The sequence below is a fragment of the Euprymna scolopes genome, chromosome 33, assembly GCF_053919585.1.
Source record: "Euprymna scolopes isolate OS-2025 chromosome 33, ASM5391958v1, whole genome shotgun sequence".
NCBI lineage: Eukaryota > Metazoa > Mollusca > Cephalopoda > Sepiida > Sepiolidae > Euprymna > Euprymna scolopes.
Genome location: NC_136514.1, coordinates 6,258,942 through 6,331,030, shown reverse-complemented (window position 1 = coordinate 6,331,030; position 72,089 = coordinate 6,258,942). Strand labels below are relative to the sequence as shown.

The 72,089-nt window shown below is 33.5% G+C and overlaps 1 protein-coding gene across 1 annotated transcript; it reads right to left on the bottom strand.

The window, feature by feature from the left end:
- Positions 1-14,673: 14,673 nt before the first annotated feature.
- Positions 14,674-66,230, bottom strand: LOC145258130 (developmentally-regulated GTP-binding protein 2-like). Its single transcript, XM_080115872.1, has 14 exons — positions 65,798-66,230; positions 56,136-56,224; positions 55,616-55,687; positions 51,666-51,755; positions 48,514-48,574; positions 44,558-44,648; positions 35,595-35,667; positions 31,102-31,192; positions 27,234-27,331; positions 23,684-23,760; positions 21,454-21,542; positions 20,738-20,796; positions 18,516-18,569; positions 14,674-15,118 (listed from the first exon to the last, which is right to left on the bottom strand). The coding sequence occupies exons 1-14, from the start codon at positions 65,859-65,861 to the stop codon at positions 15,032-15,034; spliced, it is 1,095 nt and encodes a 364-aa protein (XP_079971998.1). The 5' UTR covers positions 65,862-66,230; the 3' UTR covers positions 14,674-15,031.
- Positions 66,231-72,089: the final 5,859 nt, after the last annotated feature.

The window sequence follows — 72,089 nt, the reverse complement described above, 5'->3', positions numbered from 1 at the left end:
AGAGAGTGAAAGAGTGAATGAGGTCAGGGGGGGATATATGTATATACTCACGCACATACACGCGCGCGCGTGTGAGTTATTTATTCACTTTGGGTAAACAAACACATATGTAAGATATTTTAAAAATAACTTGATAAAATCATAAAAAGAACAAGCTATGGAAAATAAAATGTAAAAAAAAAAAAAAAAATGACACTTTTAAACTTTCTACTTTCTCACGTGATATGCTAAGATCAAAGTTGATTTTCCAGAGCATGAGATGGTGAGATTAATATCTAGATTAAAACTTTCCGATAAGAAAGGTCTTTACCAACGGTCACATTTGACACTTTTAAGAGGATCAAGTGTGACTATGTCCGATCATATTAACATTTCCACGATTTCTTATCTTACAAGCGATAGCTGATATAGCAGATGTTTTTTTAGAGGCGGCAAACTTTAAATTGCCAACTTTGTTTTCTTTAATAGCAGATTTGACAACTATCGGTTATTTTGTGTTCAGCTTGGTTGGGCAATTCATCATGTGGTTTCAGCAGGACGGAGCCACAGGCCATACAGCATGCAATGCGATCAATTTATTGTGAGAAATATTTGATGAACAAATAATTTCACAAAATTGGCTACCTCGTTCGTGCAATTTAGCCTCATTATATGGGTGTATCGAAAGTCCCATATCTACGCTGATAAACCAGACACAAAAAACTACTTGGAAGACAACATCGAATGTGTTATTGCCGTAATACAGCCTAATTTAATGTGTAGAGTTTGTTAAAATTGGAGGTCTAAATTACACCATATGCACGCGAACCGTGGGTGCCATATGCCAGAAATTATATTTAAATTATAAATAAAAAATTTAATCTTTGGAATAAACCACATATAAAAAATTTAATCTTTGGAATAAACCACATATTTGTATAATAAAAATATTTTCCTGTGATTTATTTTAATTTGAAATTTGCTACCCTTGTACCATATTATTGCAAGTTACGTCATTGTGGTTATTTTAACTAACCCAATCCAAGTTTAGCGGTACAAATTCCAGAGAATTTTTTGAGGATCGGCACTATTGCTAAACGAATTATTTTACGCTAAATAGTATTTTTTTTTGTTTGTTTAAAAAAAAATAACCATTGTAAGCATAGAACAAAATATCGAAGCCGGTGATTTTGTTTACTTTATCGCCATCATTGAAAATAAAAATGTCCGCTTCTTGTCTTCTTCATAAAATCATCTTTTAATCTGGTTGGTCATTTTTTTTCTTTGAGTGACGTGACCTTTCTATTTTTTGGGGAGTGGGGCGACGAGAGGAGACGGATTTTCACTTAAACGAAAATGAAATATCTTGATTTTTAATCCTATTAAGGTCAAAATCCGACTGGAAAAAATGAGTTCATTTTATTTATATAGAGAAGAGAAGAGAAGAAGAGAAGAGAAGAGAAGATAAAGTGACCCCCCCCCCCCCAAAAAAGGGCAGGACACTCTCGAAGAAAAAAAATTTGACCAATCAGATTAAAAGATGATTTTATGACGAAGACAAGAAGCGGACATTTTTATTTTCAATTTAGATGATGGCGATAAAGTAAACAAAATCACCGGCTTCGATATTTTGTTCTATGCTTACAATGGTTAATTTATTTAAACAAAAAATATTATTTAGCGCAAAATAATTCGTTTAGCAATAGTGCCGATCCTCAAAAAATACTCTGGAATTTGTAACGCTAAACTTGGATTCAACAACTAGAAAACAACACCACGTGTGTTACTGTGTGTTATCGTCTTTATATAACTTTTATAATTACCCATAGAATTATTTTTTTACTAGTAGATGTACCTGACGTTGTCCAGTATTCAACATAGTGTTAAATTTCTAAAAAAAAAAAAAAAAAAAAAAAAATGAAAGAAACTGAGACGTGTGCATGTAAGTATTATGGTTTTTTTCTAAACAGTTCACTTCTTGTAAGTAAAAAAAACAAACTAAAGATAGTAAGTCAAGGTCGATAAACACTAGGCCAGCTTGCTACAATCTTGTTCTCTTTCGGTGGAGGAGAACTCCTTCACGACTGAGACAATTTTTATTTTTGTACCTTTTCTCCTCGTTAAAAAACGACTCTGGTGTCTAACTCTGTCCCGTGGGGAGGCATAGTAAATAGGTACAATAATTTAAAAGTGTTTTCAAATCTACTTATTCTTAACATAAACAAGCTGTCATGTGAACAATTCACGCATGTGCATTCATGGAACAGATAACATTTAGATGGCTCCCCTCGTACCAATTTTTCACTTTTCACCCCCAAGCAACCATTTTTTCCGGATTAAAACCGATTAAAAAGTTATCCACATGTTTGAATAGCCTATATACCAACTTTCAAGTTTGTAAATCAAAAACTCGTTGAGCATATAGGTTGTGATGTATTCTCCCCCCCCCCTCTCCTCAAACACACACACACACACGCACACATTCTAACTTTTTCTAGATATACTAGAAGATGTGGCCGGCGTTGCCCGGCATTAAACATAATATTAAATTCTTTTAAAAAATGAAGTAAAAAAACAAAACGGAAAGAAACTGAGACATGTGCATGCGAGTATTATTTTTTTTTTCCAAACAGTTCACTTCTTTTTTTTTTTTTTTTACAAAGGCATCACCACGTATCAAGGCCAAGAAGCCACTCGAGGATAAGGGTTAAAGAGTGTACAGTAGACAATTGGATAATAAAGTAATCGTTAGTAATGGAAATTCGGTAAATTTGTTAACTTATATGGAACGGCTCATCAAAAACTTGTTTACGTTAGACTTGAAGATAACCATATTGTAGTCAGCTGGAAAGCAGGAAAACGGAAGACAATTCCACAGGCGTGCAGTTCTAAGAAATAAGCTTTGTTCATGGAATCTACGTTTAGAATTAGGCACAGATAAAGAGTAGGGGAAATTATTGATAGTGTTTTCTGCTAGACGGGTGTTTCTTGTGTCAGTTTGGTGAGGGGGACGATAGATTGGAGCTCAGTCGAGCACTTGCCATGAAAATAATGATAATAATGCTTCAAGCAGCTCCGGCCCAGATGTGGCAACAGTACTCCATCCTTGGACGTACCTGGCTCTTATATAGATAGAGAATTGCGTCAGCAGTGAGATATCTACTGGATCGATAGAAGGATCCCACCATTTTTCCAGCGGCCTTGGTTAATGTATGTGTTCCATTTCAGATCAGGAGTAAAGGTCAAGCCCAGAAGCTTATCAAAACATGAGGCCTCCCCAAGACAAGAACCATTCATTTCAATTGATGCCATTGATGATGTAAAGATAAAAGCTTGGTTTTAGATGCATTAAAAGTAACAAGCCACCTCTTTCCCCATTGTACCATTTGCTCAAGATCAGAGGAGAGAGAATAATAGGAGAGATTTACGGTCTTTGATGTGCTACCACAGATGGTAGTGTCATCAGCGTAAATGTTTACGAATGATGTAAGGATGTGATTTGGAAGAGCATTAATGTAGATCAGGAAGAGAGTTGGGCCCAGGATGGACCCCTGAGGGACTCCAGCATTAATACTGTGAAGAAAAAAGAAAATACTCGGGCTGAGATCGAAACCAAAACCTAAAGACAGTGAGTCAAGTACGATAACCATTAGATCAGCTTGACAAGATCTTTATAAAGTGTTTTGAAACCATTATGAAACAGTTGACAAACTGAAAAAATCCGATTACACCCCCGCCCTCCATGTACCAAATTTTCAATTGTGACCCGTTAGCAGCTCTTTGTTCCAGATGAAAACCGATTAAAAAGTTTTCCACATGTCTGAATACCCTATATACTAAATTTCAAATCTGCAGATCAAAAATTCGTTCAGCATATAGGTTGAGAAGTGTCTTCACACATACACACATTCTCAATTTTATAAATATACTAGCATGGGTGCCAGGCTTTGCCCGGGTGTTTGGAAGTGTATGCTGAGCAAAAAAAAAAAAAGGGTAAATTTTTTTTTAACTTTGACCCCTATTATGACCCCTTAACATTAATTGTTTTGGGTTCAAATCCAGTTAGTAAGTTAGACCTATGTCCAAGGAACCTATATCTAAAATTTCAAGTGTTTAGACCCAAAATTGTCAGAGGAGTTTGGTAGAGTTCTCAAAGGTCAAATCGTTGAACTTTGACCCCGTAACAGCGAAATTACTGGCGGAAAACCGATCACATAGATTTTCCCAAATCTCAGTACCCTGTATATCAAATTTCGAGTCTGTAGACTTCAAATTGACAAAGTTATTGTGTAGGGAAATGTACACACACAGACACACAGATCGACAGATACACAGACACGTTCACTTTTATAGATATACTAGCATGTGAGCCCGGCGTTGCCCGGGTATTTGGAGATGTATGATGAGCAAAAAAAAAAAAAAAAAAGTGGTCAATTTTTTAAAATTTGACCTCTATTATGACCCCTTAAAATTTATTGTTTTGGGCCCAAATCCAGTTAGTAAGTTAGATCCATGTCTAAGGAACCTATATCTAAAATTTCCAGTGTTTAGACCCAAAATTGTCGGAGGAGTTTGATAGAGTTCTCAAAGGTCAAATCGTTGAATTTTAACCCCTTAATCGCCAAATTTCTGGCCGAAAACGAATCACATAGATTTTCCCAAATCTCAATACCCTGTATATCAAATTTCGAGTCTGTAGACTTACAATTGACAGAGTTATTGCGTAGGGAAATGTACACAGACACACACACAGACAGACATTTTCACTTTTATAGATATAATAGATAGATAGGTTATTGACCACCATCAGATATTTATTGAAATCGAATGTTCAAGAATAAAACAAAATTTTGGTGCAAATCAAGAGTCCAATCTAAATTAAAAAACAAAAAATACAGAAAAATCTTGAAGATGTTCGTACTCATCATGGAATGAAAATGTCATATTCCAAAAATCATATAACACGGCAACTGACTCAGAACATGGTTCACAAATACTGGAACGAAGTATGTGTGCTGTTCTGAGGCGTGTTATGTCTTCCAAGGATTATAATAAGCTAGCAGGGAAACCCGACGTTGCCCGGGATTGGATGAGAATCAACAAATACTTCACCCTTCCATATTTTTATTGTCATTGAAATGGGTGAAATCACCATTTTAAAATCAAATCAATTAATTGCCTGCTCTAGTTGGGAACCCACCACAGTGCACTGTGAGGAAGCTTTACATGCCCCCCAGCAGTGACTTAGTCCACAATACATTGTAGTCTACATTGCACTGTAGAGAAACTACTGTTGATTTTATAAAATTATTTTTATATATAATGGCTTGAATTAAAGTTTAAAATTCAAAAGTCCAGTAGCATGCTTCAACTGTACTCTAAACAGAAACATTCATTTCGAACGTACCTGTCATATCAAAGAACATACTGTTAATTTTATATGTTGGGCCTTTCTGCTTGTGTGGTAATAAAACTTCTCAAATGAACTTTTGATATTAGGCTTTATAAGGTGTTAACTTTAGTCAAAATCGCCTGTTCCTTCTTTCATTGGCTTTTTCGATTATCGATTATCAATACTTATCAAAGACATTCTCATACAAAACCTATCTAAGAACACTGCCAGGCACATCAAGTACTTTTGTGTAAAGTTTTTAAAAAATCGGCCCAGTCATTTAGGTGTCCATAGAGAATGAACACATACAGAGAAAAAGTTCATTTTATATAATAATAGAAATAGAAATAAGACGAACTTATATCATGTTTCTGACTTTTTTAGATGAGGATTGATTATTTGTACAATTTTGATTCTTCAAAACTAATATCGAACTTGGGAATCTGCATGGAATTTCAGATGAAACTCTTTATTCAATCTACAAGGGTAATCTTCAAAGACCCGTGGCATAGTGGATAAAATAGTCGTTTAAAATTAAGTTGTAAGTTACACTCTTCTGGAGGTTGAATGTTCACTCCTTTATATGGGCGACACTCAGAAATACAATTGCAAATTGCTTAAGAATTCTACTCAGTAATGTTTGACGGAACGAGAGTATGCCCTCCCGCCCTTTGATGAAATTCGTGCAGATTCTCGATTTTGACAGAAAGATGCCCGAGTTCAAAAAGATACACTTGAAGAAGATCGGAGGTTATATCAACCGAAACGTGAAAATGAGAACACTTGTCTGAAGAATCCAAATAATATGAAATATTGGCTCTGTTTCCCTTACATAATATGGCATAATAACGTTGACACACCGATATTTTCTGCATTTATCCAATTTCACAAACCCAGCCACAATACAACACAACAATTTAATAGGCATTATTATTCATATTATTTGGATTCTTCGGATTACTGTTCTCACCTTGAGTGTTATTTTCATATTATGGGGAAGATCGGAGGTTATATCAACCGAAACGTTGTGTAAGTTAACAAGATGAAAACAGTCTGAAGTATCAAAATAATTCATATCAATTCTCATCTCAAAAATTCAGAAACATAATATAAACTTATTGGAAGAGTCCATTGTGTGTCTAAATAGGGATGATAACACAACAGACAGTAGAATGAGAATCCAACTTCCAAATTCTTAGTATCACATCTGATTTATTTTTAAACATCTGAAGTCGTTTTTAGAAAAATCTGTATTATATTTCTCTTAGTCTGTCTGCCTGTTTATTCCACTTTTTTTTAAAAACTATTGGTCCGATCTAGCTGAAATTTTGTATGATAAAGTGCAGCAAACTAAGTGTTATGATATCCGTTTGATGCACAGTTAGAGATTAATAGAGATTAATATTTAACGCAAAACTAATTACAAATTTAACGGAATTCAACCAGCAATTTGGTATAAAGCACTCATTCTAAGTTATAAACCAATCAATCCGTGATTTATAGGTGCATTTTATAGTTATTTTATAAACCAATCAATCCGTGATTTATAGGTGCATTTTATAGTTATTTTATAAACCAATCAATCCGTGATTTATAGGTGCATTTTATAGTTATTTTATAAACCAATCAATCTATGATTTATAGGTGCATTTTATAGTTATTTTATAAACCAATCAATCCGTGATTTATAGGTGCATTTTATAGTTATTTTATAAACAAATCAATCCATGATTTATAGGTGCATTTTATAGTTATTTTACAAACCAATAAATTCATGATTTATAGGTGCATTTTATAGTTATTTTATAAACCAATCAATCCATGATTTATAGGTGCATTTTATAGTTATTTTATAAACCAATCAATCCGTGATTTATAGGTGCATTTTATAGTTATTTTATAAACCAATCAATCTATGATTTATAGGTGCATTTTATAGTTATTTTATAAACCAATCAATCCGTGATTTATAGGTGCATTTTATAGTTATTTTATAAACCAATCAATCCGTGATTTATAGGTGCATTTTATAGTTATTTTATAAACTAATCAATCCGTGATTTATAGGTGCATTTTATAGTTATTTTATAAACCAATCAATCCATGATTTATAGGTGCATTTTTATAGTTATTTTATAAACCAATCAATCCGTGATTTATAGGTGCATTTTATAGTTATTTTATAAACCAATCAATCCATGATTTATAGGTGCATTTTATAGTTATTTTATAAACCAATCAATCCATGATTTATAGGTGCATTTTATAGTTATTTTATAAACCAATCAATCCATGATTTATAGGTGCATTTTTATAGTTATTTTATAAACCAATCAATCTATGATTTATAGGTGCATTTTATAGTTATTTTATAAACCAATCAATCCATGATTTATAGGTGCATTTTATAGTTATTTTATAAACCAATCAATCCATGATTTATAGGTGCATTTTATAGTTATTTTATAAACCAATCAATCCATGATTTATAGGTGCATTTTATATTTTGAATCAACATTTTAAGACAAATCTGGAGATCATGATTGGTTTTATTTAAATATGATTTTTATCATAAATATCCTTCTTAGATCAGACACCAAGATGAGTCTCCAATTTGATAGGTCTCGTACTCCAACCCTTGTCCCATCGCCGTGATGTTGCATCCCTGTGCTTGTTTTACAAGTGCTTTATTGGAATGTGCTCTGATGAACTCATTGCACTTGTGCCCCCTTGACATGCAAAATCCCTCCCCTTCACTGTAAATGTTCCAAGATGACTTACAGTTTCTTCCTTCAAACTGCTAGATCTTGGAATTCCCTTCCTGTTTCCTGCTTCCCTGATTGTACTAAACTGTAGAAGTTTAAATGTACTGTAAATAAACATCTCGCTGCTCAACTCCCCACAGTCCCTTGTTAGGCATGGTCCTAAATAGTAGCCCCTTATGCCCAAGTGGCAATATGTCTTGTTGAGGTTAACAAGAGTAAAAAACACAATCAATTTTCTTTATGCGAAAATCACTCAATTACAGTAGATCGCTGGGATACGGTGGCCCCAGGATACGGTTTTTTCAGGTTACGATGTGGAATACAATGTTTTTCCGGCCCCTGGGTATTTGCCCCGTCTTGCAGTGTTATTTATAATGTTATTTGATAATTAGAGCTAGGACAACAGCATATTCTTTCCATTGTTTTGACTCTTGAGTGCGTATCCCTTGATATCTTATATCTTGATGTGGTTCTCGGTTGATTTACTGTGTCTGCGTCGGATATATACTCGAGAGTCAAAATAATGCTGTTGTCATAGGCCTAATTATTATACGTCCCTTTTTAGAAAATGTTTATTATAATTTCTGTTAAACAAAACTCACGTGTTTGTTCATTTTTTTTTTTTTTTGCTTTATTATACCTAGAGCTAGGACAACAGCATATTCTCATTGTTTTGGCTCTCAGGTGTGTATCCGTTGATATCTTATATGCTTTTATATAGAGTGATGTATGTGGTTCTTGGTTGATTAACTGTGTCTGTGTCGGATATATACTCGAGAGTCAAAACAATGAAAAGAATATGCTGCTGTCATAGTTCTATTGATTATATACTGTACTGTATTTTGTTACTAATTTTTAATGCCGTATCAGCATTTGGCTGCCATCTTGGATCGTTTTATAAACGAAATTTTTCAAATAAATTTAAATTGCTCCACTTTGTGTAATTCAGTAAGAATTTATATCAAAATTTTATTAGAATGTATTAATATTTTTTCTGATTATTGCCCAAGACAAAAGAATTTTATTGTTGACATTACGTTCATATGTTAAATTAACAATTGAAGGAATCTCGTTCAAATATTTCATTTCCTCTTTGTGCATTGACTAATATAAAACTATCGTCCATATATCTAATGTATACATAACTATCTGTCCCAACCTAGCGTTGCACAGAAGTATTATAAACATTATGTAAAAAAAAAAAAAAAAAAAATTAAATTAAATAAATGATGTTTTTAGGTTGTACGTGAAACTAAAATTTACCTTCTTGATCTTCTGGCTAGAATCCAAGAGTAGTATCTGTTCTTTCTAAAGAAGGTATAATAACATTGTGGGGTTTCTTTTCACGCCGGGCGTCCATACAATGGAAATATGTCACAGACTCCTATAAGGAACCGTAATAACCAGATATATTCTGAAACTACATTAATCAGATTACTTAGATACTTTTACAGTTTTAACAAAAAAGCTACAATAATATTGTGGGTTCTCCATTCATGCTGAACGTCTACAGAATGCCCAGCAGCAATACATGACATATGAAAGATGCCACTGTGGAATTTCCACAGGTCCCGCTAGTTAAATTTGATTTTCTTATCGCTATCTATCTTCTATCTATTTTCTATTCTTCTATCTATTCTATCTTCATCTATCTATAAATGAACTCATTTTTTCCCCTGTGATTTTGACCTTAATAGGATTAAAACTCAAGACATTTCATGCAAATGTAATATGCACAAACTGCATCACAATATCTGAGGCGTGTTATAGGCATATTACCTCTCCACTTCTTCGCTAATCCTAGATTCCTATATTTTTCTCTTGAGAGTTCACTGCCAAAATCGGTTAAGATCAATGTAAGTAGTAAAATCTTTTCCCTCTATTAAATTCCTCTTTCTCCCGCCACTCATTTACACTGTTGCGTTATCGTTCACAAGGGACAGTTATGAATGAACACCGGTTTCGGTTTTCTGTACTTCATAGTTGCTAGAAAAAACTGGAATGGAATTTTACAGTGCCTTTCTGTTCGATGCTTCCTATTGGGTGAAACGCACCCCGCTTACTTTTACGTTGCTTAATTACCATTTACTTCCTAACATTTATACACTAAAAAAAAACAAAAAAAAACAAGGATTCTTTCCATTTTTTTTAAAATAAACATATAACACATCATTTCCGTTTTATTTCGTTTTGTTCGATGTTTTTGTTTTTCCAATTTTTTTGGAAGTTTAACATCGTTTTTTTTTTTATTATTGAAACAGGGTTATTACTTCGCTTATTCTTTACTCCCCACCCCCTTATACACACACACACACACACCTACAAACACCAGGCAAACGCCGGGTACCCCTGCTAGTTTACAAATAAATCTACATGATTTTCGGTGTACAATATTGTTTTTCATAGTGAGTATATCATACAAATTTTTCTTTATTTTTGTTTCATGGGAGAGTTCTGGAAAAACACCAAAATTAGTGTTAGAAAGTTGACTTAGTTCACAATACATTATAGTCTACATTGCACTGTAGAGAAACTACTGTTGATTTTATAAAATTATTTGAATTAAAGTTTAAAATGCAAACGTCAAGTATCATACTTCCATCGTGCTCTAGATAGAAACATTCATTTCGAACATACCTGTCATATCAAAGAACATACTGTTAATTTTAAATGTCTGGGCTTTCTGCTTGCGTGGTAATGAATGAACTTTTTATGTTAGGCTGTATAAGGTGTTAACTTTAGTCAAAATCCCCTGTTCCTTATTTCATCAGATTTTTCTGATTATCAATACTTATCGAAGGCATTTCCATACAAAATCTATCTAAGAACACTGCCAACCACATAAAGCACATTTATGTGAAATTTAAAAAAAAAAAAAAAAAAAAAAAAAAAAAAATCGGCCCAGCCATTTAGGAGTCCATAGGGAAGGTTGACATTCATTTCTTACATTTCCATCAATTTTGGTATAACCCAATCGTCTTTATAATCATGCTACGATAAAACACAAGACGAGTACTTGACGTTAATCAGTTGTGCATATGTGTGTGTGTGTGTAATGCACGTCCTGTAACAGACATAGGAATCCTGATGTTGTCTGTTGATAGCTGTCTGGTCACGTCAATCTCCAGCGATTTTCTTCTCAGCCTGATTTACTCGACTCCAATCTCCTCCCCGGGGAACATCCGAACCATCAACCACCTTCAACTGTGTCCAACTCGCGACTTGCCTCAAGCGTCCAACTAGTCACCCCGAACTGTCGTCAACCATCGATCTACCTTCTCCTACATCAAAGTCGCAACTGCAGTCCATTGGACACATTTAACTGATCTCAAGTGTCCAAGTGGCTACCTTTAATCATCGTCAACCATTGAAAAACTGCTCCTAATCATCGCAAAAGACGGTTCTAAGAAACTAAAAATAAAATATATTGATCTTTATTATTTTGTCATTTTAATAACTGCCACATCTTGACCACAACCTCCCTCCACCGTTCTTTTATGTTCTTTTGACCCCTCCCCACAAAAGACTATTTTCTTTTGTTCCATTTCTTCTCTTACCCCTCCTGGGATGGGGTTTGATAGTATGACAATAAATTATGAAATAATATATTATCTACATTTTGTTTCAGTTTTTCAGTGTTTAATAGCTAAGTAGAGCTTAGTGGTAATAGAATGACATAGAATCATAGCAAGGTCGACCATTGTTTGTTTCACATATTTAGATGTGAAGAGAACCTAAATAATTTTTAAACAAAAGGAGAAAAATTCATTGATTGAAGTAAACGAATAGGTAGTGAGGGAAGGGGGGGGTGATAATAAAATCAAGGATTTTGATTGGTTTAAAGAGTTGGCACCACTTACGAATAAAAACGATCTTAGAATATAATTTGAGACATTTAACCAGATTTCTTTTTGGAATAAGAAGTTTGTGTGTAGCTGCCTTGCCAGGAGTATACTTTTATACTACCCCCCCCCACACACACTACCATGATGATCCGACATTGCCCAGGATTGATTGATGATCAACGAATGTTTCACACTTTTTTTTTTATTGTCATCGAAATCAGTGAAATTACCCATTTTTCAATTAAATCGATTGATTACCTACTCTAGTTGGGGACCCATCGCAGTGCACCAGGAGGAAGCTCACATGCATCTCACTATGACTTATTTCACAATATATTGTAATCTCCATTGCACTGTAGAGAACCTACTGTTGATTTTATAAAATTATTTTTATACATAATGGCTTGAATAAAAGTTTAAAATGAAAAAGTCAAGTATCATACTCTAATTGTGCTCTAAACAAACATTCATTTCGAATATGCCCCTGTCATATCAAAGAACCTGCTTTTGATTTTATATGTCAACCCTCCGGCTTGTGTGGTAATAAAACTTCTCAAAAGCACTTGTGATGTTAGGCTGTGTAAGGTGTTAACTTCGGTCCAAATCACCTGTTCAATTTTTCATTGGATTATTTCAATTTCGATACTTATCAAAGACATTGTGATGTGTAAAATTCCATAAAAATTGGCCCAGCTATTTTTGAGTCCATAGGAAACCAACTCACAGACAAAGTTCCTTTTCTATAATTATATTTTAATATATATAGGGAGGGGGGAAATTAAAACAAAAATAAATAAATAAATCAAAAATAAAAATACGAAACTATGGGTAAAAACGGAAAACTATCTTCACATAACACAAAAAGATGGCGGAAGTGAGGAAGCATGGCTTTGGAAGTCTTTCTACCCGAATACAATGTTCAGCATGTTAAAAAATATACCTTTTGTTGTAAAATTAAATGGAAAAAACATCTGAAGAAGTTGGTGGGGCCAGGATATTTTTAGGGACACATAAATCGTAAAATTGCCTTCCCACTAATGAAACAGCTGTAATGGAAAAAAATCCAGGAAATAAATGAAGGTTATAAAAAAAAAAAAAAAATGTGAGTCTTTGAATTTTCAACAAAATTTTGCACTAATATATATATATAAAATAGTCATAAAAAGCTACAGCAGATGTAGAAGCTAATGACAGTTTTAAAAAATATAGGTTTAACCAAGCACAATTAAGCTCCATTTGAGTTAACATTCCTATACAGCTGACTTGCCATAAGCATATTTTAGACGGCTATATATATATATATTGCATTAAATAGTAATAATAAAAAAAAAAAGTTTAACCTTTCACCTGGCACAATTCAGTAGATTTGGAGTTAAAAGTTGATATTTTAAAATCTCAGTCTTTGTATGGTTGAATAGAAATGTCGTGCTAATTATAGAAGCCAGTCTGGAGATAAAAATCATGGGACCTTATTAGATATGCCATTTATATGATTTACTATTTTGTAAAATTTATCATAAATTGATTATATTTTGAAGTTGAAAACTATCATATTTAGTTTCACGTCCATTTTACATGCTGGCATGTGTTGGATGACTTTTAGAAATTGATTTCCAAACAGACTTATGCATGATCTCCATTTCTCTCAAATTTTCCTTGGTCTTCCTCCTCTGAACTGACCCTTCTACCTCAACTGTTCTACATCTAATAACTCCGGAACTTTTTATATTCTTTCAACATAGCCTTACCATTAAAATCTCTACGTTTTAAGGGTGTACGATGTGTTTTTTCTACAATTAGAAGCTCCCAAATATTACTAATCTCCAAGTTTGGTCTGCTTGGTAATTTTTTTGCACTTCTACACTATTGGGACGAGATTTTGTTGTCGATAAATGGCGTTTTCAGACAAAAAACAATGGTTTCAACTGATTTTTTTTGTCAATTCTAATATGCTACAATGGTAGCTTCCAAATTATGCAGTCGAAATTACCTGAATTATTGAAAAACAACTTTAATCGTTGTAGCAGGTGAAAATTTGCTACCATCTTGTTTAAATCGAAATGAAAATTACCTCCCTCTTGAACTCTCCTGTGTCTTACGATCGTTTTCATCAAATTCTATTTTTTTTATTTTCTTTAATAAATAATTTTCTACCTTATCGATTTTCATAATTTTTAGATAAAATCATTAAAAATACGAGGAATACGCAGATACCATTGTTTTCATGTGAAAATTTCATGTCGCCTGACCCTTCACCTTGCATCCCTGTCAATTATTTTGACCTCGTTCCACAAAAGGAAATGTGTTCCTATTTCTTTCCATATGTGATCAGCTAGTCCCGACTTGTCGTACACCTTAAAAATTTTGGCGATGGAAGGGAGATAATCCCGTCGATCTTTATTAGAATTGCCTCCCTTTTGCTAACTAATTTTTCACAAATACGAAACAATAACCATAAACTCTAACTCAAAGAATATGAAAATCTCTACGAAATCAATAACTTTTCTCTTCCAAACAAAACCTAACATGCCTGAAGACGGTTGAAGGAAAATCCGACCAAAAACTTGCACAAATAACACTCAAGATGAAAATAATAGTCTAATCAATGCAGTTAACCGTTTGCTTAAAATTCAGTCGCCAGGTTTTTTTTTTCGTTGTTGGAAAGGAGGAGAGAAATAAACAGAAAAAAAAATTGCCAGTAATGCAGCCAATTTATTTAATTCCCAACACAAAATAAAAATGCAGAAAGTCCAAAGTTTCTTTTCTTTTGTGCTATTCTCAACCACATTTAAAAGGTCTAACTTGCAAAATTGTCTCACATGATCAACAACCATGTCTGGAAGAATCAATGTTTTGTTTGTTTCTGCTTTTGTTTTGTTTTTGTTTAAAAAAAACAAAAAAAAAAAACTTGTTTATGGCATAACTTTTATAAAATAGTAAAATGCGTGGATGGTTCAATTGACAAGTTAACTGCTTTGAAATTTGGATGATTTTATTGCATTTTTTCTGATGCAGCTTTTTTTTTTTTTTTGGAAGGGCGGATTCTATTTTTATTTTTTCACAATTTGTATGACGTCATCATGGTGCATTTGGTGCTGGATGCCGACTCTCTGTGGACTGTACTTGACGCTGGTTCCCTGTAGAAGATGGAACAAAGATTTTTTTTAAATTCATAAGCAAAAAAAAAAAAAAAATGTCAAACAGAAGAAAAAAAAATTCAAAAGTTTGATCCATAATTAAAAAAAAATAGATTTGACATAAGGGGTATAAAGATTTGGTAAAATCTTTTTAATCAGTTTTCGGCCAGAAATTTGGCTGTCAAGAGGTCAGAGTTGAAAGAGTTGACCTTTGCAGACTCTACCAAACTCCTCCACCAATTTTGGGTCCAAACACTTGAAATTTTAGATGTAGGTTACTTGGACAGGAGTCAAACTTTTTAATTTATATATATATATATATATATAAATATATATCCACATGAAGTTATGAACAGTAGAAGGGCCCGAGCAAAGCTGGGCTGAATTGCTAGTTTATTACAAGCAATGTTGCGAGTTTGTCTCTGATGTATCGTTATTTTCATGGAAAGTGTTCAACTGAGCTTCAATCTTTGGTCCCCCCTCGCCAAACTTTCACAAGAAACACTCGTCTAGCTGTAAACACTATCAATAATTTCCCCCACTCTTTATCTGTGCCTAAACCTAAACGTAGATTCCATGAACAAAGCTTCTTTCTTAGAACTGCACGCCTGTGGAATTGTCTTCCGTTTTCCTGCTTTCCGGCTGACTACAATATGGTTGTGTTCAAGTCTAAAGTAAATAAGTTCTTGATGAGCCGTTCCATATAAGTTATTAAATTTACCAAATTTTCATTACTAATGATTACTATATTGAACAATTTCTACTGTACACTCTTTAACCCTTATCCTTGAGTGGCCTCTGGGCCTTGATAATGTGGTAATGCCTTTGTAAAAAAAAAAAAAAAAAAAAAAACTCGAAAAGATCAAACAAAATAATTTTGTCTGTACTATTTAACCATGTATAAGTTATAAAAATGTATTTATGACACTTCATCTAAATAGAGGCATCTGTATTTCATCCAGTTTGGAATCATCAGTTTAAAGTGCATGAAATTCATGTTATTGCAATGATTGCTATAAATATATTTTCATAACTTACTACCTAGTTCTACTCATGTATTGAATCCTGTTGAAGTAAATATTAAAAATTGATACATATATCCCCGTATATGTGGAGACATGAAACAATTATATAGATATCTATCTTTTCATTTTTATATACATACTAGCGGCGGGGGGGGGGGGGGATACCCGGCATGGCCCGGGTGTTTGAAGGCATGTGTATGTTGGGGGGGGGGGGATCTAAACAACCCTGTTTTAAAAAAAAAATGTTGGCCGGGTGTTTAGAGGTGTAAAAAAAAAAAAAAAGTTTTAGTAGGAAAGTAGGCTTGAAACTCGAACCTTTGACATGAAGGTGGAAACGAAATGGAAAAAAACCCTGGGACCTAACCATTTCGGTCACAAGAGAAGAAGAATGAAAAGCATCTTAATTTAACGTTTATAAAATGAAATTGACAGGTGCGAGAAACTTAAGTCACGTGATGTTTGACTTTGAAACATGACGCAGCTGCAAGCCAGTTTTCGCTTGTTTTATACTGAAAAGCAAAAGAAACACGCGGCGATCAAAATATCTGGAAAAAATAGAGCGTGAAAGTCGGGCAAATGAAATACACACGCGACTCCCGTTCTTAAGTCGTAGATATTATCATTTAGACGTGATATAAAAAGTTTTAAGAAAAAGCGAGCCGAGCAAGAAGCCTTTTGTAGATATACACACACACATTTTCGCTTTTATATATATATAGACTAGGGGGGGGGGGTTACCCGGCGTTGCCCGGGTATTTGTAGAGGTGTGTGTGTGTGTTTTTTTTTGGGGGGAGGGGGGTAAATCAGAACAAAAAGGAATTTAACGAGAGTGATTAAAAAAAAAGAAAAAAAAGATGGGGGGTGGCATGTGGGCTCGAACCCGGAGCCTTGAGGCCTACTGACTGAGCCTGAACACCTGCGCTACAGCAACAATGTTAATGTAAGAGCGATTAAAGTAAGTCAAGTGAAGGAGGCTTGATTGACAGGTGGACGCTTAATCAGGTCATCGTTGGAGCGTTACGATGACAGGGCAGTTTTTTGGCATTTGTTTACTTTGTTTCACTGCGGGATGGTTTTTTTCATTTACTGCGGGGCAGTTTGGGCTTCCCCAGGATGATGGGAGGGGGGGGGGGGACCAGCTCCCCATTGAAGAGGATTGTCCAGATTGAATAGCAATTTTCTGATATACTGAGAAGACCGCATTGATCAAAGCTGATTGCTTTTGGACGTTCCCGGCGAACGCGCTGGGAACGATGCAACAACCTTCGTATTAGTTTTTATTATACGAAAAAGGCGAATCTACACGCGCCAATTGAAAAATGTTGAATATTTAGCTTTTCAAAGTCGGGCAAATTAAATACACATGCGATCCCGTTTGTAACTCGTAGATATTATGATTTCGATGTGATATAAAAAGTTTTAAAAATCAGCGACTGCCTCGAGAAGCCGCTGAAAAAATCCTTTTGCGGATATACACAAAAAGCGAACATATATACATACACATTTTCGCTTTTATATATACGTAGATATATCAACTATTATATGAAAGGAAATTTATGTGTGTGTGTGCATATTATGTATGTCTATTTAATGTTTTACTAATACTATTCATTGATTTCTTAAATTAAATTTATCTAATTTAAATTTTTTTTCTAATCTAATTTAAGAAATCAACGAATAGTATTAATAAACCATATTAAACGGACATAGGTAATTAGTGGTAACATTGTATGATAATTTGTTTGAAATTTTTTTAAATGGAGACACGAAAATAAGTAAATATAAAAATCTTTAAAAAACTTTGCAAGGATGAAATATTGGTAAAATATTTTTGCTCGTTTTCTTTTCCTTATAAGGGAAATGATTTCCATAATGTTTCATTGTAAAAGTGTTTTTTATTCAATAAGTCTGACAAAAGGCTGTTTTTGTGAAAATTTTCAAACATAATGTTTGAATTTGTCCGAATAGTCTTGAAACAATTGTAACTAACGATGAAATACACTATTTGTTGCTATCAATCCATTCGTTGATGTCTTTGTTAAAACAAAATATATATATATATATATAAAAAAAAAAAAAAGCAAAACAAAAATATTATTCAAAACTAAACATATTTTCTCAATATTTTCAAAAAGTTAATTTTCCCTTAAATCTGAACATTTCAAAAAGAATACTTTTCTCGTCATTGTAGTTAAAACATCCTGTGATATAATAAAAGGATGCTTCAAGAAATATATTTTGAAAACGATTTAAGAATTTGTTTCTTACAAGTATAGCTCTATACTTTTTGAAGGGCATTTAACGGTTGCTTATAGTTAAAAACAAAAAGAAAGTTAATTTTATTCAGGATTTAATAATAAAAAGATACTCACCCACACTAAGGCGTATTTAAAAGCACTCACTAAAGTACGATGGATCGTATGACACTAAAAAGAAAAAAGTATTTTTATTTTAGAAAACAAAAACGCACATGTGCCATGGATAATGTTAGCTAAAACAGATCTCATCTGGCAAATAAATTTTAAAAAGGGTTCATTTGCTATTAAGAAAGTTAGGTACAGTTGAACATCGATTTTACTTGTCCATTGGATGGTTTATATTATCTAATAGTGGTGGACAGTTTCTTGAAATAACTGGTTGCTTGGTTGTTTTACGCCAATATCAACCCATTTCGGGTTATTTAATGCCGAATCCAAAGATTTTGAAGAAAAATTTTTTTAATAGAATATATTTGTTTTTTTCAAGTTGGTTTCTATTTAACCCATAGTTGGGACCCTAACAGGTACTACCACACGGGGTCAGGGTGGACCTGGGAGCAATGGTAATTAAAGGGTGGCTCCACACTCCCCAAAGCCTGCATGCTGGGGCCTCACCACTGAATATAGTTTAAGGTCATATCCAGGACCTGAAATAACTGGAGATAAAAAAAACAAAACAAAAAAACTACGGAATTACCCAGGGGTCGTTGATTGTATTGTATTAGACAATGGACCACAATTCATGTGAAACATGTAGTGGAGCTTATCATGATTGCATTGTACCATAATAGTTTGTCGATACGCTCAAAAGAGCACTTAAGAAATCGAGGGGGTACATCTATAGAAAAGGTCATTCAAGAAATTTTTGCAAGCATATAAGATTACCCCAAATAATAATGTTCCATGATGCTACTGGGCTCTACGAAAAAATTTATCTTTAGCTGACCTTTGACAACTAAATATTTTTGTTTACTAGCCAAATAGAAAAGTTACTAACCAAACCGGCATGATTTTTAGAATATGACATCTTCGTTCTATGACAAGTACGTACATCATAAAGATTGTTTTGTATTTTTTTTTTAAATAAGTGTAATTCTAAATATACACCGAATTTTATGTTGATACTTGATAAACATTTGAATTCCTCAGATGTTTTTTAAACAGCCTTTGTTAATAAAAAGTATATTGTTTTGTTAAACCTTTTATTGTTTAAATAATTTGACTTTGCTCATTTCATTGAAAAAAAAAAATGTTGAAAAGATATTTTTCCTTCAGTAGAGAGCTTTGCAAGATTGCCGGTGAATGAAATACAATCGCCAAAAAGATAAGCATTTCATTATTTCTAGTCACCACTTTGAAAAATAACTCGCAAATGCAACTGTTTCACTCGCAATGTAGAGTCCTGTGCTAGCTGATACAATGTTTGGTAAGAAGATCAAAATAGTTTGACATTATTGGTAACCCATACGAAACCAAGACATGAAAAAAAAAAAATGTCAAAATGACGCTTCACAGTTGGAGAAAAAGTTTTCTTGCAGACGTTTAAAAAAAAAGGGGGGGGGGAGAAAAGAAAAAAAAGGGGGGGGGAGAAAAGAAAAAAAAAGGGAGAAAAGAAAAAAAAGGGAGAAAAGAAAAAAAGGGAGAAAAGAAAAAAAAAGGAGAAAAGAAAAAAAACGGAGAAAAGAAAAAAAACGGAGAAAAGAAAAAAAACGGAGAAAAGAAAAAAAAAAAGGGAGAAAAGAAAAAAAAGGGAGAAAAGAAAAAAAGGGAGAAAAGGAAAAAAAGGGAGAAAAGGAAAAAAAGGGAGAAAAGGAAAAAAGGGAGAAAAAAGGAGAAAAAAAGAGGATGAAGAAAAAGGGGGAATAGAGAGGGAGTAAAGAGAAAACAAGGTAAAAAGAGAAAACAGAGGGGGAGAAAAGAGGAGTGGGAAGATAGGAGATAGGAGGGGAGAGAGAGAGAGAGAGAAAGGGAAGGAAGAGAAAAAACGGGATGAGGAAGAAAAGGAGAAAATGTAAACATTAAATAAAATAAAAATGGAAAGAAAAAAATAAAAGTAACAAAAAGCAAAGGAAAAAAAAAATAATTCAATGAATTTTTCTTTTGAAGAGATTTTTCTCAAAATAGGAAATTTATTAATAACCATTACAAGCTGAATAATCTTATTTTTCAAATTTGTCAAGATTTGAAATTCTATAGAATAATTCATTTCATAAAAATATTTCATCACATAAAAAAGTGGACCATTCAGAAACTCCTGCAAACAACATGTGACTTGCAGTTTAATCATGACTCGGTTAGATTAAACATCTCCTATGAATAACAAAAATATAACCTACCACATGCTCGACAGTACATCCTTTTCTTAATATCAAGCCGCCATCAAAGTCAGGACTCTCTGATAAACAAAAACAAAACAAATACAAAAAGGAAAACTTAATTCTATTTTTTGAAAATAAGAATCATGCAAGGTGAAATAAAATTATTTTTCATTGTTAAACCCAAGCTGTGGAGTCAACACATAAAAGATGCAGAGATGAGCTAGAAAAGATTTAAATGCTACACAATTTAAAAAAAAAAAAAAAAGGAATATTCTTAGAATTCATCTATTTGATTTGCATGCTTAGCTATTTTAAACTTTAACATGGCCAAAGGGGAGATGAACCAAGCTGTAAAAAAAAAAAAAAAAAAAAAAAAAAAAATCAGTTATCGCCTGCTTCTTGTTTACAAAAAGTATTAATATTACCAGTATTGCATAGAGCTTTTGTGGTGAGAACATTATGTGTGTTCTAAGAACAAACAAAAATAATTCAAAATATAGTCGTGCTTATAATTTACTTTTTAAAATTTGTTTTACTCTTATGTTTATTTTCATTTCAATAAATATTCGATTAATAGTAAAATAAAAAAAAAATTCACTCTGTATTTATCAAAGTTACAAATAAACGAAAAACACAAACATGCAATCTGGTCTGATAGTTTTATTAGTATAGAAATTTGAATTTTGTTATTTTACACAAAAATTTGTAAAATGAAAAAATTGAAAATGGCTTACCTCCCCTTTTCTTTGTATAAACACGAACCAAAGCCAAATACTCCCAGACGGATTCCAGCAAATAATCAAGGTTCAATTTCATGTTACAGCTGAAAGAATAGAAAAACCAAAATTAATTTTACTACCAGAGTACAAAGACTTAGAAAAAACAAACAAAGCAAAAAAAACAAACAAAACAAAGAAAAAACAAACCCAAAACACAAAATTAACTGCCACAATAAAAAGATACAGAATATAAATATATACGATTCAAATTTTGTTATGCAGACTGTACAAAAGTAATATTTCAAGGTTTGCTAAAAATTAACATTAAATTTATTTTTATTTTAAGGTTAGCGTAATTTCAGTTTTGCTAACTACCATTTTTTCCTTTTTTTTTTTTAAACCAAGTAATTTTTTCTCAATAAGATTTTAGATTATTACATTTGACCATCATTAACCGAACAAAACTATAATAAAACCATAACTAATTTTCTTCAAGTGAAATTATTTTAATCTTTATAAAATTATCTGATATAAATAGCCCCCAACTTTTTACGCTTTCAATACATAAGGGTTTACTAAGAATTTTAAACCAGAAATAACTTTGTAATCAACAGTTTAAATGTTTATAAATTCTTTTCAATTTTTTTTTTTTCAATTATTAAAACGATTCATAGTGACTTGTGTAAGTAGAAATTGAAATGCAATGTGGTGGATTTAATCTTGTAATTAAATTGTTTTGAATCACATTTTTAAAAAGACTGTTTTAGCATTTTATGCTATTGTATTTTTGATTTTAATAAATAATAGCAAAAACAAAACAAAAAACGTCTAATTCACATAGAGACAAGGCTTTACATTACAAGTGATAGTCGCATTTGCGAATGATTTTTCCAAGTAGCAACTAGAAATAATAAAACACCTATCTTTTGGCGATAGTTTTTTTTTTTTTTTTAATTACATTTTCACCCCATACAAGGCACATTGCTACTTTGGTGTAGGGGGCTACTAACAGGGGCAGCAATTACTGGGGTACTATGTAGGGATTTGGGCAGCAAGATGTTGGTTCACGTTGCACTTGAACTTCTGCACGTCAGTAGAGTTAGGGAAGTAGGGACCTGGAATGGAATTCCAAAGTCTAACGGTTCTGGGGAAGAAACTACTGGAGTAGAAAGATCTTTTACATCTAGGGATCTCTACAGTGTGGGGGTGGGATTTTGAAGCCTGTCGGGTCTGTCGAGGGTGTTCACGTCGTGGGGGCACAAGTGCTTGCAGTTCGTCAGAGCATTCACCATTATAATACTTGTAGAACAGGCAGAGGGATGCAACATTTCGTCGATGGGACAGAGGCTGAAGCTTAGATGCCAGTTCAGGGCCTATCAGATTTGCGACTCTCTTTTGAACCTTGTCAAGGAGCAAGAGACTAGTAGCCGATGCACCAGCCCAAATATGACAGCAATACTCCATACATGGGCGAATGGTTGCCTTATAGAGGTACAGGATACTTTCGGGTGTTAGTAGTTTTCTAGCATGGTAGAGAGAGCCTACCTTCCTTGCAGCGGTCCTGGCAATGCCCTCGATGTAATTGTTCCAATTCATGTTTCCTGTGAACGTTAGGCCTAGGAGCTTGAAAGGCGTACTCTCAGATAAAGAGTCGTTGCCCATTGCTATAGGTGGTAGAGAAGGTTTCTTGTAATTATTGAATGAAACTAGTTTAGTCTTGGCGGCATTGAACGTGACCATTCATTTTTGTCCCCATTCCACTACTGATTGGAGGTAATCTTCTAGTGTTTCTGCCATTTCTTTAGATATGTGTTCATTTGTTTTCCTGTTGTGTCTGTTATAGAGTGTGGTGTCATCAGCATATATACCCATCTCAGAGGAAATTTTGTCGGGGAGGTCATTTATGAATATCAGGAACAGTAGAGGTCCAAGGATAGACCCCTGACAATCTTCCAAAGCTTATTATAATAGACTGAAAAATGTTTTACTTTTTCAATAAAATGAGCAAAGTCAAATTATTTAAACAATAAAAAGTATAATAGAACATATACTGTTTTTTTTTTATTGCAAATAAATCTGTCTTCTTCACATGTCAAAATTCCACTGAATAGATTCTTAAAAAAATAAAAAGGACATATTAGACTTAATTCATATTAAATACAAGGAAATAAGATGTGTATGAATTACTTTAGCTCAGAGATTAAAAAATTAAAAATTTAATAAAAAAAAAAATAGTGTTTTTTACCTGACAACAACAGTGTACGGTTTTCGAGCAAGCCGATCTACTTCTTCAATAGAAACTTGATCAATTTTGTTATAGACCTGGAAAACAAAAGATTATTAAAATAAATAAGTTTAATAAATTTCTAACCCTCAATTTAGTCTATAACACCATTTGAACTTTCAATGAAAGCAAAATCAAAAAACTATGTATACATTATATACAATAGTATAAAAGTATACTTATAGCAAGTGAGCTGCACAGAAAGGTTTGTGTGTCTTTCCCAAAAGAAAATCACTTTTTACTCTGTTTTAAAGGATGATGTCATAGAGCATGCATGGAGACAAGCAAGATCTACAGAGTTTTATAAATATACTAGCTGGACGCCCGGCATTGCCTGGTTGTACAATATGCTTAAACATGATATTTTGATTTATGCATTTATTATGATTTTGATCAATACTATATTGATTATTAATCAATACTATATTGATTATTATATATTATGACTCATAATATATAATATGAGGAAATACCAAGGTCTCATGTATGATATGAAAAGAAACTGGAATCTTAGGGAGATATCAATCATACTAGTTATTATAGGTGCCACAGGACTTATGCAGAAAAACCTGAAGTCCTACCTAACTAATATTCCTGGTGAACCAAGTGCAAAAGAGATCCAGACAATTGCACTTAAGGGAACAGCAAGGATACTAAAAAGAGCTCTCGGCTGGTTTCAATAAAAAGCAGGGCAATGTTGGCAGCTGGTTTGGCTGCCCCATACCCAGCATTACAATCTTTAAAGGAAGAAAATTAAAAAAAAAAAAGTCATAATTTGCCCGGCGGACTAATTTGCAAAAAAAATTTTTTTTAAATAATCTTGTTCATCAAATTCCGTCTGTGTTTGAACACAATATCACGTCAGCTGATATCTGGGCTTGACGATCTTAAAAATGTCTTTCTTCTCTTACAGATATAAAAGAATTTTTACAGGAGAAATATTTTATGTTACACTGGTGTCACGTAAAATATTTCCTCTGTAAAAATTCTTTTATCAAAGTATGTTAATACAAGAGATGGCACACTTTACATGGTCAAACCACACGAGATGCATCAGGCATCAAAAATTCCACTAATATTAAATTTCTGATGAACCAAGGTTGAAGAGATGTTTTTTCTAATTTGCTATCACACATGCATCTGATCATGTCATGGTCATTACGTTAAAGTCATTGTAGATCAGAAGAATTCAAAACCATGTCTCACTGCCTCACAAGATGGCAGAGAGAGTACAAGCCTTGAAGAAAATGTGCCTAGATGTAAGAATTGGCAGCAGCTTCCTGAACCAACATCAAGTAGTGATAACACATTTGCAACGACCAATATTCAACATGTCACCAGATAGCAGAAGATAGTTTCAACATCAAGTGGGGTGCTATCTACATGCATGCAAACATTTAAACTTGAACAGTTGTGACAAACATAATTCCAGTCAACTACAAACCTCTCAGCAAGACAACTTCCTGTGGACACATTGTATCCAATGGAGTTTACATTTATGCTTCAATGGATCATTCAATGGAGTTTACACCTACACTTGAGACAGCACAGGGAAATATTCCAGCATCTTGCAGGAGGTTGAGACTAACGATGAAGACGATATATTTTACATTCATGTTGGCTTTCAGTCTTTTGTTTTCCATGCCCATCTTGCATGTCAGCAATCTGGAGTTGCACTCCTCCAGAGAATCTGCAATAACCAGATCGTCTGCATACAGAAATTCTCATGGTACACCCACTAAGAAGTCACATGACAATGCCTCTAGAATGAGGATGAAGAGAAATGAGCTAAGTACAGGATTCTGATAGATCCCAATGTCCACTCTAAACTCCTTATTGTAGTAACCGCTGATATGAACACGAAAACAAACATTTGCGTACATGCCCTCGACAATGCAGGCCATTCCGTCACACCATCAAAACACTTTCTTCGTCATACAGTTAAATGTCTTTTTGAGATAAACGGATGCAAAGTTTTCTGAATACGATGTACTTTTCCTGCGACTGACGTCCAATGAAAACGGCATCTGAGATGCTTCTGTATAGCATAAAACCAAATTGCATTGCGCAGATATTCACTATCCCATGGACATGAGCCTCCAAGGTACTTTCAAGCAATTTCATTACTGGGTCAGTAAGCTAAAGATTATAATTATTGTTGGAGTTAAGGACATCACTCTTGCTTTTGGGAGAGGTTTAAGATATAATTCAGCCCTAAATACTTTTGGGATCATCATAAAAAACAGTTTCAACTGCCTCCTTAACTTAGTTCCCTGTCTGCCATCAGCTTTGAGTGTCTCGATCATGATGATGCCAGATGGAGCAGTTGCCTTGTCATGTTGCATCCTACAGATAACCTTTGGAACCAACTCGGAAGACACATCAGTACTAATCATATAGTATTAATAATAAATTTATCTGACAGTAAGTTTATCTTCTAGCAGTCATTATCTTGAAAGAACCAAGCCGAGCATGCGTGGTCCCCCTCCACAAGTGAAAAATTTACTTTCACCATGACTAATGTTTGTGCAAAATTTAAAAAAAAAAAAATCCAAGGTGTGATTCCTATTTACAATGCCTCCCCACAGGACAGAGTTAGACACCAGGGTCGTTTTTTAACGTGGAGAAAAGGAACAAAAATAAAAATTGTCTCAGTCGTGAAGGATTTCTCCTCCACTGACAGAACAAGAAATTGAAGTGAAGCATCTGAAGAACAGATACTACACTTTGATCTTGTCCAGAAGGCCAAGTCTGGAGTGAATTTCTAGGTCCAATCCCTCCTTTGTCGAGGAACCAAAAAGAGAGGGGGGTTTTACTGATTTAATTTACAATTCTTTCTCTTGATTTTTATCACCAGAAATTGATTTTTATTTATCAATCTTCCTTCAGTTCTACCATAGAAAATTCTACAGCTATCTAACTATGAAGATAAAAAAAAAACACGGTAAGATAACAAGACTTTTCATGTATTTTGAATTATTTGATGCATATACAGTATGGAGCACGTCTGAAAAAGTAAAAAAGTTTCAATATACTTACACGTCGGGCAAAAATAAATATCACTATCAAAAATTATATAAAATTATTGAGTAAAGTTTTTATTTTTTGTAATTAAAAATAAAAATCAGTTTCTATATTTTACCGATTTGCCATTTTTTATTACTTATTTAAATGACAGACTGACTTATCTTCCTCTGCTTTATAAGTATTTTCACTTTTATCCACAGCGAATTTTCATGTGCTGTATAAGCACCAATTATTTTTCTCTAGGCCCTTCATACAGCACTATGTCTAAGAAACGTAGAGTTAGGGCAGCTAATCTGAAACAAGATTACACATTTGTACAGCAATTTAAATTTGGGCTTGCAAAAAACAAACATTTCTTAAAGCTGTTGGAGAGGATATGGAGATGAATTAAATAAATTTTCGTTATCCAATAATTTTCTAAAAATGACAAAAAATATTTAAAAAAAAAAAAATCAATAATAAAATATAAACTTCATATACTTACATAGACACACGGCATATATATTCGATTTCCTAAGATTACATCTATTAATTCATCAGCAGTACAATCATCCCTAAATAGAACTTCACAATTAAATATTTCTGAAATTTGGTTAAAGAAAATAGAAAAATGACATAGAAATGCAATTACAAAAAAGAAAAAGAAAAAAAAAAACAAAACAAGCCAAGCATGCGTAGTTCCCCCTCCACAAGTTAAAATTTGTTTTCACCATGACTAATGTTTCTGCAAAATTAAAAAAAAAATCCAAGGCATAAGTGTGGTAACACAATGAACAATTTGGGGACAATTTTACCCTTATAATGCCCCCCAGAGGGTCAACCGGAAAATCCGTTCTGGCAAAAAACTTACTTTCACCATGACTAATGTTTGTGCAAAATTTCAAAAAACATTCAAGAAGCAGTTATTAAGAAAAATATGAACAAACGAACGGGAGTGAATTACTAGGTTCAATCCCTTTGTCGAGGGGAGGGAGCTAAAAAAAAATTGGATCAATTTTATTAAATGAATCATTGAACCCAGGGAGGAGCTAATATGATTGCAAGAATTAAGAGTGAATGGATTAAGTTTAGGGAACGTTTGTCATTACCAACCAATTACACAGTGTGATGAGATATAGTGAATGAGTTGAAAACATGTGTTGTATGGAGAGAAATAATTTGAGAATGATACGATGTAATGCAAATGTTAAAGAGAAGCTTAAATCTGATGACTTCAGAGGATTGGTTGGTTGTTTTACGGCATATCAACCCTTTTTAGGTTATTTAATGCAAAATCCAGTGATTTTAAAGAAAAATATTTTAATTAGGATATATTTATTTTGGTTTTTTTTCCAAGTCAGTTTTTATTTAACCCTAGTTTGGACCCTAACAGGTACTACCACTCCAGATCAGAGTGGACCTGGGAGCAATTGCAATTAAGGGGTGACTCCACATTCCCCAAAGCCCGCAAGCTGGGGCCTCATCATCGGATATATTTTAAGGTCATATCCAGAACCGATGACCTCAGAGGAAGACTAAATCTGGATAATATAAGAAATGTGCAAAAAAAGAAACTTATTTTATTTACCTCATCTCCAAGAGGTTATTTTATTTACCTCATCTCCAAGAGGTTATTTTATTTACCTCATCTCCAAGAGGTTAGATACAAGGTAAAGCGTGATTTGAAAAGTCAGTGCACTAGGATTAACGCTCTCTGAACGAAAAAAAAAAAAAAAATGTGTGAGCAAACAGGTCAGCATTCCCTGGTAGGGGCATCCCAGGCAATTAGCAATAAACTAACACCTTCTGAAAGAGAAGGTAAAGCCTTGGAGCGTGGATCCCCTGAGGCTGAACAGAATCATACTTGAGTCCACCAGCAACGAAATGTTAGACTGATTGTCGAAGACGTATCCTGACCGGCAAAAATACATCTAGTTAAGTTGTGCCAGGTAAGCATGATTACGTTAAAATAATGGATGAGAGTTTCTGGGTTAGTAGACGTAGAACAGTTAAGGTAGCAGGATCAGTTGACAGGAAAAAAAAATGTGAGAAATTGTTAAGAATGACTTTGAGAGAGAATAGAGATAATAACCTGGCCAGAGATAAATTAGTTTGAAAGTCAATTTCTAAAAGTCGTCCGACATATGACAGCATGTAAAAGAGACGTTAAACTGAATATGATGATGACACAGTGATTGAAGTCATAGTTTCACTTTGTTTAAAGTTGTTTTCTTTTTAAACCTTCCTCAATGATTATGATGTGATTTGGACGTTACAAGTCTCAGTGTTGAATGAAATTGTGGCGAACATTGTTGGTCTAGAAAGCAAGATGGACACTTCATTAAGCCATATACCGAGTTTATCGTTTTTAAATGTTTTGAAATATTTGTTTTTGAGATGAGGATTGATAATTATCAATCCTCATTTCTGGAAAAAAGATTCCTGGTTCTCTCAATGTTCTGGTTTCTCCTTTGGTGGATCGTTCCAAAATTGTGTTTCCTCCTCTTCACATAAACCTTGGCATCACGAAGCAGTTTATGAAGGCTCTTAAAAAGATGGCGTCTGTTTCAAATATATTTGCATGAAATTTCCATGTGTAACCTTAAAGAAATTGAAAGCTGGAATTTTTTATGGACCTCTGATCTGAAATTTAATGAATGACGCAAATTTCTGTAATTTTATGAATCCTACAGAATTGAGTGCCTGGACGGCGTTTACAAATGTAGTAAAATTCTTCTTGGGGAAAATAAAGGCGCCCAACTACAAAGAGCTTTTTGAAACATTAATCATAAGTCTCCATCAACTGAGTGCAAATATGAGCATCAAGTTATGTCTTTTGCACAGCCATCTTGCCCGTTTTCCAGAAAATCTAGGTGATGTGAACGACAAGCAAGGAGAGCGTTTCCATCAAGACATCAGCGACATGGAAGTTCACTATCAAGGTTGTTGGGATGACACCATACTTGCAGACTGCTGTTGGTCTATCAAGCTCGATGATGCTGGAGCCCCTCCATTCTAGAAAATCAGTAAAACGTCAATTTATGGATGATGTTTATGCTTAGCATATTTTACAATTTCAAATTTTAATTGTGAATATTTTGGTGTGATTTCATGAATATGTGTCTTAAAGTTACATAAAAATATTGTTTCTTCGATTTGCCAGTTTTTATTGTTGTTATCAGCTTCCTACAGAGAGAGAGATATGAGATAGTAGAAAAACTAGACCTGACAGAAAAAAATGACAGCATTTCTGGAATCAACACCCTCAAATTAGGTAAAAACAGTTGAAACATCTTAGGCAACCATGAAAATTTTTTTTTTGTTGGCCAATGTAATTTGCTTTATTTGGATTTGAAGACAATGAAAAACACTGTTATGACATTTAAATATACTTGCACATTTGTCTTTTTTTTTTTTTTACTTCTAGAAAAAGTTTTATGGCGAAAAAAAAAGAATCTAAGAAATTCAATCTGCCACTGAAAATGGTCAAATATGAATACTTCCGGTAATCTTACAATATAGTTAACAACCATGAAATCGAGGATAAACAAAATGTACAAAGAAAATCTTATCAAAATCATTAAAATTTAATTTTCTACTGACCTGTATTCGTTTAAGATTTTGAAACTGTTTCAGAGTTGTTTAAAAAAAAAAAAACCTGCAGTGTCTTGAAGCTTATTGAAAACATAGGCCATTAGTTTGTTCAAAGCTTATAAAAGTAAATATGGTGGCTTTACATTTTTCATCAAGCTTTGAGATAATGCAACTTTTTAGAAAAAACAAACTTTTAAAGTTTCAGAACATTAAAAGTATACAGGCCAGTAGAAAATTAAATTTTTATGTGTCTGACAAGGGTTATTTGTTATATATTTTCTTTGCTGTTAACTATACTGCAAGGCTACCATACTTTTTCTTAATTTGTGTTTTTCACATCGGATGCTGGTTGCACATTTGCTATGGCGGTACAAAATGATTTTCTTCATAAGACCCTATCGTTTACTTTTGGCTTTCACAAACCATCGCTTCAGGTCATCTTTGATTGTGTCATTCAAAGTCTCCATCGCTCTGCCTCTTCTTCAGTAACTTTCAATTGTGATGTGTATACATTTGTTTATCTAACTAGAGCTGCATTTAACATGGCCCATTCCCACCACAAGTGGTTGCAATGCAGAGTCTGGGCAACTTCAGCCTCAATAGCAGCAAGTAAGAACTGTCATCAAGACGCACACCACAAATTTGTCGACGTATAGTCCTGTCACATCTCTGCATCTTCAAAATGAAGATGGGATTAGTGGAAGCTGAGAATTTGCTCACATGCAACACTGCAAATCCAAAGACTACAAATTCAGCAATGTTGGCATTTCAAAGGATACTGTATTCATGGAGGATTAATTGAACCATTTTCTCATTCGTTTTTGTTAAAGGCACCGTCGAGTTAAAAGATATACCTCCACCTTTCTTTTGCTGAAAACAAGAAAGAAAGACTTATTATAAACATTTAAAATGGTATAAAATGAAAGCATTTATCAACATTCAAGTTTCTATTAGTATTATACATGGCTTCCTACATGATAGATAACAGTTTGTGTTTCGGTTGCTTGTGGCATGTCTACATATGTGTTGTCATCGAGAAACCAGGTTTTTGATTCTCTGTGAACCACAATTATTCAGTTGCTGATCTTTATTAATTAACAAAAAAAATAAAACAAAGATGGGTTACTTGCATGCACAAGCAAGAGGCAGACAGGCAGAAAATTAGCCATCTTCTATCTTATTTCCATCTAGCTATATTGTGTCCACCACCCACCCACCTACCCTGGAAACAGCACCTTCTACACATCTTGCCTGCTTGAACTGTTACTAAGAAAAGATAGAATTATCTCTGTTCAGCAGTCAAGGGATTTTGTTAACTTCCATTCTGGAGTCACCTCTAATCCCTAGGTGTCACCTAAACTTTTCCATTCAGATGACAACTATAAACAGTACATATTCATAAAGAATACTCTAAAAAGATTTTGTATACAACAGCAGTTATTATATAATATACCCACACTTGTTTGTGGTTCCCCATTTACTGCCCAGCATATTCACAGGTTAGGCTCTTAACCATATAACATTGTATGCCGTTATACCGGGCTAGCGTCATGCCATAAAAAGGAATGCTTGGTTAACAGTGTTGCTAATTTAGTGATTTTTCCTCTCAATTGTATGCATAGAAAATTACTTTATGGTACAGTAATGCATGAATAAGGGTCCTGAACAGAAGTGTGTACTCTATCCCAACTGAGGCAATCTTGTCAGACAAAGCCAGACTCTTTGCAGCTAATTCTACCTTATGCGACCAAGGCCATCAACCCCTCTTATTTCCGCCTGTATCAGAAAACATGCTATGCAACATACAAATATCTGTGCGTGAGGTCGCCAAGTTAATCAAAAACCTTGATTCTAGTAAAGCAACTGACCCTGACAGCATTTCAATTATAGTGCTGAAAAAGCTTCAACCAGAACTAGCTCCCATACTAACAAAGCTGTTTAAGCGTTGTCTTAAGGAGAATTGATTCCCAACACCTCGGAAAACCTCATCAGTATCCGCTGTATTTAAGAATTCTGGTGGTCGGTCATCTCCCTCTCAGTACAGACCAATTAGTCTCCTGTGCGCCATTAGTAAGTTGCTGGAATCTGTCAAATAGAGAAGTAGTCAACCACCTCAGCAAAAATAACCTTCTTAGTGACATGCAACATAGTTTCCGTTCAGCTAGACCTACAGCAGATGTCTCATAGAATTAGTGAATCTCTTGATAGAGGCTTCCTTTCTAGAGCAATTGCTCTTGACATATCAAAGGCCTTTGATAGGGTATGACATAAACATCTACTTCATAAGATATCTAGCTACAGTATAGCTGGAAATATTTTCTCAATTATTAAATCATTTCTCTCTGACAGGTTCATAAGAGTAGTGGTTGATAAGCAGAAATCAGGAGCTCACAGTATTAATGCTGGAGTCCCTCAGGGGTCCATCCTGGGCCTAACTCTCTTCCTGATCTACATCAATGATCTTCCAAATAACATCCTAAGATCATTTGTTGACATTTATGCTGATGACACTAACATTTATGGCAACACATCAAAAGCTGTAAACGTCCAAGTTCTCTGATTCTCTCTCCTTTGATCTTGAGCACATGGTACAATGGAGAAAGCAGTGACTGGTTACTTTTAATGCATCTAAAACCAAGCTTCTATCTTTACATCATCAACGCTCTGATGCCCATCTGGCATCAATTGAAATGAATGGCTCTCGTCTTGGGGAGGCCCCATGTTTTGACAAGCTTCTGAGCTTGACCTTTACTCCTGGTCTGAAATGGAACATATACATCAAATCAGTTGCCAAGACCGCTGGAAAAATGTTAGGATCCTTCTACTGCTCCAGTAGATATCTCACTGCTGATGCAATTCACTACCTATATAAATGCCAGGTACGTCCAATGATGGAGTACTATTGCCATATATGGGCAGGAGCTGTTAGAAGCAGCTTATCCTGCTTTGACAGAGTTCAAAATAGACTTCGTAGCTTAATGGGGGGGGGATGCCTTTTTCTCTTCCCTACAATACAGAAGAGACGTTGCAAGCCTGTCTCTGCTTTACTGTTATTTTCATGGCAAGTGCTCGTCTGAGCTTCAATCTATTTTTCGCACCTCCTCGCCAAACTTTCATGAAAAACACTCAAGAATTTCCCCCACTCTTCATCTGTGCCTAAACCTAAACATAGATTCCATGAACAAAGTTTCTTTCTTAGAACTCCACACCTGTGGAACTCTATCCCGTTTGCCTGCTTTCCAGCTGACTACAATTTGATTGTCTTCAAGTCCAACGTAAACAAGTTCTTGATGAACCGTAATCCAATTTACAAAATTTCTACTACTCCTGATTACTACGCTATAATCCCATTGACTAATGTATACCCATTAATACTTATCCTTGAGTGGCCTCCAGGCCTTGATAAGTGATGACTCCTTTGAAAAAAAAAAAATGCTTGGCAATCACTGAATTATTTCCAAATTTTCTGTAAATGTTATTTATTTTCGGTAAATTGTTATTTCTTCAGTCAATCAAAGTAAAATTATTCCTTTCAATTGCTTGCTGCTATTCTTCAAATAAACCTTTTATTAATGAGTCACCACTTATTAAGGCCAAAAGCAACTTGATGAGAAAATACAAACCTTTGGTCCATTCTTTTTTTTTTTTATCATTATATAAGGGTCATTCCAAATGTAAGGCCTCCTATTTTTTTTTAAACTCAAGAACTAAAATGTTGAAAAGCTACAAAGACGGAAGTGGTACCATTAAAACAAATAACATTTTCTGTGCCAGAATGTATTCTTCTACATAGTCAACACCATTTTAAATGCACTTTTGTCAGCCTCTTTTGATGCCTTGGTTGTAAAAGTCCAGAGTGTGCTTTGTCATTCATATCTATTGCCACCCTGAAATCGGTGAACCCATCTCCTAACCTTGTTGACATCAACTGCATCAGTTTTGTAAATGTTCAAAAGATGCCGATGGATATTAATTTGTTCAATATTTTGCATGGAGAAATTCAATGATGCATCTCTGCAGATGTACATGCATGGCAAGGGTTGCTTTCTTAAGAATCTCACACCGTCAATATCTGTAACAGAGAGATGAAACTTTCATCTATGGCAACACATCAAAGGCTGTAAATGACAAAGTTCTCTCTGATTCTCTCTCCTCTGATCTTGAGCGCGTGGTATAGTGGGGGAAGAGGTGGCTGGTTACTTAATGCATCTAAAACCAAGCTCCTATCTTTACGTCATCAACGCTCTAATCCCCATCTGGCATCAATTGAAATGGGTGGCTCTCGACTAGGGGACGCTCCATGCTTTGATAACCTTCTGGGCTTGACCTTTAATCCTGACCTGAAATGGAACACGTACATCAAGTCGATTGCCAAGGTCGTTGGAAAAATGTTAGGATCCTTCTACCGCTCCAGAAGATATCTCACTGCTGATGCAATTCTCTACTTATATAAACGCCAAGTACGTCCAAGGATGGAATACTGTTGCCACATCTGGGCAACAGCTGCGAAAAACACTATCCTCCCTTGACAGAGTACAAAATAGGATTCGTGGCTTAGTGGGGGATGCCCTTTTCTCTTTCCTGCAACCTCTCTCCCACAGGAGAGACGTTGCGAGCCTGTCTTTGTTTTATTGTTACTTCCATGGCAGGTGCTCGTCTGAGCTCCCATCCTTGACCCCCTCCCTCGCCGATCTTTCACAAAATGCACCTGTCTAGCTGAAGCCACTATCAAAGATTTTCCTCACTCTTTATCTATGCTAAAACCAAAACATAGATTCCATGAACAAAGCTTCTTTCTTTGAAGTGCACGCCTATGGAACTCTGTTCTGCCTGCCTGTTATCAAATCTCAACATTAACATATTGTACATGTAATAACCCTTATCCCCGAGTTGCTTCTGGGCCTTGATACGTGGTGACCACCTCGTAAAAAAAAAAAAAAAAAAAAAAAAAGGTCATAAGTACATTAATTTCAGTCATCATAACAATACAATTTGCAATCCCCTGATTCATTTTGGCAGAAAATAGGAGGCATTATTTTTGGAACGCCCCTCGTAATTGCTTGCACAAGTTGTGAGAATGCACAAAAAAGATTTTTTTTACGAGGGGAAATGATTTGACTTAGACATGAATAATAAAAACAAAAGATATATTTAGGATTTTGCTGCTCAGCCTTTCCATTGAGTCTTGAAGTTATTGCAGTCAGGCATAACTGGGGTTTATGTTAATTCATTGAAAAATAGAATAAAACACCTCTTTTAATTCTATACTTACTTTGAAATATATGTTTGGTTTGGGCCGATTTAACCGGATGCCCACAGATTCCAATTCTCCTTCTAACAATTCCCTAAGAAAAAAAAAAAAATCTAAATTAATTCTATTCAAAATTGTAATAAAAATTCAAGAAAAAGTTAAAAAACACAAAAATATTATAAAGCTTCTGTGTCTGTTTTATGGGAGATTAATCAACTCTTCAGATTACAGATAGAGCCTCCAAATCAGTGCGCCCCTACGTCTTAGCCCTGGGCGACATATAAATTGGTGCTTCTATATTATAATAATGAAAAAAATTTTGAATTTCAAGTAAAACAAATGGTACCTACATAATTGTCATGCCACAAATAGTAACATATCCAAAAAGTACAGAAAACAATAAGATAAAATAATTATTAATGAAAAACAGTTTTATGACAAAAAATTTAGATGAAGAATAAAATTTGTCCAACATTTTGAATTATGTTCATCATGTGATGTAACCAACAGAACTTAATTATCTCCCCTGTCAACTTATCTGTTTTTAGTGATTTCACTTTATTTTACAAATTTATTTTTTCATTAATAATTATTTTTCTACCTCATCTTTTTTCATAATTTTGGGATATATTACTATTTGAGACCTGATGATTGCATAGGTGCCATTTGTTTCATTTTAAATTCAATATTTTTTTGTTATCTGTTTGTTTTTATCTTTACTGAGACAACTGAGTGGTCGGAAGATCCTAATAGGGACAGAACGGAAGATGAACATAGCTCAAGGCAAGTTGTGAGAAAAAGGTCTAGGAGACTTGCATACTGACCATCAACGTGTCAAGCACATGGGTGAGTTCATGAACAATCTTAGGTTATAAGTAATAGAGAAATCATGACAGAACCTCCCCTGGTTAATTGGCGATATAGATCGCTTCATACCCTCCAAGAAATTTCAGCAAAAACCCAACAACTAGCTGTGGTTCTCTCCAGAATGTGTTGCTGCCATTGCACACAGAAACCACTATTTCCACTGGTTTCAGCGAAATAGATGTACCAAGACTAAAGCTGCCTTTAGGACTGCCAGAAACAACTGAAAAAGAGTATGCTCAGTCCGTCAAGTCCAAAGTAGCTGAGCAGCGGCTTAGTTCCCACCAATTTTGACAAATAACAAACAGGATCCAGAGTAAAAGTGTGAGCTCTATCCCAAACACTGTCAATGGACCTGAGGTAATTTTGCCAGTATCGGACAAAGCCAAACTCTTTGCGAAGAACTTTGCAGCTAATTCTACTCTATATGATCAGCCCCATCCCCATATTTCCTCCTGTGTCTGAAAACATACTATGCAACAAAAATATCTATGTGTGATGTTGCCAAGCTAATCAAAAACCTTGATTCCAGTAAAGCAACTGGCCCCGACAGCATTCTAATTATAGTGCTCTAAAGGCTTCAACCAGAAGAGCTCCCATACTTACAAAGTTGTTTAAATGCTGTCTTAAGAAATGCTGCTTAATACTGCAGAAAACTTCTTCAGTCTGCCCTATATTTAAAAATTCAGGCAATCAGTCATTTTCCTCACAATACAGACCAATCAGTCTTCTGTGTGTCACGATTAAACTACTGAAATCTGTGTTAAACAGAAAAGTGATCAACCACCTTAAAAGAAACAACCTCCTCAGTTACATGCAATATGATTTCCGCTTGTCGAGATCTACAGCTGACGTGTTAAAAGTAATATCTCATAGAATTAGTGAATTACTTAATGTGGGTTTCCTTTCTAGAACAATAGCTCTTGACATATCAAAGGCTTTTGATAGGGGATGGCATAAAGGTCTACTCCACAAGATCTCCAGCTATGGAATAGCTGGAAATGTCTTCTCAATTATTAAATTATTCCTCTCTGATAGATTTATAAGAGTAGTGGTTGATGGGCAGAAATCAGAAGCTCACAGTATTAATGCCAGAGTCTGTCAGAGTTCCATCCTGGGCCCAACTCTCTTCTTGATCTTCATCAATGATCTCCAAAATCACATTCTTAGATCATTCATAGACATTTATGCAGACGACACTACAATCTATCGCAACACCTCTAAGACATGAAATAGCCAAGATCTGATTCTCTCTACTATGATCTTAAGCAGGTGTTTTTTTTTTTTTGTTCTTTTTTTACATGGAGGTCACCACTTATCAAGGTGCAATGGGGAAAAAGGTAGCTTGATAATTTTAATGCATTTAAAACCAAACTTGTTTCTTTCCATTATAAATGCTCTGACTTACATCTGGCTCCTATTGAAATGAATGACTCACCTTGAGGACGCTCCATGTTTAGACAAACTTCTTGGTTCGATGTGAAATGAAACATATACATCAAATCTGTAGCCAAGGTCATTGGAAAAATGGTTGGAACATTCTGCTCCAGTAATCTCACTTCTGAAGCAATGCTCTACCTGTACAAGAACCAAGTACGTTCTAGGATTAAATACTGTTGCCACATCTGGGCCGAAGCTGCTCGAAGTATCCTATTCTGCCTTGACAGAATTCAAAACAGACTTCGTAGCCTAGTAGGCGATGCCCTTTTCTTTACTCTGCAGCCTCTTTCCCACAGAAGAGACGTTAAGAGCCTTTCCCTGCTTTATCGCTATTTCCATGACAAGTGTTCGACTGAGCTCCAATCTATGTTCCCCCACGCCAATCCTTCACAAAAAAATACTCGTTCAACCAAAATCACTATCAATAAATTCCCCCACTTTCTATCGTTGCCTAAACCTAAACATGGATTCCATGAACAAAGTTTCTTTCCTAGAACTGCCAACCTGTAGAACTATATAGCAATTTTATTTTATTTTTATATTTGTGAATCTGTGCGCAGCCTCTCATCAACTGTCAGTGTGAGTGACTACAACGATATGGCCATGATAAGAAGATATGGAAACAACGTTTTAGAGATTCAACTCAGATTTAGGGTTAGTAGTAAAATAAGTAATTTTATTTTACTACGTTTTCATCATGAAGTTAAGCAAAGTTAAGTCATCAACTCAGCCACCATTTTGTTTTTGTTTTTTATTAAAAGTATATGAGTCGGTAGAAATTTTTGTTTTTGTTTTTTATTAAAAGTATATGAGTCGGTAGAAATTTTTGTTTTTGTTTTTTATTAAAAGTATATGAGTCGGTAGAAATTTTTGTTTTTGTTTTTTATTAAAAGTATATGAGTCGGTAGAAATTTTTGTTTTTGTTTTTTATTAAAAGTATATGAGTCGGTAGAAATTTTTGTTTTTGTTTTTTATTAAAAGTATATGAGTCGGTAGAAATTTTTGTTTTTGTTTTTTATTAAAAGTATATGAGTCGGTAGAAATTTTTGTTTTTGTTTTTTATTAAAAGTATATGAGTCGGTAGAAATTTTTGTTTTTGTTTTTTATTAAAAGTATATGAGTCGGTAGAAATTTTTGTTTTTGTTTTTTATTAAAAGTATATGAGTCGGTAGAAATTTTTGTTTTTGTTTTTTATTAAAAGTATATGAGTCGGTAGAAATTTTTGTTTTTGTTTTTTATTAAAAGTATATGAGTCGGTAGAAATTTTTGTTTTTGTTTTTTATTAAAAGTATATGAGTCGGTAGAAATTTTTGTTTTTGTTTTTTATTAAAAGTATATGAGTCGGTAGAAATTTTTGTTTTTGTTTTTTATTAAAAGTATATGAGTCGGTAGAAATTTTTGTTTTTGTTTTTTATTAAAAGTATATGAGTCGGTAGAAATTTTTGTTTTTGTTTTTTATTAAAAGTATATGAGTCGGTAGAAATTTTTGTTTTTGTTTTTTATTAAAAGTATATGAGTCGGTAGAAATTTTTGTTTTTGTTTTTTATTAAAAGTATATGAGTCGGTAGAAATTTTTGTTTTTGTTTTTTATTAAAAGTATGAGTCGGTAGAAATTTTTGTTTTTGTTTTTTATTAAAAGTATATGAGTCGGTAGAAATTTTTGTTTTTGTTTTTTATTAAAAGTATATGAGTCGGTAGAAATTTTTGTTTTTGTTTTTTATTAAAAGTATATGAGTCGGTAGAAATTTTTGTTTTTGTTTTTTATTAAAAGTATATGAGTCGGTAGAAATTTTTGTTTTTGTTTTTTATTAAAAGTATATGAGTCGGTAGAAATTTTTGTTTTTGTTTTTTATTAAAAGTATATGAGTCGGTAGAAATTTTTGTTTTTGTTTTTTATTAAAAGTATATGAGTCGGTAGAAATTTTTGTTTTTGTTTTTTATTAAAAGTATATGAGTCGGTAGAAATTTTTGTTTTTGTTTTTTATTAAAAGTATATGAGTCGGTAGAAATTTTTGTTTTTGTTTTTTATTAAAAGTATATGAGTCGGTAGAAATTTTTGTTTTTGTTTTTTATTAAAAGTATATGAGTCGGTAGAAATTTTTGTTTTTGTTTTTTATTAAAAGTATATGAGTCGGTAGAAATTTTTGTTTTTGTTTTTTATTAAAAGTATATGAGTCGGTAGAAATTTTTGTTTTTGTTTTTTATTAAAAGTATATGAGTCGGTAGAAATTTTTGTTTTTGTTTTTTATTAAAAGTATATGAGTCGGTAGAAATTTTTGTTTTTGTTTTTTATTAAAAGTATATGAGTCGGTAGAAATTTTTGTTTTTGTTTTTTATTAAAAGTATATGAGTCGGTAGAAATTTTTGTTTTTGTTTTTTATTAAAAGTATATGAGTCGGTAGAAATTTTTGTTTTTGTTTTTTATTAAAAGTATATGAGTCGGTAGAAATTTTTGTTTTTGTTTTTTATTAAAAGTATATGAGTCGGTAGAAATTTTTGTTTTTGTTTTTTATTAAAAGTATATGAGTCGGTAGAAATTTTTGTTTTTGTTTTTTATTAAAAGTATATGAGTCGGTAGAAATTTTTGTTTTTGTTTTTTATTAAAAGTATATGAGTCGGTAGAAATTTTTGTTTTTGTTTTTTATTAAAAGTATATGAGTCGGTAGAAATTTTTGTTTTTGTTTTTTATTAAAAGTATATGAGTCGGTAGAAATTTTTGTTTTTGTTTTTTATTAAAAGTATATGAGTCGGTAGAAATTTTTGTTTTTGTTTTTTATTAAAAGTATATGAGTCGGTAGAAATTTTTGTTTTTGTTTTTTATTAAAAGTATATGAGTCGGTAGAAATTTTTGTTTTTGTTTTTTATTAAAAGTATATGAGTCGGTAGAAATTTTTGTTTTTGTTTTTTATTAAAAGTATATGAGTCGGTAGAAATTTTTGTTTTTGTTTTTTATTAAAAGTATATGAGTCGGTAGAAATTTTTGTTTTTGTTTTTTATTAAAAGTATATGAGTCGGTAGAAATTTTTGTTTTTGTTTTTTATTAAAAGTATGAGTCGGTAGAAATTTTTGTTTTTGTTTTTTATTAAAAGTATATGAGTCGGTAGAAATTTTTGTTTTTGTTTTTTATTAAAAGTATATGAGTCGGTAGAAATTTTTGTTTTTGTTTTTTATTAAAAGTATATGAGTCGGTAGAAATTTTTGTTTTTGTTTTTTATTAAAAGTATATGAGTCGGTAGAAATTTTTGTTTTTGTTTTTTATTAAAAGTATATGAGTCGGTAGAAATTTTTGTTTTTGTTTTTTATTAAAAGTATATGAGTCGGTAGAAATTTTTGTTTTTGTTTTTTATTAAAAGTATATGAGTCGGTAGAAATTTTTGTTTTTGTTTTTTATTAAAAGTATATGAGTCGGTAGAAATTTTTGTTTTTGTTTTTTATTAAAAGTATATGAGTCGGTAGAAATTTTTGTTTTTGTTTTTTATTAAAAGTATATGAGTCGGTAGAAATTTTTGTTTTTGTTTTTTATTAAAAGTATATGAGTCGGTAGAAATTTTTGTTTTTGTTTTTTATTAAAAGTATATGAGTCGGTAGAAATTTTTGTTTTTGTTTTTTATTAAAAGTATATGAGTCGGTAGAAATTTTTGTTTTTGTTTTTTATTAAAAGTATATGAGTCGGTAGAAATTTTTGTTTTTGTTTTTTATTAAAAGTATATGAGTCGGTAGAGAATTTTTGTTTTTGTTTTTTATTAAAAGTATATGAGTCGGTAGAAATTTTTGTTTTTGTTTTTTATTAAAAGTATATGAGTCGGTAGAAATTTTTGTTTTTGTTTTTTATTAAAAGTATATGAGTCGGTAGAGAATTTTTGTTTTTGTTTTTTATTAAAAGTATATGAGTCGGTAGAAATTTTTGTTTTTGTTTTTTATTAAAAGTATATGAGTCGGTAGAAATTTTTGTTTTTGTTTTTTATTAAAAGTATATGAGTCGGTAGAAATTTTTGTTTTTGTTTTTTATTAAAAGTATATGAGTCGGTAGAAATTTTTGTTTTTGTTTTTTATTAAAAGTATATGAGTCGGTAGAAATTTTTGTTTTTGTTTTTTATTAAAAGTATATGAGTCGGTAGAGAATTTTTGTTTTTGTTTTTTATTAAAAGTATATGAGTCGGTAGAGAATTTTTGTTTTTGTTTTTTATTAAAAGTATATGAGTCGGTAGAAATTTTTGTTTTTGTTTTTTATTAAAAGTATATGAGTCGGTAGAAATTTTTGTTTTTGTTTTTTATTAAAAGTATATGAGTCGGTAGAAATTTTTGTTTTTGTTTTTTATTAAAAGTATATGAGTCGGTAGAGAATTTTTGTTTTTGTTTTTTATTAAAAGTATATGAGTCGGTAGAAATTTTTGTTTTTGTTTTTTATTAAAAGTATATGAGTCGGTAGAAATTTTTGTTTTTGTTTTTTATTAAAAGTATATGAGTCGGTAGAAATTTTTGTTTTTGTTTTTTATTAAAAGTATATGAGTCGGTAGAAATTTTTGTTTTTGTTTTTTATTAAAAGTATATGAGTCGGTAGAAATTTTTGTTTTTGTTTTTTATTAAAAGTATATGAGTCGGTAGAAATTTTTGTTTTTGTTTTTTATTAAAAGTATATGAGTCGGTAGAAATTTTTGTTTTTGTTTTTTATTAAAAGTATATGAGTCGGTAGAAATTTTTGTTTTTGTTTTTTATTAAAAGTATATGAGTCGGTAGAAATTTTTGTTTTTGTTTTTTATTAAAAGTATATGAGTCGGTAGAAATTTTTGTTTTTGTTTTTTATTAAAAGTATATGAGTCGGTAGAGAATTTATTCTACCACATTTGCCACAAATTATTGTTTTTTTTTGTTTAAAAGTTTTTGAATGATAACTGTTTTTAAATTTTACCAATTTTTTTATTAAAATTATTTTTCTGATATTAATTCTGACAATAAAATTTTTATTAAAATAAAAAATATATCTGGATGATTTCTTCCGCTTTCAGCTTACTACAATATTATTATCTTCAAGTCCAATGTAAACAAATTCTTGTTCAGCAGTCCTCGTAAATAATCTAATACCAAATTAATTCTACAAACGATTATTACACAACTGTCCCAATGACTACAATACACACATTAACTCTTATGCTCAAATGGCCTTGATATGTGGTGGCCCCTTTGTAAAAAAAACAACCCCTTTTAACTATAACTATAACTTTAATTTTAATTTTAACAGTAAAAAGGTTCTTGTCTAGAATTCCCCCTACATTATAGTACATTTCTTAATTTTTTAGATGAGGATTGGTTATTCATATTATTTGGATTCTTCAGGCTACTGTTCTCATCTTGAGTGTCATTTTTATAATGTTTTGGTCGATGTAACCTCCGACCTTCTTGTCGAACTCAGGAATTTGCATAAGATTTCTAACGGAACTCTTAATTTAATTCATAGAGGCATCTCTTGACTCATGGCACAGTGGTTAGATTACTTTGAAAAATTCAGTTGTAAAAGTGACATTCTTCTGAAGATTGAAAGTTCAATCCTCAGTGTGGGCGACCGAAAAAATACAATTACAAATTGCTTATTATTTATTGCAATAAAAAATTACTCTATCCAGTCATGGCTCCCTGAACGAGAGCAAGTTACCTCTGTGAATTAAATAAATGGTTCTGTTCAAAATTCCGTACAGATTCCCAAGTTCAACAAAATACATTTGAAGAAGGTCGGAGGTTACATTGATTGTCAAAATGGCACTCAAAATGAGAACAATAGTCCAAAATATTCCAAGAATACGAATATATTATAGTAGTTTTATATTCTATAAAGAAAATTATTTTTAAGCAATTAATGGGAATTCATAGGCATTACAACGTAAATCTCACAAGTATGAATTCTTGTTGAGTTATCTCCCATGATTTTTTAGATTTTTCTCAAAAAAGGCAAGCAAGAGTCACTTCTCAAATGCTCATAAAATTTGATTTTGTTGTTTAAAAATAAACTACTTGATCAATTTACATGGTTTTTGGAATGTGATACTTTTCTTTCATCACGGGTACTTACATCATACAGATTTTTCTTTATTTTTGTTTCTGGACAAGAATAAAAAAAAAAAAACAAAAAAAAACTTTTAATCATTTTGAAATCTGAGGCTAAAATGTTCGTAGGAATCTGATAATTTGGTTGGTTGTTTTGGTTTCCGGCATATCAACCCTTTTCGGGTTATTTAATCCGAATACAAAGATTTTGAAGAAAAATTTTTTTAATAGAATATATTTGTTGTTTTCACGTCGGTTTCTATTCAACCCATAGTTGGAACCCTAACAGGTACTACCACTCCGGGTCAGAGTGGACCTGGGAGCAATGGTAATTAAAGGGTGGCTCCACACTCCCCAAAACCCGTAAGCTGGGGCCTCACCACTGGATATAGTTTAAGGTCATATCCAGGACCCCCATTGAGGGACTTTTACCCTCTGCAGGGGGGAAGTTGGCGTATTCTAATGCCTGCTCCCCGACAGGGCCACTGATAATTTGGCTTTGCTTGGTGATCAATCATTGGCAACTGTTGTATGAACAGACATACAAGCATTATTGGTTTATAGATATAGATTTTGCGCACAAAAAAAAAAAAAAAAATCAGACTTGTTAAGCAATAAAAAAGAGGTTCAGTTTTTCTTACCTTTGGATATCACCTTTTGTTGCATCCAACATTATCACAACGAGATCTGCAGTCCGAGCAACAGCAATGACCTGCCGACCTCGACCTTTGCCTAGAAAAAGAATGAAGGAGGAAAATTATTTGATGCAATTTTACTTTAACAGTACCAAATGCAATATGGCTACCAACGTTGAAAAAACAAAAAAACAAAAAATGCAAAACTTGAAGCATACACGTAAAACAAATCAGTCATGATCAGAAACACAAAAAAGATTGCATGATAATCATTTTATTTTTATTTTTTTACTTTCTGTGTCACCACTTATGATGGACCACAGGCAACTCTAAGATGAGGGTTAATGAGGTGTTAGGTAGACGGTGAGACAACATCGTGATGATCAGTAATGGTGGAACTTGGGTATGGTTTAATTATAAAAGAGGACAGCTTAACAAGAACTTATTTATGTTAGACATGAAAACGACCATGTTATAGTCATCTAGGAAGTAGCCCCAGGGTATTGTACTCCACAAACGGACAGTTCTAGAAAAGAAACTGCTCATGGAATTTTTGTTTAATTTTAGGCACAGATAGAGAGCGAGAGATATTGTTAGCAGTGGTTATAGTTAGACGAATGTGTTTTGTGAATATTTTGTGAGGTGAGGAACCATAGACTGAAGCTCAGTCGAATGCCTGCCATGAAAGTAATGATTGGGCAGAGATAGACTCGCAACGTCTCTTCTGTAAAAAGAGAAAGCGATTTTCATGACTTATATAATAAAAAAGAAGCATCTACATTATATAATGGAGATTATCAATTTCTTTAATTAATAAAAAGAGGCCACAACCAAAATGAAACTGCCAATCTCAAACAGTAACAGATAAAAATCCTTACTCTAACTAGAGTATTAAAAAAAAATATGAACCCTTCTTCATTAAATCATAAATCCAGTTGGCAGTAAAAAAAAAAAAAAAACTGATTGAAATTAAAATTTCAAATTCAGCTTTCCCACATGTACAGGTCATTCGATTGTTATGTTTATGTAAAAATAATCTGATTATTGGAAGTAGTAGTTTCCGCTGATCAGCTGGTTCCTGTCAAAACTAGATATATTTAAGAGTTAGAGTTCAGCTTTGAGTAGATGGAAGGAAACCAGAGCAGTGAAAGATCAGGTCAAGCAGACGATGAGATAGACAAATATATAGCTCAGGTGGACAAGAAAAAAAATAATGATCTCAGCTAGTTTTAAGCCAAGATTTGGTATTTAAAAGACTGGAAACATGTGAATGCTAACTGTGGGATCTCCTAACAAGAACACACACGACTGTTACCAACAAGTCAAATACAATTGATACATCTGAGTAAATATTTTTTATTCATTCAATTTTTTTTTTAATGGTTTTGTATACAACTTATGAAAAAGTGCACACGCCCTCGGTGATTGCCAATATGAGATGACATGGCCAGAACATGAAGATGAAGAGAAAACCATTGTAAACAAATGTTAAGATATTCAAAATTATAGCGATGATCATTTAGAGTGTGGCAATGGTCTTACACAGTTAAGATCAGCTTCTGCTGTATATATTTTATATATTTTTTTTAAATCACAACTAAAAATTATTCATCCCATCTACAGCTTAACAGTTGAACGCTGATGAATACAATGAGAAAACTGAAAATTCCCGAATACCCCTGACTGAAAACAACTGACAAAGCAGCAATTCTTCCACCCTTGTCAGAAACATTGCTTATTGAAGTCAGTCTAGCTTAATTTCTTTTTACATCTTTTTAGGAACTCTGGCTTTCTTTTTGCAATCCAGTCTTAGGTCTCTGCAAGTGTTAATATACCCCTGGATTCTTTCGACCTGCCTGAACTAACCAAGACGATTTCTCCTCATTAGGACATCAAGTTTTGGAATGGCCACTTTCAGAAAGTTTGACCTCGTGTTCTGAATCTGGTTTGGCTAAACACTGAATATCCACTGAATCATTGTTCTTAGAATCCATTGCGGGAATAGTCAGCTAAAGTACTTCCTAACTTCCAGCGTGGTTTTTACCGGAATCAGTGACAAAGCAAGTCAGTTCCTTCTCTTTTTGGTACTCCTGCAGTATTTTACCCACCGATTTCACGATCTTAGCCGAGCGTTGACGAACACTTTCGGCGTTAACGCCGACGAAAGCCAAGAATTCGGAGCTACGGTGCAAGAAGAACGCTAAAAGTATGTGAATAGCAACAACATTAAAAGGAAAAGATATTACACACACACAACAAAATGGATAAAATTAATACACAAAAATTTGGATAAAATAAATCACAAACACTTACCGTAAGTTTTTTTAAAGTAAAATAAATTTATTTTGTTGAATATTTTTTTTTTTTTTTGGTTCATTTTGTTTTCCGATAGCTTTTTTTTTTTTGGGGGGGGGGTAAGCAACAGTAATAAACACTTCAATGTTTTTTTTTTGTTTGTTTTTAACAAAACGTTATTAAACAGTAACAACAATGTTTTTTTTTTTTTTTTCAGTAATGTTTGTAGGTGGGGGGGGGGGGCAACAATTACTGTTTATCTTTAGTTCCGACTGGAAGATTTTCTACTGACTGTAGAGGCAAAGTAGGGAGCAAAGGGTTTTCAGAGGATGTGGAAAGAAGCTCCTTCCCAACCGGGTAGCCTTCCGCGATTTGATATCGCTAAATTAAATAGCTGAAATGAAAGGCTGTGTATTTTTACTTTGAACAATAAAATAACTGAAATGAAACGCTATGTGTGTAATTTCAATGAAAATTATTCGTCTGCTGCGCGTTCGTTTGAAGCGCCCTGATTGGCTGATAGAGTATCGTACCGCTCGCCATGTTCCGGCGTTTTCCGACGGATGTCGATCAACGCTCGGCTAAGATCGTGAAATCGGTGGGTAAAATACTGCAGGAGTACCCTCTTTTTTTCTCTCACGCATACATCTTCCCTGTACATGTACTTTGTTTTTCCGATCGTTCTTTTAATAATCATTGAAAAGTTTTAAATGGTCTTATTTTAATTAGGAATTGTTGAAATTAGTTTTATTTTTTTAAATAAATATTGAAAATAAACTCTTTATAAACTATTTTGGGAATATTATGCATTGGATATGCTTTTTATGATGTTTTAAATCTTATTTTCATTTTAATAATTTCATTTGTTATTTTGATTCAAATAATTTTATTTTTCATGCTTTCATAAACACGTTATATGAATTCAAATGAAATACTTTTATTTTTAAAGTTAAAAAAAGAAAAATATTTTTATACTTTCGTAAACACATTTCTTATAAAATTTCAAATAAAACAAGCCGAGCATGCGGGGTGCCCCTCCATGAGTGAAAAGTTTACTTTCACCATGACTAATATTTGTGCAAAATTTAAAAAATCCAAGGTTGTTATTGAGAAAAGTGCAAACAAACAAATGGATGAACAATTTGAGGGCAACCAGAGTTATCCCAGAAAATCCGTTCTGGCAAAAATTTACTTTCACCATGGCTAATGTTTGTGCAAACTTTTAAAAAAATCCGAGGCGTGGTTATTGAGAAAAGTGCGAACAGATGAGCAGAAGTGAATTACTAGGTCCATCCCTCCTTTGTTGGAGGCAAATAAAAACTTTATTTTATTATTAAAAGTGCAAATAAAAACTAATAGTGTTATTTTTATCTGTATAATTTTGTTAGTTTTTTTTGTATATTTTTTTAATAATTTCCTTTTCTTATATTTTATTTCAATAAATCGCTTCACAATAGAAATATTGAAGAAAAATAAAAGTGAAGAAACTGATTTGCCTTGCCACCACTTCCGGTAGCCAGAAGTTAGGAAGTATGTTAGTTGACTATAACCTCTATTGCTTTTGGTTTTGGTAAATAGTGATTCATTAGTAAATATTAAAAAAAAAAAAGGTTTTAGAAGGAAGCTTTGATTTTGAACAATCTTATATTTTGAGAAAGAAATACTACCTTGAGCAGCTCCTTCAATGATTCCAGGTAAATCGAGAAGTTGAATGTTGGCTCCATTATACTAGAAAGAAAGAAAAAAACTTAGTATCTAAAGAAGATAATGAAGAGGGTGGAACTGATAAATATCAAAGACTGAATGACTGAACAAATTGTAGGTTAATTAATAACCTTTGATGGTTAATTATGAATTAAAAAAAACAAAAAAAAAACATACCTTGCTTATTCAGATAAAATTCATATTGGAAGTCATATCAACAATTGACAAAAAATAAATCAATTAAATTAAAACATAATGTTTTTAAGTCTTATACACAAAGACGCAGAAGAGACGCCTGGTTTATTTACATGATGAGATCTGAAGAGAAAAATTACACATAAATCACTCGTTTTTATATAAACAATCCAAAGTAGATAACTCAGAGTTATTCAAACACTAAAATGACACGTCACCTCTACCCAAAGGAGGCAACTCTTCACATATCTTTCAAGAGACAAAACTGTTGTAATCTTCAGTATTAAAACCCGACTAACATGGACAAATTTCCAATACAAATAATGATACTTGTGCATTTTTGGTACCGTGCTAAAATAATATTATTTTGAAAGCCATTCTTGACATGGGGAAAGGAGAGTGTTTTGTAACTATTCTGTGCTTCCACCTAACAATTTAATAAAAAACTAAGATATTATAAAACTTGAACTTTATCTGAAAAAAACTATTTAAAAATGGCGTGGTACCAAAAATGCATAAGCACCGAAACAACAAGAAAAAAAAAAAAAAGAAATGGCATTTTGAAATAGTAAATAGCAGTAATAGACTTGTGTCCATTTGGGACCTCTATTCCCAAGACTACTTTTTTAGAGAGATGGTTAGTTGGTTTTTCTGTTTTATCGCATGTCAACCATCATTTAATTCTGAAACCATACACATATTTTGCCTATGATTATTTGTAGACGAATTTGTTTTGTAGGCTTACTTTTTGTCAAGATAATATAAATTACTAGCAGGACCCATTAACCGGTATTGCCTGGTGGAAACAGGACAGATTCAGAACAGAATTGTTAAAGCCCACCTCCCTTCGAAAACAAATTACAGTTGTTGTAGGTGGCCACTGCCATCCCTGGAAATTAGCAGACACTGGCGTCTGTGGCCCAAATGAAATAATCTGGCTTCCATTGTCGGGCATTTTTTCCCAGTGGCATCTAGTGGAAGCCAATGTCTGTGATTGTCAGTACTGTTAGTTACTGATGATTAGTGTCGATTTTGAGCGATAACCTGGAGGTACTGGTTACATCCTACCTGCATAATATTTTTGTGTTCTGACTTATTTGCAAGTGTTTAAGTTATAAAAAGAAAATGTTGACATAAGTTGCAGCTTTGTAACCCTGGTAATCAGTCAAGAATATAAAACTAAATTTAATCGTCACCAGAAAAAAAAAAATAAATAAATAAAAATATCAAATATAGCATCAGTAAAGCCTTGATAATTGCTCCATAAACAAAAATTAAATATTGGTACCCATAAAAGTAAAAATTTTTTATGCCCATTTTGGGGTGGGGGGTAGTGGTGGGTCTGTATTTTGTGCATATTTACATTCTCAAACCAATGCTGTGTTTACATTTTGAGAGTGTTCCGTCCGAGCAAGGAAAGACCAATAGGAGTTTGATTACGTTTTATGTTAATTTCCTGTGCACCAGGAAAGGGTTAGCAATGCTTGTTAAAATGCCAATAATTTCTAAACCTTTTGCAAGAGCTCACCGTAGCAAAATTGTTTTGGTTCCAGTATTTAATATTTAAATTTGGAGCTATTATCAAGACTTCGAAGACGTTATGTATAATTTGTTTTTATTTATGCATATATGTTAACATGCTGAATTGTTCAAAATAAGTTGCCCGTATTTACGTAACATTAAGAGAAGGACCGAAAATGCTTGCGCGTAATAAAAAAGCAAGTATAAGATAAAATAAAATATTTATTTTATCTTATCCTCGCTTTTTTATTACGCGCAAGCATTTTCTGTCCTTTTCTTTTCGTTTTTCGTATCATTTCAGTTTCTCTCATGTTGCATGGCCTGTCTGCTAAAGCGGCTTTAATTTAAAAAATTTTTAATTTTATCAACAATTTGAAAGTTATTTTAGAGTGGAATTTTAACCTCATGTTTTATGAGTATAAAAAATATTAAATATATCAATTCATATGTTTATTAATAACAGATCCACCGGACCTATATACAAAAAATTTTTTTACCGGACCCATTATATAAAAAAAGGAAAATTGCTCCAGGAAAATTCCTAATTCGGATCAAGTCAAGTATTCTACTTCAATTGTGCCTTAAACAGAAACATTGGTTTCAAATGTGCCCATCATATCAAAGAACCTCCTATTGATTTTATATATCGGACTTTTTGGCTTGTGTGGTAATAAAACTTCTATAATGTACTGGTGATGTTAGGCTGTGTAAAGTGTTAACTTGGGTCAAAATCGCCCGTTCCTTCTTTCATTGGATTATTTTGATTATCGATTACTGATACTTATCAAAGACATGCTGATACAAAACCTATTTAAGAACACTGCCAGACACAAAGTACTTTCATGTGAAATTTCATAAAAATCAACCCAGCTGTTTTAGAGTCCATAGGAAACAAACTCACACACAAAGTTCCTTTTATATAATAGTAGAGATGAGCAGATATCAATTGCATTTAAAAACAGAAGTAAGCTTTATTTAAGCTATGAGAGTTATTTCCCTATTTGATTTTTATAACTGCAGATGGATGTGTTTTATGCTCCCAGTAATCCAACCTTCAAGAAAATCTTAACAAGTTAGGATATTCAGTGTATCTTAAATAGTACATGACTAAACCCTCTGCCTGGCAATATATTTCGACCTGGCAAGGCCGGGTATATACAGCTAGTATATACATATAAATATACAGGCATGATGAAACCAGAGTTCACAAAGAGACCTGGTCCAGTTTTAAAAAATAGAAGTACATCATTAACTATAGGTGTAACTTAAATGGACATTGACTGTTTTATCTTCATAACAATACAGATACTTTCCTTTAAAAAAAAAAAATAAATAAAATAAAAAAAAAACTGCCCATAATTTGTAAAATATTGAACAGATAGACACTTGGATTTCTTACCTCTATGACACCAGGAATACACGTCAGTGTTGTGAATTCATACGAAGCAGATTCGCTGTGAGTTTTCGTCAAGATATTTAAGATGGTAGACTTAAAAAAAAAAAAAAAAAAAATTTCATAAAATGTCCAATAAAACCACCACACATTAAAATAAATGCATTTTTTTTCACATTATCGTAAAATGAGTCGTTTAAAACCAGAATTATGGAATATATATTCTAAGCAACACACTTTATATTTGTTTACAGAATAGACACATTGTTGGGTAAAATGAAAAATACAGTGTGCTCATATGACAGTCATCTAAATCTAAATATATATATATCATAATGAGGAGACGATTCTAATATTTTTCCCGATTCTGATACAATTAACAAATCCGTACTTAATTCCCAGATTCTGATTCTTTATAAATCACTAAATAAATAATAAAGTTATTTTTCGCCTGATTATCATAAGAACACATGTTAAATGCGCATTATATTTTCTCAAACTTAAAGACACACTTGTGTGTGTGTGGGGGGGGGAAGATCAATCGATTTTAATTTTACTGGTATTTTAAAATCAGTAAATATTCATTATTTCATTCTTACTACCAGTAGTGAAAGATTTTATTTTAAACAATATCAAATAAAAAAAAGATAAAGGAATCGTTTTTGGTATCGGAAAATAGGCACAAATTTGTCCGATTTCAATATCTTCAAAAGTTCCGACTAATCATCCAACACTAATATATTAGCAGGGAGACCTGACGTTGCCCAGGATTAAATGAGAATCAATGAATATTTTATTGTCACTAAAATCAGTAAAATCGTCAATTTTTCAAGTTAATCAATTATCTGCTCTAGTTGGGGACCTCTCGTGATGCACCGGGTGAAAGCTTCACATGCATTCCTGTAGTGACAGTCCGCAATATAGTGTAGTGTATATCGCACTGTAAAGAACCTACTGTTGATTTTATGAAATTATTGTTTATGTATAACAGCTTGAATTAAAATTTAAAATGAAAAAGTCAAGTATTGTGCTTCAATTGTGCTCTAAACAGAAACATTTTGAATGCACCCCTGTTAAATCAAAGAACCTATTGTTGATTTTATATACCTGTCCTTACTGGTTGTGTGGTAATAATGGTTTGAATTTAAGTTTAAAATGAAAATGTCAAGTATGGTGATGCAATTGTGCATTAAACAGAAATACTTATTTTGAATGCGCCCCTGTCATATCAAAGAAACTTATGTTGATTTTATATGCTGGGTCTTTCGGCTTGTGTCGTAATAAAACTTCTCCAATGTATTTGTGGTGTTAGGCTGTGTAAGGTGTTAACTTTGGTCAAAATTTCTTGTTCCTTCTTTCATCGAATTATTTTGATTATCAATACTTATCGAAGACATTCCAATACAAAACCAATCTAAGAACACTGCCAGTACCTTTGTGTGAAATTTCATAAAAATCGGCCCAGCCATAGGGAATGAACTCGGACACGCACAAACTTCTTTTTATATAATAGCAAAGATAAAATAAGGCATATATATATTATATTTATTTATTTATCTACAATTATATAAATGCAACTTTGTCTGTGTGTGAGAGTTCATTCCTTATAGACTCCAAAATGGCTGAACAGATTTTCTTTAAAATTTACAGAACTTTAGCATATAAGTCTAGGAATGATCTTAGTTAAGTTTTGTCTCAGAATACCCCCAAAAATTACTGATAATTTTTTATTTTAATTTATCATCATCAGTAAATCCATTTTTTCCATGTCGTTGCTTAGCAACAATGATAAAACAACGGGCCATGAAAATTCTACTGTGGGTCAGTTGATAACCTTTTTTTTTTTTTTTGCATGAAGTGGTCTGTAGGTTCAAACTCCGCACGTAAATTTCCTTATCTTTTTTTTTTTCATTAACTGCAAAGAATTTTATAAAACCTGAAAATTTACGTGTTATTTTTGCTTTGTTTTTGCATGACATGGTCTGTAGGTTCACACCCTGCACATAAATTTCTTAATGTTTTTTTTTTTGTTAACTGGAAAGAAGTATATATAAAATAATTTTATAAAAGAAACAGTAGGTTCTCTAGAGTGCAATGTAGAATAACATATATTTTGGACTAAGTTACTGCATGGAGGTATGTGAAGCTTCCTCCCGGACGATTTCAGATTTCGATGACAAAAATATAGAAGTGTGAAATATTCGTTGACCATCATTCAATCCCCGGCAATGTCAGGTCTTCCTGCTAGTGTATAATATATATATATATAGACAAAATAAAAAGGAACAAACCGTATTATGTGTTCATCAACGTTTCGTCTTTATTTCGAGACGAAACGTTGATGAACACATAATACGGTTTGTTCCTTTTTATTTTGTCTATTTTGTCGGAATACTATTTCCATTATTTTCATCATATATATATATGTTTTAACAAAAACCAAGACTTCAAAGAATGGGTTGATAGCAACAAATAGTGTATTTCATCGTTAGTTACAATTGTTTCAAGACTATTCAAACAAATCCAAACATTGTCATTTTTTAAAGATTCAAATCTTTAAAAAATACTTTGCAAAGATGTGATATAGATAAAATATTTTCGCTTGTTTTCTTTTCACTATGAAGGAAATGGCTTCTATAATGTTTTATTGTTAAAGTGTTTTTATTTAATAAGTCTGAAAATTTTGTGAAAATTTTCAAACGACATAATGTTTGGATTTATCCGAATAGTCTTGAAACAATTGTAACTAACAATGAAATACACTATTTGCTGCTATCAACCCATTCTTTGAAATGAAGGCGCATTTAAATTCACTGGGAGAGATGCACCCCCAGTCTACATTAAGATATGCCACTATGAGAAAGAAAAACTTTGTTGTAAAAACCTGAGGTCTACTGTCTGCGCTGTCTTGTAGCAGCCATTGCACTGGCAAAAATTAACAGTTGTACCAAAAAGTGTGGTTGGTTCTACACAAAGCCTTCACTACTATAAACAAATCATCTGTGTGAATTTATGAACAACTTAGTTGTTGTGTTTCTGACAACTTTCGTAGCTCAGTGGTAATGTCATGCGACCTCAGTTACTGAGGTTACGTTTACAAATTTCGTTAGATTTGGTCACACTGATGAGACATATAACAGCGATATATATATATATATATATACATATACACACACACACCAGATCATTGAAGTAAAACAATGATAACCATTACCAGTACCAAGAGATATGTAGACATTTCTAGGTTGGTATCTGGAGGCGCGTTTAATTCACTCAGAGAGATGCACCTTCAGTCTTCATTAAGACATGCATTTAGGCGAAATAAAACTCAAATGTATAACCTGTGGTCTACTGTCTGCTCTATCTTGTGCCAGCCATTTCACTGACTAAAATTAGCAGTTGTACCAAAAAAATTTATGGTTGGTTCTGCACAAAGCCTTCACCACTATAAACAAACCATCTGTGTGGATTTTCTGAGCAACTTAGTTGTTGTAGCGGAGATCATACATCAAAATCGACAGGAGGATATCACAAATTCGTTAAAAAAAATAAATAAATAAATAGTAATTTCTAAAAGAGATAATATAAAGAATTTAATTTTAAATCTATGCAACTTTTTGGAAGTGACCAATTCTCACGAGCAGGTAATCAAAATGGTCCACAGATCAGAAATCATGAGAGAAAGCAAGGCAAAACGTATAAAAAGCCTAATTCTAATTAAAGATTCCGACACAAATCTTTTAGCACTAAATTTTTAAAATTTTCTAGAATCAAAATCATGTAATGGATTTTAATTCAAATTGAAATGAGAATTCTAGACATAAGGTTTAGTTGCATTATACCTTAATTTGAATCTTTATAATGAGACACACGAGGTGCAAAACTTCCATTTGAGGAAATTAATTTTACTCGTTCTGGGACGGATATTCTTTTAGTAGATATATTTGAAAGATTACCTTTCCAACTGAGGGGAAACCAATTAGCGCAATGCGTGCATCCCCAGATTTCATCACATCAAACCCTTCACCCTGAAAAACAAAAAAAACAAAAAAAAATTTGCAAAACAATGATACAAAAATTCCTTTAAAACAATTATAGACAACTGTAAGTTTCAAACAGAATGCCATAGAGGTTAATAAAGTAAAAGGAAAAAAAATTAATAAGAATGATCAAAGAAAAATCAGATTAAGAAAGAAAAAAAAAAATCAAATGGTAAACTGCTGTAGTGATAATGCAAAATGATTTACAATGGTTCTCAAAAGAGGCAGTGAGTGTTGGAAATCTGGGGAGACTTTCTGTCACTTAAAACCCCAGAGAACATCACTTGTGTGAAAATTCCTTTCAAGTCAATAATAATAGTAATTAAGAGAACATATTGAACTTTCACAGCTAATTAAAAAAAAAAAAAAAAAAAAAAAAAACTTTCATATTTTTATCGACACGGGTAATTACTCGCGATTGTAAATAAAAACTTACCTTTGCCGCTGATTTTGATGACGGCTCTAACAATTGTTGTCTGCATTTTGCAAGTTTTGCCTTCAACAAACCGAGATGATATTCAGTTGCTGTAAGATAAAAAGTATTGGGACATTAGAAGGTTTGGTTTGGTTTGTTTCACGGCATATTTTTTTTTTTTTTTTTTTTTACACAGTGATCACCACTTATCAAGGCCCGGAAGCCACTCAGGGATAAGGGTTATTGCAAGTACATTACGTTAGTGAGGAGATTTGCTGAAATGTTTACTTAAGGGAGCGGTTCATTAGGAATTTGTTAACATTGGACTTGAAGACATCCAAGTTGTAGTCCGGAGGGAAGCAGGCAGACGGAACAGAGTTCCACAGGCGTGCAGTTCTAACAAAGAAGCTTTGTTCATGGAATCTGCGTTTTGATTTAGGCACAGATATAGAGTGGGGGAAATTTTTCATAGTTGATTCAGCTAGACGGGTGTTTTTCGTGAAAGATTGGCGAGGGGGGACCAGAGATTGAAGTTCAGACGAGCATCTGCCATGGAAATAACGATAAAACAAGGACGGGCTCGCAACGTCTCTTCTGTGGGAGAGAGGTTGCAGGGTAGAGAAAAGGGCATCCCCCACTAAGCCACGAAGTCTATTTTGTACTCTGTCAAGGCAGGATAGGCTGTTTTTAGCAGCTCCTGCCCAGATATGGCAACAGTATTCCATCCTTGGACGTACTTGGCTTTTATATAGATAGAGAATTGCATCCATAGTGAGATATCTTCTGGAGCGGTAGAAGGATCCCACCATCTTTCCAGCGACCTTGGCAACAGACTTGATGTACGTGTTCCATTTCAGATCAGGAGTAAAGGTCAAACCCAGAAGCTTGTCAAAACACGGGGCCTCACCCAGACGAGAGCCATCCATCACAATTGATGCCAGATGGGGATCAGAGCGTTGATGATGTAAGGATAGCAGTTTGGTTTTGGATGCATTAAAGGTAACCAGCCACCTCTTCCCCCACTGAACCACGCACTCGAGATCAGAGGAGAGAGAATCAGAGAGAACTTTGTCATTTACAGCGTTTGATGTGTTGCCGTAGATGGTCGTGTCATCAGCATAGATGTCAACGAATGATTTAAGTATGTGTTTAGGGAGGTCATTGATGTAGATCAGGAAGAGAGTTGGGCCCAGGATTGACCCCTGAGGGACTCCAGCATTTATATTGCAGGCCTCCAATTTTTGTCCATCTACCACTACTCTTATGAGCCTATCGGAGAGAAATGATTTAATGATTGAGAAAACATTTCCAGTTATACCGTAGCTGGAAATCTTGTGAAGTAGACCCTTATGCCATACCTTGTCGAAGGCCTTTGATATGTCGAGAGCAATTGCCCTAGAAAGGAAGCCTTTGTCAAGAGATTCACTAATCCTGTGGGATATAACCGTCAGCACATCTGCGGTAGATCTTGCAGAGCGGAAACCATATTGTGTGTCACTAAGAAGGTTATTCCTGCTGAGGTGGTTGACTACTTCTCTATTTAATATGGATTCCAGCAACTTACTCATAACACACAGGAGACTTATTGGTCTGTATTGAGAGGGAGATGACTTATCACCTGAATTCTTAAATACAGGGCAAACTGATGAGGTCTTCCAGGGAGTCGGAAAGCACTTCTCCTTAAGGCAGCGCTTAAATAGTTTCGTAAGTATGGGAGCAAGTTCTGGTTGAAGCTTTTTTAACACTATAATTGGGATGCCATCAGGGCCAGTTGCTTTACTGGAATCTAGGTTCTTTATTAGCTTGGCGACCTCATGCACGGATATTTGTATGTTACCTAGCTTGTTCTGTGTTATAGGAGGAAATATGGGGAGTTGATGGCCTTCGTCGCATAGGGTAGAATTAGCTGCAAAGTTCTTTGCAAATAGTTTGGCCTTGTCTGACGCTGATGAGATGACCTCTGGTCCATTGATAATGGTTGGGATAGAACGCACACTTCTGTTCAGGATCCTATTTGTTATTTGCCAAAACTGGTGGGATCCAAGCCGCTGATCAGCTACCTTGGATTTAACAGACTGGGCATATAGCTCTCTTGCATTTTTTATTACTCTTTTACAGTGGTTGCTGGCAGACCTAAAAGCAGCTTTAGTCTCAGTGCATCTATTACGTTGGTAGCTATGGAAAAAGTGATTTCTGTGCGCGATAGCAGCAGCACATTCTGGGGAGAACCATGGCTGGCTGTTAGGTTTTTGTTGGAATTTTTTAGATGGTATGAATTGGTCTATGCCTGCAATTAACCATTCGGTCAGATCTGATACTATAGAGGACACATCCTTTTTAAACATGGAGTGCAGAGGTAAATCAGATATGAATGTACGGAAGCTATCCCAGTCGGCCATAGAGTATCGGTATACAGTACGGTGGAGGGGTACGTCTGGGGGCTTCTTACATTTCGTTTTTATCTTAACTGATACGACGGAGTGGTCGGAGGATCCTAGAGGAGAATGAACGGAATATGAACATAGCTCAGGGGAAGTTGAGAGAAAAAGGTCTAAGAGGCTTGCATATTGACCGGGTGTATCGAGCACACGGGTGGGTTCGCGAACAATCTGAGTGAGATCATAAGCAATGGCAAAATCATGACAAAACCTCCCCTCATCGTCTGTCTTATTTGAATGGGTCAGCCATTCCACGTTATGGTTTCAGTTTCTTTCGACAACATATTCATATTATAAGCACTTTTCAGGTTATTTAATGTTGAATCCAGTAATGTTAGAAAAGGTTTTTATGCTTAGAGTTCTTTATATCTTCAAATATTTATTCATGACATTTGTGTTGGTTGTCTTCTTGTCCTTATTTTTTGACTTTGTAGAACATGATTGAGTTTTTCAAAGGAAAAGAAAAAAAATGTTTGTTGCAAGGAAATAACAAAACTACATAAAATTGTAAAAGTGTTATTCCATGTCTAATGACCAGATAATAAAACAACATGCTTGTGGCATATCAAAAATTGTAAACCAAGCCTCAAAAGTGGCATCCTGCCTTGTTTTGCGTGAAAATGTAAATAAGTTTATTTTCTACATAATTCTAAAACATTGAGCCACAAATTACAAATTTGTATAATTTTCATGTGAAAGGATTTCTTCTGTTCTTTACAACCCTTTCCTCGGAAAACAGACACTGCTAGTCTTTCTCTTCTCCATTAGTATTTTTATTCAACATGTTTAACTGGGGTTCAACCTCTAGTTCCTTAATTCCAATGTCAACAAATATCAGGTGGTTGCAAAAACTTTTGTCAATTTAAAATATTATCTTGAAAATGAAAAACTGTTTTTGAAAATCCTTCTCATAACAATAACAACCTTTGCTCTTTGATTCCATCTGTCGACGAGCTTAATCTTTAGGTTTTGATGTGAAATATGAATCTAACTCATGTTCAATTTCCTCTCGTTATGTTATCCTAATAGCTTCGTAATCCTCCAAATCAGTGACAATCTGAGGAAGCAAGGTGAGGAGAATATGTAGGATAGGTCAAGATTTCCCAACCAAATTCTTAGATGATTCAACAGATAAGTCTATTAAAATGCAAAAGAGAAAATACGTCAGTGTTTAATTTTTTTTTTTTTTTTAATTATCAGAAAATTTTTATTACTTCCTGTACTGTATAGGATGGCCTATAAAATAACTCCTGTAGGATTTTTAAATACGACTAGCAGGAATATCTGGTGTTGTTTGGGATTGAATGCAGCGCAATCTATGTATTTTTTCCACTGTGCTTATAATATGAATATGTTGTCGAAAGAAACTGAAATTTTAAAGAACTGTGAGATATATGGTTTAACTTCATTAAAATCAGATATATGCATCTGAAGTTTGAAGGAGGCTCTACCCCCATAACTCCATTAATGAGAGGGGGGGGGCAGACATAGGGAGTCAGCACAGATATTTGAGGCCACATCCATTGTCCTTCCAGAGAATTTCATCAAAATAAGATATATTTGAAATTTCATGGAAGGGACAGGGTTGTCTGCCCTTGTAGCTTCCTTACAAGTGCACATGGAGATATATGACCACTTCCATTGTCTTCTATGAAAGATTTTGCATATGAATACACTTTTTGTCATCTGTAGATTCATTGACCTTTCTTTTTATAGGAAACAAGGATAGAGATATATATATATATATACACACACGAGCAAACAGTTAATAAAACATGTTAAAAAAACACTTTGAAATGAGTTAAAAACATTTAATCTGAAAAGGAAACACTAGATAAGTGGATAGTCCTTAATCCATGGAGTTTCAAAGAAATACTTTCCTTCTCATCAGAGGGTAGGAATTAGCAAAATGCGGGATCGGATTTTGCATGCAAAAGTATTTGATGAAACAACAAGTAAGTCAAAGATCTTACTTGAAAAAAAAAAAAAATATATATATATATATATATATATATTTTTTTTTTTATATATATATGTGTATATATATATATATATATATATATATATATATATATATATATATATATATGAGAGAGAGAAAGAGAGATTTAAGAATTTATAATCCGATAATAATCAAACACACAATGCTGGTAAAATATTTTCACTAAAACACTAGATATATAAGATTCTGAGAGATAATCTTATCAAATACTTTTGGGGATTATCGAGGATTAACCCCCCCCCTCTTTACTTATATATAAAAGGCATTTTGTGTGTGTGTGTTCTTTATAGATTCAAAATGGCTGGATCAATTATTTTTTGAAATTTCACACAATTGTGAAGACTTTATGTGTCTGGGAGTTTTCTAAGATGTTTTTGTATGGAATGCCTCCAATAGGTATCGATAATTTAAAAAAATTCAGTACATGGAAGAGTTAATGCTGGTGTGATTTCAAGAGTTGAGTGTCAGCTGAGTAAGTTTAGGAAATGCCTGTCATTACAAACCAGCAGAGTGTTACTTCTGTCAATCAAGGCAAGAGTCGATGAAGCATGTGTATGCAGTGTGATTATATATGGAACTGCAATCTGATCAGTGATTTTTTTTTTTTTTTTACAAGGGAGCCATCAGTTATCAAGGCCCGAAGGCTACTTAAGGATAAGAGTTAATCAGTATACGGTGGTCACAGAGCATAGTGATCGTTAGTGGTGGAAACTGTAGAATTTGATTAAGGAGTTTATTTTGCAAACAGAAGTTAACAGAATTAGGCACAAGGCCAATTAAAAAAGTGAGGAAGGGGGTCTATAGTCATCCTTGTCATTGTAGCTTTGATTTGCCAAAGATATTCCGAGTTAGAGTTCTGTCACCATAATACCATATTCACACTGAGGAGTCATCCTACTTTGATCATAGCCAAAGAGTCAAGAAAATGTTACATCGATTGAACACCAAGTTTTTAGACAATTATTTAAAAAAAAAAAAAAAAAAAACAGTTCGTTTTTTTTATATAGGCAACATCACTTATCAAGACCCAGAGGCCACTCGAGGATAAGTGTTCCTATTTCAGTCATGTAAATTAGAGTACCATTTTTACATATTTGTCATCAGAGAGATCGATCTTTCTAACGATACCAATTTTGTCAGTGTTCGTTGCGTGTGTCAAAAGTTTTTAGCAGACATACAAACACACACTCACACATGCACTTTGCCTTTTATATATTAGACTAGCGGGGGCTACCCGGCGATGTTCGGGTGTTTTGAGTAAATCAAAATTCGGGGGGGAGGAGGGAGATAAAAAAAAAAGAAACACGTTTGAATTTATTTTTAAAGTATTGACAGGTGGCTGCAATAAAAGTTAACTCTGCTGCTTCTATTTAACCTAATTAATGAGATCAAATAGAAGTCATGCAGTTAACTTTTGCTGTTTTTTTCCCCAACAGATGTTGGAGAGGGGGAAAGCAGCTCCCGATTGAATAGCAATTGTTTGATATAAGAGGAGTTTGTTCCCACATTGATTAAAACTGATTGCTTCTGGACGTTTCCCGGCACGATGCCGAGAACGAACGGTTTGAATTTAGTTTCACTTTATTTAAGCAGGACAAACAGGGGACAGAACATAACATAAGAATAAAACACAAAAAAAACTAATGTAAGGCAAATGAACGATGTTAAATGTAAAAATCAGAAAAACAAAAACAAACAGAAAAACGAACGTTAAAACTAAAAACCAAAAAAAAAAAAAAAAATGTGAAAAATGGCTTAAATAAGCCTGTTTCGATATTAAAATTTAAAAAAATCAGTGGGTACCCGGGTGTTTTTGGGTGTGTGTGGTCGGTCAGGGTGGGGGTGTTAATGAAAACCTAAGAATAAGTAAAGTAAAAAAAAACAAAAAACAGAAAAACGAACGTTATATGAAAAATGGCTTGAATAACACTGCTTCAATATCAAAAATTTAAAAAATCGAAAAAAAAAAAAAAATCTCACACCACGATTCGAACTCAAAACGTTTAGATAATGACCCTACGCTCTAACCAACTGAGCTAACACGACGTACATGAAATTTAGTCAGTTCAACTATTTAAACTAAAATCAGGTCATGATGTCATCTGATGCATGCGTAGAACCGATCTCGTCATGAGAGGAGGTTTTTGCTGACCCCCCCCTTGTAGAAAAGGGTTAATTTCAGGGTGAAAAAATTAACGTTTTTGGCCAATTTTTTGATATTTGTCGGGCGAAGGATGGGGCTTTTATACGAGACCAAATTTGTGAATTTTTGTTTTGTCTGTCGAAAGTTTTTAGCAGACACACAAACATACACACATACATTTTTTTTTTTATATATATATATATAGACTAGCAGGGGTACCCGGCATTGCCCGGGTGTTTGTAGGTGTGTGTGTGGTATTAAATAAAAAAAGAAACCGGGGGGGAGGGGGGTAAAGTTGGTAGGATCGAACCTGAAGCCCTGAGGCGAAGTTTGAAAATAAAATCGGCCAGCCAGAATGAGTTACTGAAAGATGTTTGAATTTATTTAAGTAAGAACCAAATTGCGCACGCGGAAGTCGTCGAGTGTTACGACAACGACATCAATGACCAGGTTTGTTTGTTATAAGCGAAGTAAAAAAAGAAAACGTTAAAACTTAAGTGGGAAAAAAAACACAAAAAAAACTAACATAAAGCAAACGAACGATGAAAACAGAAAAACGAACATGTGAAAAATGGCTTAAATAAGCCTGTTTCGATATTAAAATTTAAAAAATCTGTGGGTATCCGTGTGGTTTTTGGGTGTGTGGTCGGGAGGTGGATAAGCGAAGTAAAAAAAAACAAAAAAAAAAACAGTAAAACGAACGTTACGTGAAAAATGGCTTAAATAACACTGGTTCAATATTTAAATTTGAAAAAAAAAAATCGAAAAAAAATCGAAAAAAAAAAAAAAAGAAATCTCACACCACGATTCGAACCCAAAACGTTTAGATAAAGAACTAACGCGCTAATTGACTGACCTAACGCGACATACATGAAATTTGTTCAGTTTTTCAACTATTTAAAGTAAATCACGTCATGACGTCATCAGGCGCATGCGTAGAACCGCTCGTCGTCACAAGAAGACCGTCTGAGACAAAATTTTGTTGATACGAATATGTCTTTGGCAAGCTTTTTTTATTTTTAGTTGGGAGTCACCACTTAGCAAGGTTTAAAGGCCACTCGAGGATAACGGTTAATGAATGTAAGATAGTAGCGTAGTAATCATTAATGGTGTAATTGGGTTGGAATTGGAATTTTTATGGGGACGGTTCAACAAGAACTTGTTTATATTAAATTTAAAGGTTACCATGTTGTATTCAACCAGGAAGCAGACTAGCGGAAGTTTCCACAGAAAAAAAGAAGCTTTGTTCATGGAGTGTGCATTTAGATTTAGGTACAGATAGAGAGTGGGAGAAATTGTATATAGTGGTTGTAGCTAATCAAGTGTTTTTTTGTGAAAGTTTGGCAAGGGGGGAAGGACCATAGATTAGAGTTGAGATTAGCACTTGCCATGAAAAGATTCACACTTGATCAAGTTACAGTTTAACCCTAACAATCTTTCAATAACTTTCCTACAAGATCAAAAATATTCCACTCTACATCACAATTCTTCCGGAGTGTATACATGATCAACAAATTGTTCTTGAACTAATTGTGCACACAACATTTTGTGTTCTTTTCTTTTTTTTTTTTTTTTTAATTATTAATGATTTTCTGAATTTTTTTAACTTTAAAATAAATGAAAATGTTTCATTTTCAATAGCCAATCAAATTGCATTAGAACTAACGGTGTTACTCTTAGACGTCCCTAAGCCTTCCTGTCTTTCTAACTTTGGTTATTTTTATCAAAACCGCTAGAGGGCTGGAATGGCGATCGTCATTGACATTCATTAATACAATGGAAGCATATTTTAATATTCAAAAACTACTTGTCAGCACCAAAGTTGAATGTGATATTCGTTTTCAGCATACTCTAAAACCTGTGAAAGTCGTAATTTTAAAGGTGAGTGTCGAGTTGCTGTTAAAGTAGAAATTTACCCTTTATTTTAATAAAACTGGTAAACATTATTCAGAAGGAACTTTTCTAGAGCATTCACCATCAAACCAAATGCTCAGCAGAAACTGAAACTAAAAAAAGACGCGCAACCTGAAAATAACTGATTGATAATTTGAATCAAAAGAAAAAAATATATATCTTTTTGTGCTGTCAACTCGGACTCAGGGTTGGTGTTATTCAAGCATTTTACTTTTTAAAAAATCAGGTGGTGGCATTTTGCTGTTTAAGATAAAACGAAAAAAAAAAAATGATCAAAAACAAATATATACGACAATATTACCTACCTGGATAAATATTTTTTTTTTTATGTGTGTGTGTGTGTGTGCGTGCGTGCGTGTGTGATACTTTTTAAGCTAAAAATAAAAACAAACGTTTAAAATATGCTAAATCAGTCTTTGAACATTATTTTAACGCTTTTTCTTATTTTTATTTTGAAACACAAGTAGTCTCGAATCTTAAGTTAAAACATGAAAAAAAAATAGCTGACATTAGACAGTCATCTGGGGAGTTTTGATAATCGCTTAAAAATCGAAAATTAAACAAAATACTGACAGAAGCCTACCCAATAAATGTCACACCAATCCCAAGTCTAAGGTGGCAATTTTTGTTGGTAACACTGTGCGCAACGTTACCGAATCAACTTATTGTCGTTGGCCATGAATGTAGACTTTAACAATTTTTTTTATTTCAATAATCCATGACTCAAACAAAAATTTATTTGGTCACAATTCCAAAATAGTGCATAAACTTATTTTCACTGTAAGTAATTTACATGATTGAAATATGGTTTGGTCATTTAAATATATTAGCTTTTTGTGCTTATTAACAAATAATTAGATATCATTTTAAATATCTATCATTTGAAGAAATAACTCTTTGAATATGACACGATGAAAAATAAGTCTGAGAATTAATTGCCATTTGCTTTCCAAATTTGGTCTCGTTTTAATTTAATACCAATTCATTCAGGTTTTACAAAACAAGTTAGCGAATCAAATAAAACAAAACTAAATTTAACTAACTAAAATTTAAAAAAAAAAACGAATAACAAAATTAAAGACAAAATTTAAATAATTATATATAACACATGGACTCCATCGACCGTCCATTACAAATGACGTTTAACTTTTCCTCCTACCAACTCGTAAAGTTTTCGCACGCTTACCTTTATTTTTTTGCGTTCGAGAGATTTCTTTCTCGATTTCTTGAATCTTTTCCAGGATCCCCATGTTTATTTATAAAAAAAATACACAAGCAATCAGATTGTTAGCTGAATTAGGAAAAGATAAAACGCATTGCAATCGAGATTTTTCGGACGAGTCAACAAAAAACTTGCGACAATCGTTGTTACACCGGTTTACAAAGGGCAGATAACTCTGACCGTATAAAAAAAAGCCTCAGCAAAAAAAAACAAAAAACCCGTCCTTATATAAAATATACAGTTAGCTTAAAGCGTACCTAAAACAATAATCATCAAAGTTAGGGTAAACGTTACGATTTTTTTGAATGTCGATTAATAATTGTGTTGTATACATGCATATTAAACAAGACAAAAGATTGACTTCTAAAAAGTGGCGTTCAATAAGCGGTGTGATCTGGATTTATGAACCCTGTAATTTTTTTATTTTAAACATACACCAATTTATGAGAATATCTGAAAACTGATTTTTTTTTTTTTCATTAAAACATGTTTATTTACAGAAATAATTAATACTGGAAGTAATTTTACATTAAATAAGTTTTAAAACTTAAATTTAATTACTGTGTTGTCTGATCATTAAATTAATGACCGAGACAAACTGTTATATAGCTGTAACTAATTTCGTTAAGTTAATGTTTTTTTTATTTCTATTTATAAAATTATTTGATGTAGATAGTTTCTAAAACTTAATATTTCATTAATTAATTGATTGACTGGTTAATTAATTAATTGATTGCTTTTTTTTCTTATTTATTATTCCACTGAAAATGCCTTTTAATATATAAAAACATCTTTTTATGTGAACTAAATGGCATTTTCAATGTACAAAGCTCATTCCAAAAGTAAAGTTTACTTTTTTTTTTTTTACTCAAAAAGTTGAAGAGCTACAAAAAGGGGAGTGGTGCCATTAGAACAAGCGACCTTTTGTACATCGGAATTTATTTTTCTGCATAGTCACCATCATTCTAAATACACTTTTGCTAGGAATTCAATAACACATCTCTGCTTCTGAGGCAGGTCCATGAAAGGGGTTGCTTTTTTTAGAGTTTCACACCGTCAATATCTGCAATAGAGAGATGAAACTTTCGGGTTATGAATGTATAAAATTCAGTCATCATAACAAAACAGTTTGCAACACCTTCCGATCCATTTGAGCAGAATGAAAAATAAAAAGCATTACTTTTGGAACGCTCCTTGAAATGAATTGCAATTTTACAGACGAATCTGAACAGTCAAGAGGAAATGACTTAATCAAAATTATTTTCAAGGCGTTGTTGGAATTTTTTTTGTACCAATAATAGTGCATCCCCCCCCCGTTTACATTTATTATTTTTTTATCTGGTTCTTGCATTTGATTTTTTGTATTTTGTATCTTTTTTATTCTTAGTTTCGTACATTTTGGGTTTGTACGAAACTCCCTTTAATTTGGAGAAAAGAGAAATGCTAGCTCCGTGATGACGTCACGAGTCCAGCAGCAATTTCGGCCTCTTTTGAAATTCCACCGACGTGGAGATTGGACGTTTGTTTCATTGCCCGGCACTGAAAATGGAATTTTGATGAGCCTCCTTCAAAGAAGAAAACCCCCGGGTATGTGATGAGACATACTTCTGAAAACTATCTACGTGACTACGGTTTTGCACATATTTTAGAAGGAGTGGAATTATTTTAAAGAAAATACCTTATTTTACGTGACAAGGAATTTTGGAACCTCCTACAAAGAAGAAAACCCGGTAAAGAAAACCCCAGACAAGCGACGCGGCCATACTTCTGAAATCCATCTGCGTGTCTCCGGTTTGCACGCAAACACGGAGGGAGAGAAAATTCTAAAAGGACTTTAAACGAGAAGAAAAAAGAAAAAGGCACGTGCCTGACTGGCTTTCAATTTGTGAGTACGCTCCTAAAATTTATTTCATATGAGAGTGTGATTAGGAGATACTATTTTGCATCTTATTATTGTATTCCTTCATGGATACGACATCTTCATTATAAGAACCAATGTTATGTTTTTCATTACATGTTACTTTGGTGTTTCATAAGTTTAATGCCCACAAAGGGAAAAATTTGCAACTAATTTTATTGTGAATAAAATCTCTTCTTCGTTTCAAAGCAAGACCTTTATATTTTATTCTTTACCCTCCTCCCTTCTTTATTCCATGCTGTCATTTTTTTTTCAGGTTAGTTACTTTAGCGTCGAATTTATCTGGAAGTAAGATAAAATTCCGACAGCGTCAGTTCTAAGAAAAACACTGCTTTGCACACACAAAACAAATAGTATAGCATTCAAGGCGTTGTCTGTTTCAAGCTCGTGTAAATACTATGCAAACTAATTTTTGTCTTTGCACGTATTGATACAGTAAACAGGTTAGAACTTTTGAGAATGTTGTAATCCCGACTATAAATACCGTTTCGAGGAAAAAACAAATCAGTTAGTGACTTTCTTTCTTTCTTTGTTCCTAGTTCCATCGTAAGATGTAAAAAAGTTTTACCATGGATTTTGCCCTAGAATTAATGCATGTGGATGATCACCTTGCCAGGAATTTCTGCCTTACCAATTAACTATGAACAATTTTTCATTACAATCCTGGTGCATGTTGTGTATAATAACATGTGACACCATGGTGTTCTCCTCTCAGACCATGAGGACTCGTATTGCTTTCAACACATCTGCTTCTGGTTTGTCAGTTCATGAGCCACCTGCAGTATGAGTCAGGTCCTTGCATAGGGATTCATTGCAGCATTCTAGTAGTTGCATGATGAGGTCCTTTTCTGTGATTTTGATTGCAGCGAAATAGTATTGAAGTAGGACCAGTCTTCACTTGAACCAGTTAGGGATACAGTAGGTCGCTTCACTTTCTTGACTCTTGCAGTAATTGCATCGGAGGGGACAGCTGCGCTGTGAATGGTCGTGTATATCATCATGAGTGCTGCAATCACAACGGCACCCAAGTCAGGCCATTTTATATTCACAGTCCGTGTTAGGACATTGTACCTCAGGCATTGTGTGATTGGTCTACTTGTGGATGCGAAGGTGGTTGTAGGATGGTTCTGCACTGAGGATCAGGTCAAGTCAATCTTCATCATAAATAAGTATATTTTGATACCATTTCAGGATGACATCACAAGTATAGTTACGGTACATATTTCTCTATTTTCTTTCAAATTTCTGTCTTTTATCCTGACATAGGATTTATTTTGAACTGTATTTACTAAATATTTTTAGATATTCTCTATAAAATATGGACTTTAATTGTACATTGATGAACACCATCCTTACTAACCTTATAACAGTCTGGTCTATACTCCACTTCTATATCCAATAATTACTATGTAATTAAAAATCATTTTTGCGTATACCTGAACAAAATAGTTTGAGTCAATTGTTATTTGTTGTTCATTTTATTTATTTATTTATTTTTTAATTAAATCCTTTATTAATTACAGGAAACCTTCTCAACCAGCAATACCTATGGCTAAAGAAACATTACCTGAAAGTACTTTATTCAAACTCCTCGGCTTAACGTTCACAGGGAACATGAGTTGGAACAGATACATCAAGAGCATTACCTAGGTTGCTGCAAAAGAGGTGGGCTCTCTCTACTGTGCTAGAAAGTTACTTACACCTGAAAGTATCCTGTACCTCTACAAGGCCACCATTTATAGAGTATTGTTGTTACATCTGGGCTCGTGCATCTGCTACTAGTCTTTCCCTCCCAGACAGGATTCAAAAGAGAGTCACCAACCTGATAGGTCCTGAACTGTCATCTAAGCTTCAGCCTTTGTCCCATCGACGAAATGTTGCATCCCTCTGCCTGTTCTACAAGTATTTTAATTTTATCTCCCCTCTTTTGGAAATAGGATACGATTATGAATATCGCCAGTATCAAATAACCCTAATACACTGTGAAATTTACTTTATTTATGAAAACCAAAAAGGGGAGATATAACATATGAGAAATATTTGGAATCAAGTCTCCCCTTTCTGTTATTTCAGATCATTTGAAACCATAGCAGCAAGTTTTAGTCTCCCCTTCATCAAGGCTAGAGGTTTTGGGGAAATATCAGATATTTTGTAATTCATATGCAAAACTAGGAAAACAAATGACTATGATGGAAATATTTTATGGCTGTAAAAAAGTGCCAAAAAATAGGCTCTGGATGATAGATGATCCTCTTAATGTGTGACCTTTTGGGCAGGCAAATGTCACATAGCCCACTACACAATTCAGGTTATTACCTTTCCAACGAGCTCTCATTTGTTAAATTCTGATCAATAGCCGCTGAGATTTCAAACTTTTTTGGGGCAATTTTATATCTCTATATATTTTTGGCCTGGTAAGACCACAGGGGAGACAATCAAAACCGCAGACCTGAAACTGGTATATATATATATATATATATATATATATATATATATATATATATATATATATATATATATGTGTGGTGTATGTGTGTGCATTTGTGTTGTAGAGGGTCGAAAGGTATGAAGGTGCCGATCGATTGTACAACTAATAAAGTAGACACAAGGCAAAGGCATAACGGCAATAGCAAATGTGTTTTATTTATTTACAAATAAATGGTAAAATGTGTGGCAATGGATTCAGGATCAGCCGGAGTGAGGACTGGCATCTCTCGAGGTAACCGGACATCAGTGGGCACTGGAACAGGTAGCCGGATGTCAGTGTCCATTGGAACAGGTAGCTGGACGTCAGTGAGCAATGGAATGGGTAGCTGGACGTCAGTGGGCACTGAAGCTGGTAGCCAGACATCAAGGGGTTGTAGGAGAGAGCTTGAGGAGCTGGGGTCGCTGCTAAAGTTGCTGGGAACCACAGGCGTGAGTAGGAGAGTCGCTGTAGGAGTAAGGTAAGGTCCCTGGAAACTGCAGGAGTGAGCTGGAGACACTGAGGAGTCGCTGCAGGAGTAAGTTAGAGTCATTGGAAGCTGCAGGAGTGAGTTGGAGAGCCACTGGAGGCTGCAGAAACTGGCATGGCAGCCGTAAGGGGAAGTTCCAGGAGGCAGGTAGCAGTAGAGAATAAAATGTGTATCATACACAGTTAGTTTGTGAATCACATAATTAGTTTGTTGATTAGCCCTGAAAAGGGCTGTTTAGGTAATACTGTTACTGCCCCTGATCCCCACGGCGACTGATTCCGTTGACTTGATGAGAGTCAAGTTGAGATGGGAGCCCTCCTAGCTCCCAAGCTGAACTGAAGATTTGCTGTGACAACCACTGACTTTATGGAAAGCTGTGTGCCTCCTTGTCCATTAAGATAACTTTGTGAAAATAGAGGGAAATATAAATATTTAAAGTTCTATACAGTGTTCATACTCCTCGGTAAAAAGAGCAAAGAACTTTTTTTGTTAAGCTTTTCTTATGAGTATTGATTCCTTTTTTTTTATTGAGAAAAAATTTCTAATGAATGTTTCAACGTTTTTTATATTACACTGTTAATAATAATAATAATAATAATAATAATAATAATGATAATAATAATAATAATCTGAAATTTTAAAGAAAATCTTACAATTACATAAACTGTGAACAGTAACTTGCAACAGAAATAAAACAAAAACAAAAACATGATCACAGGAAACCAAGAAAACTGAAAATGCAAAATTGTAAGTTAACTACACCCCTCTCATAAAAAAAAAAAAAAAAAAAACTGGTGAGGCTTACATCGGATGGTACCATACAAAAGAATTGTGAACAGTCCAAGACTGAGGAGGGAGAAAGAGCACTCACCAAACCTCCACTAGAAGAGTGCAGAGAACACTTGGAGAGGCTTTTTGCTACCCAAACCCTAGGGAACACTAATGGCCATTACTAGCTAGAAATCAATGGTAAGTGGCTGTTGTGAAAATGTAAAGTCATCTGTGTTGATTATCTAGAGGCAAAGAGCACTAGAAATCTGGGGAGACTTGTTGTCACTAAGACACCACAGGTTATTGGCACTGAATGATTATTGAGGATGGCCTGTATGGGAACTCCAAGTGAGTGAATAATAATAATAAACTAAAGGGAAGTGAAACTGTAAGAAATATGGTAAACTGTTCGCCCCCCCCCCCTCCCCCAAATGACATCAACCTTGGCTGATACTCCATAAAATAGCTGTGAATGAGTCATGGAGGTTGGAAAGACCGAAGAGGAAGAGCACTGATCAGACTTCTACTGAAATAGTGCGTATAGTACTGGGATATTAGGGAGGCTTATTTTTCACCCAAATCCCAGTGGAGAAATCAATGGTAAGTCAGCTGC

Bases quoted from the DNA above. Each gene is read 5' to 3' on its own strand.
- LOC145258130 (XM_080115872.1), bottom strand. From the start codon at position 65,861: ATGGGGATCCTGGAAAAGATTCAAGAAATCGAGAAAGAAATCTCTCGA. The intron at 51,756-55,615 runs GTAATCTTTCAA...TTTTTTTTTAAG, and splicing joins GTTTCCCCTCAGTTGGAAAG to TCTACCATCTTAAATATCTT. The intron at 21,543-23,683 runs GTAAAAAACACT...CTATTCTTTCAG, and splicing joins CCGTACACTGTTGTTGTCAG to CTGTAACATGAAATTGAACC.